Source organism: Quercus lobata, chromosome 5 (assembly GCF_001633185.2).
Source record: "Quercus lobata isolate SW786 chromosome 5, ValleyOak3.0 Primary Assembly, whole genome shotgun sequence".
NCBI classification, from domain to species: domain Eukaryota; kingdom Viridiplantae; phylum Streptophyta; class Magnoliopsida; order Fagales; family Fagaceae; genus Quercus; species Quercus lobata.
In genome coordinates, this window is record NC_044908.1 from 13,617,451 (window position 1) to 13,689,539 (window position 72,089).

Sequence of the window (72,089 nt, forward strand, 5' to 3'; positions counted from 1 at the left end):
GATATCAGTTGATACAAAATACTTTTTTGTCAAGCTGAAGCACGACCAACTTCAATCAGTCAATTTATTTATGAATGAAAAAAATTGTATTCAAACGGAATCCAATGAATTCAAAAGGTGTCGTATTGCAGTCTATCACCGTGTTACTACCATGCCACAAATGTGCACATGTCATCATTAAACCAAACATCGAGGTTTCGGTTAAGCCTATTAAACTAAAGAGAAATGATACGTCCACAATATTTTCATAACATTTTTATAACAAATCTTAAGTGGCAGGTTGTTACTGGTTTCTATTGTCGGGGCAAAAAATGTAATCATAGTGTAAGATTCAAATTTGAACCAATAACAACTAATTACCTATGATTTGTTGTGAAAATGTTGTAAAAATGTTGTGGACGTAATAACTCTCCTAAACTAAAACATCCAGGTGACACCGTTCCCTAGTTAGCCATTGGATTCCAAAAGTCAGTTACTAGTCAGTTTGTTAAATCTAATCTCAATTAGTTGGATTACATAATTATATTCTACTAATTAAGTTAGAGGATTAATCTGGTTTCTGTAGTATGTAACTCATTTTCGGTATTTGATTTCATTTTATGCAAGAAATATAGAATCTTATTAATTTCTTTCTCAAACTCTCTCACTATCCTTCTCTGTTCTTTGCCTTCTTCTTCTGTCAAAATTAACCATGAGGTTGATTATTGTCTATTTTTACCCCTTTTTTTTGGATGATAAATTTTTTCTTTCATTTTTTTTTTTTTGATGGTTTGTGGTATTTAATTTTATATAGTTGCGTGATCTGTTGGAAATTAGGATTTTTTTTTTTTTTTTTGATTTAAGAGCAATAATGATGAATTCTAATAACATATTTTGAAAAACTGCTTTTAGTCACTGGAGAAGAATATTTGATATTCAACATATTTGATCTTGTCTATGTTGGTCATGTTCATTCCTTTGAACACTTAAGTGCATGCTGAGGTGTGTTCTATCAAATCTTTTTAAATTACACAAACCACAATCTCTCTTTTCTACTTAGTATTGCTTTATCACTTTCCATGTCTTTTCCTTGGTGACCAATAACATCAACTGATGATTCTTCTAATAAAGGTCGGTCCACCATGCAATATTTTATTCAATCATGTTAGAAATCATCTATAATTTATTTCTATGAGTGACCAGATCCATAAGATTTGAGTGCTATCAATTATTTTGCTTGACTATTAAACTTGTTTCATATTCGGGTGGGAACAAAGGAAGTATTAACTGATGGTCAAGGATACAAGTTAAAATCAAAAGGCGTTGGCTAACAAAAACTTTTGATGTTCATGACTCGTGAAACAACACATGCATATGATGAGTTATCAAGTAATCAGGATGTAAATGGAAACATAATTCAAACAGCAAATGTTGCTTAATTCGCTTCAAATTTACACGCCTGCATATGAACATTAAGAACGGTGTTGCATGGCTTAAGTGACTCACGAGAAGATCACATGAGACTTAGAAGTTTGTTAGTAGAGTCTTTAATTAGTCAAATGTAAAATTCGTAGTCTTTTACAAAGCAGTTAACTCTGGTTTAGTGAGTTTTAGTGATATTTTTCCTTCTCTTAGTCTCTAATCATAAATAGAAGAGCTTAATCATAATCTAAATTTTTTTTCTCCTTTTTGTTGAGAATATACACGAATTCTTCGATCTGTGAGAGGTGAAAAACAAATAGGAAAATAACACACACACAATGCAATCACACAACACAAAAAATTACATGATTCGGTAATTTGCTTATATTCAAAGAGTTGCAATGACTTCACTATTTTTAGGAAAAAATACATGATACGGCAAATCAGTTTTTATCTGAAACTACAATATTTATATCCCTAACAGAAGATTTACAATGGGCAAAAAGGGGCAAAACAAATACAAACAGTTTTGACTAGCACATTGCTACATCGACGACGGAGGATGCCTCTAATCCTTCCTTACTTCATAGAGATGATAGTCATGGCACATTGCTAGTAACACAACCACTTGCTAGAGGAGAAAATTATCCAACTTGGACAAAAATAAAATCGAATTTGTAAATAGATCCATTCCTATTCCAAATTTGTTTTCTCCATAGTTCAAAACTTGGACCACAGTTCAGTTCATGTAATATACATTCTCCACATTTAAAAATATATATTTAACCAAAAAAAAAATTCCATTGTCATCAAAATTAATGGATTTGTATCGTATCGATTGGTAAGGTCAAACGATTTCTTATCAGTTACCAAACAAGTATGATAATGTCCCTTGCACCATTTTTTCAAATATTTGCCCTAATTTGTCTTGTATCATTCATTTCCACGCGTTTTAACAATTCTAGATGGTAAACACAATTTGGATTCGTAGAAATTTCACCTCTTGTACTTTTTTTCTTCTTTCTCTCTTTCTTATCAATCACGTCTCCTTTATAAATTCTTTGTCCCACCATCAACCCATATGAACTTTACTTTTTATTTTTTATTTATTCATTTTTTTTTGTCAAATTAATGATTCGTTGGTGTGCTATATCATGGTATGATTTTTTCAATTTCCTCCATTCTCCCATAATTTAAGATATGTAAATTGATTCCAAGAAGTTTATATCTCAACTAGCTCCTTTTATTATTTCTAGTGGAGATATCTAAGTTCCAAATCCCCTTTCTCCCAATTATCAAATTATTTTTTTTAAACAACAGAAAGAAATATATGTATGATTGATTTTTATTTATTTATTTTAGAAACAATGCATGATTAAGGCAGCATGTAATAGTTGAATACATTATCGGCTAACATATTAGGCTATAAATTAGTTTACATTTATTATGGCTCTTATAGAAATAATTCTGAAATAATATATATGTATTGAACGTTATTAAAATATTTAATTTTCTTAAATTTAAACAATTTTTGCTATGGTATTCACAATTTTGCTCATTAATAAAGCGTCTACAAAATTATATTATGATAACATTAAAAATTTATCCGGGTTACACAAGCTGCAACAAACCCACCGGGTTTGACTAGGTTTGACTAAATCTTGTGCCTAAAAAATGGTCCATTTAAACACCCAGCCCTGTCTAAGTGTCAAGTCACTATTTCCAATTTGACCGGCCGGTCCGGTCCAGATTTAATAATCCTTTGCTATGCTGTTCATAATTGGAAAATATCCTTTATCATTTATCCTTCTGCAAATTATTTCACTTTGTGCAGAAGTGTGTAATGTGTTCTATTGAATCTTTTAAATTACCCAAATCACAATCTCTCGTTTCTAGCTAGGTGTTACTCATAACTTTCCATGTCTTGTCGTGTCTTTTCTTTAGTAATCAATAACATCCACTGATGATTCTTCTATAATGCCTACTAAAAGTCCTCCATGCAATATTTTATTGAATCAAGTTAGAAATATTCTTTAAGATTATTCCGCTGCACTTGATTACCCATATAATTTATTTAACTGATGCAAATGCTTTTCCGTTGCATATGTTTAATTTTTTGGGGAGGTTGATTATGTCAAGCCCCTCTGACCAAGGATATAAAGTTAAAAACATAAGGAGAAGGCTAACTAAAACTTTTGATCGTCATGAATCGACAGATGATGAATTATCAGATAATTAGGATGTAAATGAAAACATAATTCAAACAGAAAATATTGCTTAATTTGGAAAGTTTGAGACAGCCCATATTTAGGATTTTTTTTTTAATTTTTTTTTTTTAAAGTCATAGTGGGTCTCAACTCCCAATCGTCTGATTATGAATGCTCAGGATGTTTAGAGGTAGTATTAGGTATGATAAAGGAAAGCAGAGATTTGAGTATCAAACGGCATCGTTTGATGATGAAAATATGTTGTTAAAGCAAACGGTGTCATCAAATGCTTCAAATTTACACGTGTGCACATAGGCGGAGATAGGGGTGCCAAGTGGGGCCATGGCCCCCCTAGCTTTTTAAATTTTTCATTATTCTTCTTTAAAATTTGGTAATAAATCTAAAAATTATAAAAAAATGTATTCACTGGACCCTGAAAAAATTTTCTGACTCTGCCATCGGTGTGCACACGTACATTAAGAACAGTGTTGCATGACTTAAGTGACTCATGAGAAGATCACATGAGGCTTACAGAAGTTTTGTTAGTATACTTGGTCAAATGTAAAATTAGTGGAGTCTGTAACAAAGCTGTTAGCTCTGGTTATGGAGTTAGTGATATTTTTCCTTTTCTGTTAGTCTTGGATTAGTGTTTAAATAGAAGAGCTTAATCATAATGTAATTTTTTTTTTCCCTTTTTCAATAATATATAGATATCAAATTCCATTTAGAGAGTGACTTTTCACATGATATAGCTCTAATTTTGCTCATCAATGGCGGAGGATGCTTCTAATCCTTCCTTCATAGTGATGATAGTCCTAGCACATTGCTAGTAACACACAACCACTTGTTGGAAGAGAAAATTATCCAACTTGAATAATGATCTATATATGATCATGGTATTGATAGCCAAAAATATAATCAGATTTGTAAATAGATCTATTCCTATTCCAAATTTGTCTTCTCCATAGTTCAATTCATATAATATACATTCTTCACATACTAAAATCAATATTTATCCCCCCCCCCCCCCACACCCACACACACACACCAAAAAAAAAAAAAAGCCTAAATGAAACATGTCATAATCATCAATATTAATGGATTTGTACCATACAGATTTGTAAGGTCAAATGATTTCATATAAATCACTAAACTAGCATGGTTATGTCCCTTGCAACATTTCAATCCCTTGCAAAATTTCAGATATTCTTCCTAATTTATCATGTGGCGGTCATTTCCACATGTTTAGACAATTCTAGATGGTCAACATAATTTGAATTCGCCGAAATTTCGCCTCTTTTACTTCTTTTCTCTTCCTTATCAATCACCAGAGTGGCCTTGGAATGTCTCAAAATATTGTCTTATTTCTAAAAATAAAAGTCATTAATTTACTAATGTTCCTGTTACACTTTTTTTTTCAGGGACAGAACCTTGTACAAGCAAAGGGGGGCTGTGCCCCCCCACCCCCCCAAAGCTTTTTAAAAATGTTGAATAATAGGTATATATTTAAGATTTTAGAAAATAAGTCCATGAAAAATTATATGTGCCTCTCTCAAGAAAATTATATTTGCCCCCTTTGACTTCAAATCCTAGTTTCGTCCCTGTTTTTTTTTCAAATCTATTTGAAAAGAAAACTAACAAATATTTTAAAAAAATCAATCTAATGGGAGCACCTTTTTAGTTGCCTCATTAAGAATAACTATTTTAAAAAAAATTAATAAATTTATTTAAGGGTAGTTTTGTAAACTTATACATTTTTATAAGGCAAATAAGATAATAAATAATGTTCCCTTAAAAAATTTGACTTTTTAAACAAAACAAACAAATCGGAACGGAGATAATGTATCATTTTCCAAAGTAAAAAAGCTAATAAAACAAAAAGTGTAACAGTGATTTGGCCGAAACCATTAAAGCATAAATAATAAAATAGAAAGTGGCATTAGTGCCTTATGACTAAACAAAAAGTAGAGCCCATGCCCAAAGACTTAACCAAAGTTATCTTATAAATTATGGATTTAAATATGAAAACCTACTAGCTTTCTCTATATAAAGGCTCATCAACCTATAACTTTTTTTGTCTTGGATGAAAAAATATAACACCACCTAAAAAGACCTAATTGCCCATCTTGTCAATATTTTGAAAACAAAAAATAAATTATACTTTATCATACTAAATTATATTATTGATTACATTTTTCATCTTAAACTTTGAATTTTTATCAAAGTTAACAACAAACTTAATGTCAAGATGTAAAATGTAACAAAGGTTATAAATTAGGATACAAAACATGCATTCGAAAAGTTTAAGGTGCAAAATGTAATATAAGATATAGTTTAGGATGGTAAAATATATTTTTCCCAAGAAAAAAGGATAAAAAATTGTATTTTCATTTTACTTTTCTGCCCTAAAGTAGTGGAAGTATGCACGCAATGCTCTTGTTCCTATTTAACTTAACCAAAAAAGAAATTGTTGTTGGTGTTTTTGTTGCCGGAGGTAGAGGTAGTCTTCCATCGAGGATGTAGCGAGCATTAATTCTTGTGGGTAGGCACGGCGTGCTTTTTTAAGATCCTAATGTTCTATAATGTGGAACACTTGTCTTTCAAGCTTCAACAAGATGCTAGCTAGGGCTCTTACATATCGGCCCTTTTACCTATTGGATTGTTGAGCTTTTTAAATTTTATCTTACAACTCAATAACATATATTTTTACCTGTCTTTAAATTTTGGTGGAAAATGGGCTCTCTCTCTCTCTCTCTCTCTCATATTTCAGCTTAGTCACCAAACTCACTTCTAGTGCTGGGTCCTCGTAATATCACGCTCTACAACTACCACAAACTCAACAATCTAGGAATGGCCACATTTGCTCAAGATTGCAAGGACTTGAAGCTCGTACGACTCATGTATGCTGGCACAAGAGACATGAATGCAACTCTTTATCAAATATAAACTAATCTTGAGTTGTTCACTAAACTAGATTATATGTTCAAAATTGATTCAATTCCTTGTTGAAAAATATTTGAGCTAGTTCAAAAGCTATTTGATTAAATCATTATTTCCTTGTACATCAAACATAAGACTATAATTTTTTTTGGAAAAAATTTAACTCCAAATCAATTTTTAAGTATCTTTATCAAACCCACTATGTAGTGATGTAAGAGATCATTCATATATAATTTTAGTTATATGACTTTTCTAGTGAGTCTTGTGGCTTGTAAAATTAAAACACATTAATAGCCTTATAAAATAAAATTACAAATTACAAATAAAATTAAACACTTGATATATTATAATTAATTGAGTATAAAGTAGAATATAAAAAAATAGGATAGATGATTCTTATTCGGCGTTGATGTCGCAGAAGCTACAAGAAAACAAACATGTTACCTTTTGAATGGAAAAAGAAACTACACACATTAGCTTCTCAATGAAAACCTTGAATCCACGAGGGGACCCTTAAATCCACAAGGTGATAGGGTTCTGGAATCCACCAGAAAGCAATAGAGAAATTTGTATTTTATAAATCTAAAAAACTGAATTGCCATGAAGGCCACAATATATTTAAATAGTAAAAGAAACCCTAAGGTGGCTATGAAAACGCCGAGAAACCCTAATCCACGTTAATCAGGTAATTAGGTGGCAAAATGGTGATTTTTGCCAGAAATAGCAAAATTTAGATAATTGCGAAAATTGAAAATACAGTCTCTAAGACGTCCCAAAATAGACGAGACCTTATTTTGACTTTTAAAGTAAAAGTTATTAAGGAAAAACAAATATTATTATAAATAGCAAAAATAATTTTAAGGCCTAAGCATTAGCATTGGAGAATGCTAATGCCAAATCTAAGGGAAATTTGGAATTTTAAGCTCCAAAACCATCTGCATTGGGGAATGCTAAACAGCAATATTGCAAATTTTTTTGCAATATTGATACAGTGCAATTCTAAACCTAAAATTGCACTGTAGGAAGTATTGTAAAAAAATAATAATATTTTATCTGACTCTCTCTCCTTTGTTTCTCATCTCTCATCTTTGTCTCTCCATCGTTGAAACCCAGCACCACAGAGCACAAACAACCCAACCCAAAAACCGAAACAGCCACCTGCAACCCAGCACCATAGAGCACAGCCAACCCAGCACCATATAACGCTATCGAGCACGGTGATGCCATATCACGAATTCGCGATCCACGGATCACAACCATCAAGCACGGCGAAACCCATATCACAAATTCGCAATCCACGACCCACGATCCACAACGGAGCAGTGCGAGTACGAGCTCGTCATGGAGTGAATGAAGTTTTGGGTTTTATTGAAGCCGAGATGTGAAATTTAGGATTTTTTGTTTGTGGCTTTTGTTGATCGATGCGTTTTTGGTTGATCTATGAAGTTTTGGATGTTTGAGTTGATGGGTTATTGTTGGACTATTTCACCACCTCGCAGGAAATGAAGGCTCCGGCGAAAGTTACAGATGGAAGAGAGCTGAAAATGAGAGAGAGGAAAGAGATGGGAGAGAAAAGATATAATTTTGAAATATATTATTTTATTATGTAGATATATTATTTTAATGAGTAAAAGAGGAAAACAGAAGTTTGGGATGTGGAGATATTATAAAATGGTATGGTATAATGATAAAGTGACTTTTTAGAATTGTAAAATAGAGTAGCTTTGGAATTTTCCAATACTAATGCTTAACAAAGGAATTTGCCTAAATTTAGTCTTACTATAAAGTATAAACAGTTTTTCTTTTGTTAAGCACAAGTTTCCCAAAAAGTCAAGTCAAGTTACCATGTTAAGCATATCGATCTAAAAGAAGTTCTTAAGTCTTAATTATTAAACTGAGTGATTAATCCTTAATTCACATATGTCACTAAAATAATCTAATATAATGAGACACTAAATTAGTGATAAAAAGAAAAATCAAATATTGTTCGACATCATCTAAAAATTTTCTAAGCTTAAAATCATATAAGGGTATTAAATTAAGAATTATCATGGTTGTAGGGTCACAATTTGCAGTCCAAGCCCAGAATGTACGGGTTCTTGGCCCAATGAGCCCAACACAATGAATTTGTAGAGAGTGGGTCAAAGAACTAGGTTGGGGTGAGTTTGGACAATAGTTAAGATGATATTGCATGGCAATCAAACACAAGTAAAGGGTACAGAAAAGCAGTTGCAGTGCATTTAATGTGGTGGTGACAACCTTCTCGTAGTTATTTTCAGGTTTTCTTCCTTCTCATGTGTCTGCGAAGCACATCTGCGTCATTGGAGCTTCTTGGGAGGTTATACTAATTGCTGGATCATATATTTTGAACCCTATTCGTCAGGTTCGAGAAGGGTATACTCCTCGGACGACTCTTCATTTGCTCTGTGCTAATGGGACTTTGCCTGGGATGTCTCATAATCACTTGCTTCTCCTCAGATCCATTTTTTTCTTCGGAAAAGGCCCAAAGCCCAATATACTATCCCGGGCCTTTGCCCCTACCATGGTATTGATATTTATTTCTAATAAAGTGAAAAATTATAGATAATTATCAATAAATGCACAAATTCTTTGAATTTTTAAATTTAGTACTTTTGAAACTTTTGATAATTGAGTTTTAACTAGAGTGATATTTTAATTTGTTTCTTAAAATATTAGTAATAAAGTTTCACTTATAGTAATAGATATAAATAATTTTATAATTTTAATGCAATGATAATGAATCTCATAATAAAATAAGTCGTGCAACTTGTAATGCTTACATTGAGTCAAATAGTGCAAGCCCAATGCGTATCACTACTTTTATTATTACAAAAAATAATGGTAGCAGATTAAATAGGAATATAAATAAATAATGAAAGTTCTTTTAAATTCATAGAAATCCATGGTAGTGTAATTTTAAACAAAATTATATTTTATTTTAAAATTAAAGTTTGACGATGAAGTTTCACTTGGAGTAAATATGTTAATTTGTTTTAATATACTTATAATGTGTCACACGGCAAATAGAAAATATAAATGATAAAAAATGAGAGGGTATCCACTAACTACAAAATGGCAAACACAAGTGAAAAAAAAAAAGTTTAAAAAGTTGAGAGAGAGAGAGAGAGAGAGAGAGAGAGAACAATGAGAGTAACTGCATGCACATGCACCGGATCCTAATCCCATTTTAAACTAAGCAAGAATATATAATTTATTGCTAAAATAAATGTTAAATGGAATAATGGATGCAATAAGTATAATTAAATCTTTTAAGTCAAATTTTTAAATGCACTAAAAATATATAAATGTGTTAATAGAACACTAATGTATTTTGGTATGTATGATGATCAAAAGATATTATTAGAAGCGAATGCTATAAGTTGAAACTTTTTCTTAAAAAAGAGAAAATGTAAAAATTTCAAGGAGAAAGTTTTCCCATTTTTAGTTAGGAGAGCATGTAACATGGCAAAAACAATCCATAATCAATGCCCCACCTTGAATGTGCCCATCAAACAGCAATCTATTCACATAAAAAAATAAAAATAAAAAACAACCCAGCTTCAATGGAATGGGGCCTTCCAAAAGCATCCTAATGATGGGACTGACGAACCCAACTTCCCTGAACAATCTCATCAAGACCGATGAGGCCATTCTCCAGGACGAGCTAACCAAATGTCCACTTCACTGACGAAAGTAACGAAGCCATTCAATGCAGCCAGTGATGTCTCGGGCGGTTACAAAACCAGCTATATAGACCATTGGAAGCCCTATTAAAACCCACATTACTGAGCATGAGGCGTTACCAAGAGAGAAATTAAAGCCACATTAACCACCACAACGGCTAGTGGCTGTGGAAACATATATAAAGCAAGCCTTCACAAAACCAACACAAGGTACATAGACACACCTAAGAACACTACTAGTTATTCTAATCCTCTGTTATTTCTTAAAAACTCTTTTATACTAACTTTGGCATCGGAGGCGTTGTGACAGACACCACACCAGTGACCACCTTAAGGGAGCTACCTTACCATTTTCAGGGTGACATAGACGGAAGGACGGCTCCATCTGGACGCACACACAACGACTGATGAATCTACACTTCATCACCTAAGAATTGTCCCTTCAGACCAACCATATGAAAAAAGAACAGGAGATGTATTTCGAGAACGCTTTGCTAGGGTCTAAAAATTGTCTTTTAAAACCAGTGCTATAGATTTTGGTTTTCTTGAGACGTAGTTCAGGCCGTCAAACAAGATTCATAAGCAATTCTAAAGCGGTGATTGGGAAAGAGAGTTGACACAAACATAAAAAAGAAAATTAATAATAATAAATTAATAAATAAATAAATTTAGAAACATAAGTGAGCGAAGGTTCAAAGCTCTACTCCAATATTAGTATATACCCGAATTTTTACCCCTTTGTGAGTGATCAATTATTTATTTACTTTTTTCGGGTGGTTTGTGGTATTAAATTTCTTTCGGCTGCGTGATCTGAAGGAAATTAAGAACTTTTTTTTTTTTTTTTTCAATATTGTTTTTTATAGCACTGGTGAATTTTCTTAACATATTTAGACAACTGCATTTTGTTACTGAGAAAAAAAAAAAAAAAAAAAAAAAAAAAAGGAGTAAGAAGACTAGGACATATTCATACAGCAACGGTGAATTTTGTACATATATGATATTTCTTTGTTGGTCGTGTTCATTCCTATGAATACCGTAAGTGAAAATTTTCCTTTATCCTACGGTAGCTTAATTCTTTTACAAATTCTTCTACTTTGTGAAGAAGTGTGTTCTATTGAATCTTTTAAATTACGCAAGCCACAATCTCTCTTTTCTAGTAGGTGCTGCTTTGTAACTTTAAATGTCTTGTCGTGTGTTTTTCCTTAGTAATCAATTATTTTGCTTTACTTTTTAACTTGTCCCAAATTCTGGTGGAAACTAGGGAAGTATTAACTGGTGCAAATGCTTTTCCGTTGCATATGTCTTAGGAATTTTCTCTATGATGTTGCTTAATTTCGTATGCTTATCTAATTTTTTGGTGGTTTGATGATGGCAAGCCCCACTGATCAAGGATATAAGTAAAAAACAGAAGGCCCTTGGCTAATTAAAACTTCTGATGGTCATGAAACAACAGATGATGAGCTATATATCAGATAATCAGGACCGACATTAATGAAAAATAATTCAAACAGCAAATGTTGCTTAATTTAGGGAATTTGGAGACAGCTGCCTAATACACACTACCGTACACAGTCACTGTAAATTGTGGACATTGCGTAAAATAGTGTATATCAACTAGTATAAAACAACAACTAGTGTTTTTTTTTTTTTTTTTAAGTCATAATTAGGATCTCATATAGGCCTGTAACCAAAAAAATTATTAATAAATACATTTACAATAATAAAGAAAATTGGTAAAGAATTAATATAAAAAATCATAGTATAATTAACTTTAGTTCGAATGAATGAAATGAGTTAAAAAAATCACCTGCATGAATTACGTCTAGACAAATAGAGGCAGAGCGGTGAGTATCGACACGAAATGTATGCTGTGGGGAAAAATTGGGTACAAAAGTGTTTATAGTATGTTAAAGGAAAGCATAAGACTATTGAATAGTGATGAAGCCAAAAATTGACCTTATCAGTATGTTCCTCGTTAATGCCAATGGACGATCTCCGGTACCTGTTGTTAAGAAAAGAAAGCAATGGAGGTCTTCTCGGCGTGAGGCCAATTGAAAATACTCTGATGCTTAAGTTAGCAAATTTCACTTCTCAAGGAAATCAGTTGCAAGTCAAAATCTGGAATTTTTAACATGCCATTTACCTGAGTTCTTCTTTCCCTTTTATAGCTTGCTATGGATGGGCATAATTATGTCTATTAATGTTGCTTCCGGACGTTTTTCTCCTGAGAGTAATGTAGCATTGATTGACACTGATGATTTTCTTAATGGTGTAACAGATAGCCGTTGGACAATCATTACGCTGGTAACTGTTCCAGCCCAATTATTAGCTCATAGCTGTCCTATGGGCATTTATTCGTACTTTAATGAGTGGTGGTCTGCTTCGTCCATGAAGGTGACGCCCGTTAATAGCATCTTGTTCCCAGCTTTTGTCACGAATATGGCTAAGGTCGTCTTTCATCTAGACGACCTTCATGTCGGTATTCGTCAAATAGCAAACAGAATCGTTTGGCGATGAAAGCACGTTATTAAAACAAACAGTGTAGTCAATCGGATGCTTTAAATTACATGGATGTACGTAAAGAAACGGTGTCGCATGGCTGAAGTGACTCACGAGAGGGGCTTATAGAAGTTTGTTGGTACGGTTGGACGTGTGTATGTCTCTAATAGACCAAATGTAAGCATAGTGGAGTCTATTTCAAAGCAGTATTTTTTTTTACGCTCTATTTCAAAGCAGTTAGCTCTGGTTTAGTGAGTTAGTGATATTTTTCCTTTTCTTAAAGTCTCAAATTACTGTATAAATAGAAGAGTTTAATACTACTATTCCTAAAAATATAAGCACTTTTGACCAGCACGCAGCTACATCCATGCCTATTCCAAATTTGACTTCTCCACAGTTCCATTCTTGGACCATAGTTCAATTCATATACTCCCTCCATCTCACTTTTTTTGTCCTCTATTCCATTTTGAGATATCCCAAAATGTTGTCCTGTTTATAAAAAATAAAAATCATTAATTTACTAATATTCCTATTATACCCTTATTAATTTACTAATTCAATTTTTTAATAAATTTTTTTAAGGGTAGTTTTGGAAACTTATATATTTTTAAAAGGTAGACAACACAATAGATGATATTCCCTTAAAAAGTTTGACTTTTCAAACAGGGCAAAAAAAGTGGGACAAATGGAGTAATATTAATATACACTCCACATACTAAAATCAATATTTAATAAGAAGAAGAAGAAGAAGAAGAGAAAAAAAAAAGAAACACGCATCATCAAAATTAATGGATTTGTACATTGAATGATTTCATATCAGCCACCAAACTAGCATGATTATCTCCCTTTGCAACATTTCAAATATGTCTTTGTACTAGCAATTTCCACACGTTTTGACAATTCTAGATGATAAACACGGTTTGGATTTGTAGAAATTTCATCTTCTTTACTCTCTTTTTTCTTCCTTATCAATCACGTCTCTCTTTATATTTTCTTCGCCGCACCGTCCACCCACATAAATTTTACTTTTTTTATTTTTTATTTATTTATGTTCTTTGTTAGATGATTCATTGGTGTGTGCATGAATCCCTGTATAATCTTTTCAATGTCTTCCATTCTCCTATCAGTTAAGATGTGTAAATTGACGTCAAAAGAGTTTTATATCTCAACAAGACCATTTTATTATTTCTAATGGAGATTTCTTCTAAATTCCAAATCATCTTTCTCCTAATTATCGAATTATTAAAAAAAAAAAGGAAAGAAAAATATGTATGATGGATTAGTACTATATCATGTAATTGGTGAATATATTATCGACTAACATATTAGGCGAGACATTAGTTTATATTTATAATGGCTCTTGTGGCAATAATTTTAAAATAATATACTATTATTGATGTGGGGCCGGGAACTCATGATCCAACCCACGCCCTATCCGTGCTTAGGGCCTGTGCCGAGCAGGTAATGTGCCGAGGACGAATGATCAAAGGCCGGGGTGTTAAGGGGAACCGCAGAGGCTGACCCTGTCCTCGGCACTCTAGGACTTCAACGGAAATAGCAATGTCATGATGGGGGCTATCCCTGACTAGCCCACTGAGGGGGATGTGAGTGGAATGGGACCCACGTGGAGGTACGGTATAAGATTGGATCAAGGGAAATACGTCCCCTCCGCACTAAAGGCACCTGCCAGCATCCTGAACATGATAATGAGAAAAGACAGTTGGATGGCGTAACTTCGATCATCGCAACTAACAGGCCGTAAGAAGGGACAGTTGATGGGACAGGTGTAGAAGTAAGCACCTGCCTGACCAACAAGTGTAGGGCTAAGATCGACCAAGAAGGACTATATAATAAAAACGTTAGTGCGCCATAGAGGGGGCTGGGAAAAATGGCCAAAAACCAGAGCCTCACAGCCCGCCTCCAGGAGAAAGACTCCTAGGTCGAAAGCGACTTAATCATGCATGAACACCATGAAAAAACCACCGTCTAGTGACTGAGGCCTAGCCTTTCAAACCCACGCTCTACAAATGATGTTATTTGGGCCTTTTTACGTACGAACCCAACACCGTTACGGTTCGTTACGAATCGTGTCCTTACAATTGGCGCCGTCTGTGGGGAAGGCTTGTGTGTTGGCATAGGCGGTAGGTAGAGGCAGTTCCCTTGACATTTCTAGCAGCCGATTGTTGTGTTCTAGCGTAAAGTTCCACTAGGGGCTACGTTTCTCCACTAGGGGCTACGCTTTGTAGCGTCAGCCGCACTGACAGTTCCAGGGGCTGGGCCAAGAAGCTCATTCCCCTAAAACCAAGGCCTCATGCCATAGCTGAGGGGTTATTTCCCTCAACTGCTTATCAAAACTGAGTTTTGGACAGAACCAAGGTATTGCATGGTCCTCGGACTCAAACCTATGGGGAAACCAACTACTTGGATGAGAAAACTGAGTTTTGGACAGAACCAAGGTACTGTATGGTCCTCGGACTCAAACCTATGGGGAAACCAACTACTTTAAAGGAACGTGGATACTAAGCAAGACTTAGCAACTACACGTGACATCTAAAAAAAAAATGCCTATATCTTCGCTAAATCAGGGTTAGAAATGAGTTCAAGGCTCTGCAGGTACAGGTAGGTTAAGGTTTTCAGACGTGACGTTAAACGTATCGCATGCACAAATATTCATACGTGTTACGACAGATTAGTTCAAAATTCATAAACAATAAGTAAGTATCGACAAAGGCGACCAACAAGTAACCAAAAGGAAAAAGAAAGAAGAAGGTTTCATATATACATGTTCAGTAGGTTCAAACTACTAGTAGATTACAAAGTTTTAAATAGAGAAGAAATAAGTTAATCGGTAAGCTAAAAGCAAATATGAAGCCTAGCCAGGATTTCTACTTCTTTAGTTTTGCGCCGGCCACATTCTGGGAAGGCGAAGCGGAATCAGCTTTGACGCCCTGGGGGATAGTCCCTTATAGGGAAGGCTGAACAGGGTCGGTATCGGTACTCTTGGTGACCACAGTAACGGGGATTGCCTGTGGGGGCTCGGCAGGTATGGTTGGCTCTTCGGCACCAGGCATCTGAATGCCACCCACGGGCTTGGTAACCTCTTTAGGTGCCTCAGGATCCGTATGCTGAGATATTTCTATCACACCCTGGAGTTCTCCCTCTTTGAGTGTCTTGCCAGGAGAGCTGCCGACCTGTAAGCCTTCTGACTAGATGACCCCTTCCCCGGGTTGGTCACCCATAGCCGTGGAGCTGGAGCAAGTGACCTCACGGATGGCTGCAGGGTAGAATATGTTTTCCGCCTTCCACAAATCGGATGAAGCATTCACCCCAGCTCGCTTCAATGCCTCTTCCCAAATCTGGGAGCAGTAAAGCCTGCATACTCCAGGAATCTAGGCTTTAAGGATGGCTTGGGTTTCAGCTACCCCCACATTATAACCGTCATCCTCAGCCGCTTCCTTGGCAGACTCAGCCTCATTTCTGGCAAACTCGGCCTCCCACTCGGCCCTCATGGCTTCCTCGCGGGCGTACTCCGCCACCCCTTTGTCATGCTCGGCCGTAGCCAGCTTTTTACTTAAATCCTCGATCAGCTCTTTAGCTATCCGCAACTGATCCTCGGCTGCTAGTAGATGTTTTGTCTGATCCTCGGCCTATTTTTGGGCGCTAGCTAAGCCCGCCGAGGCGCTATCCCTTTCACGGATAGCCATTGTCAAGTCAGCCTTGACCTTGGTGAGTTCATCCTCAGAGGCTTGGAGAGTCTTCGAGGCCGTTATGCGCTTGTTGCGTTCATTCTCGGCCACCTTACTCTTATTATTCACCTCTTCCTCCATCCTATAGGTGGCTTGGAGAGCCTGACAAGGGAGATAAATGCATAGTTAATAATAAGTTAGGGGCGAGAGTTAATAAAGTTTTAGGTTTCAAGAAACCTTACCATGCCCAAGTACCTCTTAGCACTGAGGAAGACCTCCTGCATCCTCATTTTCCTCAGTTCATCCATGTCAGTAGGGAGTAGCATGGTTCTCCCTAATGCGTCTGCCACGTAGCCACCCTCGCCATCTCCAAGGTCCCTCATGGATGCAGTTTCCAGTAGTGGACCCCCGTGAAGCATGGGGGCAGGAAGCCAGGCGCTTGGCGAGGACTGGGCCTCGACCCCTTTTCCCTTGCCTTGAGAGGATTGGACTTCAGTCTCTTTGCCCTTCTTTTGGTGTCCAATCTTCAGTTGCTTTGTGCGCGGAGCCTCCTCCTTTTCCTTAGAAGGTTGGGATTTTCCCCCGTCCACAGTTTCCTTGCCCTTGGGGCTCCTCTTTCTCTTTGAATCAGTGCCTTCCGGCCGAGGAGGCAGAGTTGGTTGGGAAGAAGCAGGGAGTTTGGGTCGGGGGGATTGTGGTTGTGGCCTGGTGGAAGATGACCTAGTCTGGACAGTTTGGGGCTGAGGCGGAGGGGAAGGAGCATTGGGTTGTGACGTTCCCTGCGTGTCCTTCCCAGGTTGACCCTCGAGGAGTTGGAGTAGGGGGGTCGGGGGCTTTCTCTTGAGTCCCATCTCGGCCTGAGTAGAGGTGCCTATTAACGACAATTCCGCCTCGGACAAGGCTGGGTCTCCTATATCACCAGAAGGATCCTCGGATTGGTCGGATAGGTCAAATACCCCAAAACCTTCCTCGTGCTGGTTTAGCTCGCCTTCGTTTTCTGCTACTTGATGGGACGAGGAGAGGCCCACCAGTGGGATGTTCTCAGGGATAGATGGTTCCTGGGAGATTAAAAATCCTGTCTCGACCCCGGTTATTTTTGGAAGCCAAGGACGGCTGGCGCTGATCACGTGTCTTGCGTCCGCAAATGACTTCTGGACAGGAGGGTACCCTAGTATTTTGTGAGCGGCTCGGACTTGACCGTCTCCGTCATTTACGAAAACTGCCGCTTGAAGAACAGTTTCCAAGTCCGCCCGGTTGACTAAGTGAAAATGCCGTTGATAGGCGTGTGGATCTACAAAAATAAAAACACGTATATATGGTTAGTCACTGAACAAACACCAGATTAGAATGGCGTAAAGGGTCATCACCCTTCCATTCCCAGTACCCCACCTGGTTCTCCTTCTACTATGGGGCACGGATCACCATCGTGCCATTCACCAGAAACGATAAGGAAATCCTTATTTAATCCCTTGTTGGAATCGGGGAGGCACTGGATTAGTCGAACCCTCTCGTCTCTCGTCTTCATGTAGTAGGTTTTCTCCTTCAAATTTTGGAGATTATAGCACCAATTCACGTCGTGATGGGTCAGTCTTCGCCCCATCTTTTCGTTTAGAGCATCCACGCAACCCAGAATTCTAAACACGTTACCGGCGCACTAGATGGGGGCTAATCGGAAGTGTCTGAGGTAACCCCTCGTTACCGACTCCATAGGGATTCTCATACCTCCCTCTACAAAGGCGAGGACGAGAATTACTACCCCGCCCGTGGCCCTTTTATAGTGCCATTCCCCCGTCTGACAATGCCTCAGACTTACGTTGGAAGGAATTTTGTAATCAGCGATGAACTTGTTCATCGCCTCCTCAGTATCAACTAACTTCCTTAGTCTCGATTTAACCATTTCTATGATGTACTCGACAAATTCTACCAGCAACGGGAGAAGGAAAGGAACCAGAGAAATATAAACCCAGAAAAGAAAAAGCACGAGTTAATGAAGGCAGGGAACTTACATAAAAGAGGAAAGGCGCTTCGGATAGGCTTTTTGTGCTGGAGATAGACTTGAGTTTGAACGAAAGTTCAGATGAATCCAGAATATACGCGTTAGAGCTCTTAAGTGCAAAACTGAAGAGACAGATCCATTCCGAAAAAAATCCCTTATACTTTCTAGGGTAAACTGCACAAATTTTCCCGCTCATAAAGACTAAGGGATCACCACCATTTGATCTTCATCATGCCGTTGAACGTGGGAAACACAAAGCTGCCCGTATTTAATGAGGCCACGTTTCGCCTTCCAAGGGCGCTAGGAACGCATCTCGGGCAAATAAAAAATCTCGGGAACCGATAAGTGACAAGTATTGACAGACATTGGCAGATGTCTGATGTCATCAAAACCTTTCTATCCGTCAGAGGAGTCGGATAGCAGGATTTTGAGGGGCTATTGTGGGGTTGGGGAACTCATGATCCAACCCACGCCCTATTCGTGACCAGGGCCCGTGCCGAGGAGGTAATGTGCCGAGGATGAATGATCAAAGGTCGGGGTGTTAAGGGGAATCGCAGAGGCCGACCCTGTCCTCGGCACTCTAGGACTTCAACGGGAATAGCAACGTCATGATGGGGGCTATCCCCGACTAGCCCACTGAGGGGGATGTGAGTGGAATGGGACCCACGTGGAGGTACAGTGTAAGATTGGATCAAGGGAAATACGTCCCTTTCGCATTAAAGGCACCTACCAGCATCCTGAACATAATAATGAGAAAAGACAGTAGGATGGCGTAACTTCGATCATCGCAACTAACAGGCCGTAAGAGGGGACAGTTGATGGGACGGGTGCAGAAGTAAGCACCTGCCTGACCAACAAGTGTATGGCTAAGATCGACCAAGAAGGACTATATAATATAAATGTTAGTGCGCCATAGAGGGGGCTGGGAAAAATGGCCAAAAACCAGAGCCTCCCAGCCCGCCTCCAGGAGAAAGGCTCCTAGGTCGAAAGCGACTTAATCATGCATGAACACCCTGAGAAACCCACCGTCTAGTGACTGAGGCCTAGCCTTTCAAACCCACGCTCTACAAATGATGTTGTTTGGGCCTTTTTACGTACGAACCCAACACAGTTACGATTCGTTACGAATCGTGTCCTTACAATTGGCGCCGTCTGTGGGGAAGGCTTGTGTGTTGGCATAGGCAGTAGGTCGAGGCAGTTCCCTTGACATTTCTAGCGGCCGGTTGTTGTGTTCAAGCGTAAAGTTCCACTAGGGGCTACGTTTCTCCACTAGGGGCTACGCTTTGTAGCGTCAGCCGCACTGACAGTTCCAGGGGCTGGGCCAAGAAGCTCATTCCCCTAAAACCAAGGCCTCATGCCATAGCTGAGAGGTTATTTCCCTCAACTGCTTATCAAAACTGAGTTTTGGACAGAACCAAGGTATTGCATGGTCCTCGGACTCAAACCTATGGGGAAACCAACTACTTGGATGAGAAAACTGAGTTTTGGATAGAACCAAGGTATTGTATGGTCCTCGGACTCAAACCTATGGGGAAACCAACTACTTGGATGAGAAAACTGAGTTTTGGACAGAACCAAGGTATTGTATGTTCCTTGGACTCAAACCTATGGGGAAACCAACTACTTTAAAGGAACCTGGATACTAAGCAAGACTTAGCAACTACACGTGACATCTAAAAAAAAAATGCCTATATCTTCGCTGAATCAGGGTTAGAAATGAGTTCAAGGCTCTGCAGGTACAGGTAGGTTAAGGTTTTCAGACGTGATGTTAAACGTATCGCATGCACAAATATTCATACGTGTAAGGACAGATTAGTTCAAAATTCATAAACAATAAGTAAGTATCGACAAAGGCGACCAATAAGTGACCAAAAGGAAAAAGAAAGAAGAAGGTTTCATATATACATGTTCAGTAGGTTCAAACTACTAGTAGATTACAAAGTTTTAAATAGAGAAGAAACAAGTTAATCGGTAAGCTAAAAGCAAATATGGAGCCTAGCCAGGATTTCTACTTCTTTAGTTTTGCGTCGGCCACATTCTGGGAAGGCGAAGCGGAATTAGCTTTGACGCCCTGGGGGATAGTCCCTTCTAGGGAAGGCTGAACAGGGTCGGTATCGGTACTCTTGGTGACCACAGTAACGGGGATTGCCTATGGGGGCTCGGCAGGTATGGTTGGCTCTTCGGCACCAGGCATCTGAATGCCACCCACGGGCTTGGTAACCTTTTTAGGTGCCTCAGGATCCGTATGCTGAGATATTTCTATCACACCCTGGAGTTCTCCCTCTTTGAGCGTCTTGCCAGGAGAGCCGCCGACCTGTAAGCCTTCCGACTGGATGACCCCTTCCTCGGGTTGGTCACCCATAGCCGTGGAGCTGGAGGAAGTGACCTCACGGATGGCTGCAGGGTAGAATATGTTTTCCGCCTTCCACAAATCGGATGAAGCATTCACCCCAGCTTGCTTCAATGCCTCTTCCCAAACCTGGGAACAGTAAAGCCTGCATACTCCAGGAATTTGGGCTTTAAGGATGGCTTGGGTTTCAGCTACCCCCGCATTATAAACGTCATCCTCGGCCGCTTCCTTGGCAGACTCAGCCTCATTTCTGGCAAACTCGGCCTCCCACTCGGCCCTCATGGCTTCCTCGCGGGCGTACTCCGCCACCCCTTTGTCATGCTCGGCCGTAGCCAACTTTTTACTTAAATCCTCGATCAGCTCTTTAGCTATCCGCAACTGATCCTCGGCTGCTAGTAGACGTTTTGTCTGATCCTCGGCCTGTTTTTGGGTGCTAGCTAAGCCCGCCGAAGCGCTATCCCTTTCACGGATAGCGATTGTCAAGTCAGCCTTGGCCTTGGTGAGTTCATCCTCAGAGGCTTGGAGAGTCTTCGAGGCCGTTATGCGCTTGTTGCGTTCATTCTCGGCCACCTTACTCTTATTATTCACCTCTTCCTCCATCCTATAGGTGGCCTGGAGAGCCTGACAAGGGAGATAAATGCGTAGTTAATAATAAGTTAGGGGCGAGAGTTAATAAAGTTTTAGGTTTCAAGAAACCTTACCATGCCCATGTACCTCTTAGCACTGAGTAAGACCTCCTGCATCCTCATTTTCCTCAGTTCATCCATGTCAGTAGGGAGTAGCATGGTTCTCCCTAATGCGTCTGCCACGTAGCCACCCTCGCTATCTCCAAGGTCCCTCATGGATGCAGTTTCCAATAGTGGATCCCCGTGAAGCATGGGGGCAGGAAGCCAGGCGCTTGGCGAGGACTGGGCCTCGACCCCTTTTCCCTTGCCTTGAGAGGATTGGACTTCAGTCTCTTTGCCCTTCTTTTGGTGTCCAATCTTCAGTTGCTTTGTGCGTGGAGCCTCCTCCTTTTCCTTAGAAGGTTGGGATTTTCCCCCGTCCACGGTTTCCTTGCCCTTGGGGCTCCTCTTTCTCTTTGAATCAGTGCCTTCCGGCCGAGGAGGTAGAGTTGGTTGGGAAGAAGCAGGGAGTTTGGGTCGGGGGGATTGTCGCTGTGGCCTGGTGGAAGCCAAGGACGGCTGGCGTTGATCACGTGTCTTGCGTCTGCAAATGACTTCTGGACAGGAGGGTACCCTAGTATTTTGTGAGCGGCTCGGACTTGACCGTCTCCGTCATTTACAAAAACTGCCACTTGAAGAACAGTTTCCAAGTCCGCCCGGTTGACTAAGTGAAAATGCTATTGATAGGCGTGTGGATCTACAAAAATAAAAACACGTATATATGGTTAGTCACTGAACAAACACCAGATTAGAATGGCGTAAAGGGTCATCACCCTTCCATTCCCAGTACCCCACCTGGTTCTCCTTCTACTATGGGGCACGGATCACCATCGTGCCATTCACCAGAAACGATAAGGAAATCCTTATTTAATCCCTTGTTGGAATCGGGGAGGCACTGGATTAGTCGAACCCTCTCGTCTCTCGTCTTCATGTAGTAGGTTTTCCCCTTCAAATTTTGGAGATTATAGCACCAATTCACGTCGTGGTGGGTCAGTCTTAGCCCCATCTTTTCGTTTAGAGCATCCACGCAACCCAGAATTCTAAACACGTTACCGGCGCACTGGGTGGGGGCTAATTGGAAGTGCCTGAGGTAACCCCTCGTTACCGACCCCATAGGGATTCTCATACCTCCCTCTACAAAGGCGAGGACGGGAATTACTACCCCGCTCGTGGCCCTTTTATAGTGCCATTCCCCCGTCTTACAATGCCTCAAACTTACGTTGGAAGGAATTTTGTAATCAGCGATGAACTTGTTCATCGCCTCCTCAGTATCAACTAACTTCCTTAGTCTCAATTTAACCATTTCTATGATGTACTCGACAAATTCTACCAGCAACGGGAGAAGGAAGGGAACCAGAGAAAAATAAACCCAGAAAAGAAAAAGCACAAGTTAATGGAGGCAGGGAACTTACATAAAAGAGGAAAGGCACTTCGGATAGGCTTTTTGTGCTGGAGATAGACTTGAGTTTGAACGAAAGTTCAGATGAACCTAGAATATACGCGCTAGAGCTCTTAAGTGCAAAACTGAAGAGACAGATCCGTTCCAAAAAAATCCCTTATACTTTCTAGGGTAAACTGCACAAATTTTCCCGCTCATAAAGACCAAGGGATCACCACCATTTGATCTTCATCATGTCGTTGAACGTGGGAAACACAAAGCTGCTCGTATTTAATGAGGCCACGTTTCGCCTTCCAAGGGCACTAGGAACGCATCTCGAGCAAATAAAAAATCTCGAGAACCGATAAGTGACAAGTATTGACAGACATTGGCAAATGTCTGATGTCATCAAAACCCTTCTATCCGTCAGAGGAGTCGGATAGCTGGATTTTGAGGGGCTATTGTGGGGTCGGGGAACTCATGATCTAACCCACGCCCTATCCATGCTCAGGGCCCGTGCCGAGGAGGTAATGTGCTGAGGACGAATGATCAAAGGCCGGGGTGTTAAGGGGAACTGCGGAGGCCGACCCTGTCCTCGGCACTCTAGGACTTCAACGGGAATACCAACGTCATGATGGGGGCTATCCCCGACTAGCCCACTGAGGGGGATGTGAGTGGAATGGGACCCACGTGGAGGTACGGTGTAAGATTGGATCAAGGGAAATACGTCCCCATCGCACTAAAGGCACCTGCCAACATCCTGAACATGATAATGAGAAAAGACAGTTGGATGGCGTAACTTCGATCATCGCAACTAATAGGCCGTAAGAAGGGACAGTTGATGGGACGGGTGCAGAAGTAAGCACCTGCCTGACCAACAAGTGTAGGGCTAAGATCGACCAAGAAGGACTATATAATATAAATGTTAGTGCGCCATAGAGGGGGCTGGAAAAAATGGCCAAAAACCAGAGCCTCTCAGCCCGCCTCTAGGAGAAAGACTCCTAGGTCGAAAGCAACTTAATCATGCATGAACACCATGAGAAACCCACCGTCTAGTGACTGAGGCCTAGCCTTTCAAACTCACGCTCTACAAATGATGTTGTTTGGGCCTTTTTACGTACGAACCCAACACTGTTACGGTTCGTTACGAATCGTGTCCTTACAATTGATATTAGCAAATTTCCTCAAAAAAAAAAAAATATTAGCAAAATATTTTATTTCCTTAAATATTCACAATTTTGCTATGGTATTCACAATTTTGCTTATCATTAACAAGAAGCATAACGAATTCCACTACGTTAACATTAAAAAATAATCACTTATTCCTATAAATAAAAAAATCACTTATTATCGATAACAATAAGGAACTAAAAATTAAATCACGAGAAAACTCAAATGACGTGCCAATCACCCACAATGTCAAGCTGCTTTTATCATTATGTTCAAGAATAATACCTTCATTATCATTTTCCAAAACAAAAAGTGTAACAGATATTTGTCCGAATGTGCTCCCATTAAAACATACAGAAAATAATAAATTAGAAAGCATGATTAATGCTTTATGAATAAACAAAAAATAGAGCCCACCTTCGCCAAAACAAAAGTAGAGCCCACATAAAAGTTAAAAGGCGACAATAGGATCGGATAGAACCCAATTACACCTACGTAGTCATTGCCCATGAAATTCTCATGTCCAAAAAGACTTGACTAGAAGTCTATCATATAATTAAATTATGGATTAAAATATGAAAACCTTATAAATTTCTCTATATAAAGGCCTATGGACTTGTAACATTCTTGCCTTGGGTACTTACAAAGAAGCTGTTTTAACTAGGAATGAAACTAGGTGTTTCACAATCATATTTGTCAATGGAGTGGCCTTTAGTGAAATTTTTGCTATGGGCTTTACTGCTTTTTGTTCAATTTCATGAGCACAATGCTTGTATTGAGGATGAGAGAATGGGTCTGTTAGAATTGAAGACCTTTCTAAAATCCAAAACTAATCATACCAAATCCCTTCTTCCAACATAGGTTAATGATACAAAAATTGAGTGCTGTAGTTGGGAGCGGGTCAAGTGTAGTACCTCCTCTGGTCATGTGATCAAGCTCATGCTCGCCAATATAAACCAAGAGCAAAATCATGAGGATATTTGGTATATAAACATGTCTCTATTTCAACATTTCAAGGAGCTAAGAAATCTTGACTTATCTAACAACATAATTGCTGGTTGGTTAGGAAATGAAGGTATGTGAGCTTTTGCTTCTACTCTCTCTCTCTCTCTCTCTCACACACACACACACACACACATGAACTTCGAGCTATTTATGTCTTGCTTAGGATTAAATATCCCAAATAAAATTAAAAATATTGTAGTTTTTCATCTTCTCACAATTCGGTTAATTAAATTTATTTTAGAGGAAAAATCTTTTTAATTATTAGATTTAAATTAGGTTAGATATAATTAGATTCAAAATATGTTTTTTTAGGATTAATTTGAGGAATCCATCTATTCTAAACTTTACATATGTCAAATATGTATAACCGTAATTAATTTACAAGTATTTTAGGAGACTCATTATGATGTGTCAAATATTTATGATGTGTACAAATCGTTGTTTGCCATATGACATAATAGGTTTTAAATTTTACATAAATTTAAAAGATAGAACTTGTCATTGTCATATGCATTGAGTAAAGGACACGTATCATCATTTTGTACATCCACCAAGCTGGGATTCAACTTTGTGCATTCTAGTTAGCTCAACTGATAAAGTCTCTGATGGTTCAATAAGAGATCCATGATTCAATTTCCACCTACACCAAAAGTTGATTAGTACCTTGATCTTATGACAAAAAGTGCAATTATTATAAACGAACGGTATAAGTTGAAACTTTATAATATAAGCCAAGTTAGACCTCTACACACGCATCTAGTGAAGACAAATATAGTTCATCAAGCCTATCCAAAAAAACAAAAAAAAAGTTCATCAAAGCAGAAGACAAAAACACGTGTTGAAATTGAGAATGAGCTTGAGAAAAATTACTCAAATTAATAGTATACTAGTATGTAGCCCCGTGCTACCACACGATAATGGATATTTTATTAATAATGAGTTTATTCATGTTTAAAATGTTAAGTTAAGTCTAAATTTATATTATTAACCAGAAAATTTCATTAACAAAACTTAGTAGTATATATATTTTACACAAAAAGATGAACCTTGGTGACAATGTTTATCCAAAAGATCCATTCACGCTTTTGAATCTTCAATCTCTATTGGTGATTGAAATTTTCGCAGCTTAAAAAATTTAAAATTAAAAAAAAAAAAAAAAAAAAACCCTCAAAGTTGTACTCATTTTATAGTTTTACGATGGATCATTTTGTAACATGATGGGCATTTGTGTAAGAAAAAACCTCTGAAGTTCCATGGCTAATAAAATAAATTCTCTCCAATCTTTTTTTATAGAGAGAGGGGTTTGTGCATGTTTTTATACATTCTTCATAGTTGTATTATCACAAAGCAGGTCCAATGGATTTAGATTGGTACTATCGATTCTCAAAGCATGAGTGTTTAATGTGTTATTAATTTCATCTCATTGGCTTTTGCACATGACAGCAAAATTAAAAATAATTAGATTGTACACGTGAATAGTAAAATTGGACTCCAATTTCATATTCTAATTGAACAATTGGAATGATAATATATGATAGTAACAACAATAGGAAAATTTAAATAAAATTTCGAATTAAATTGTAGCAATCTGAATAAAAAATTCTAGTAGAAAGACAAGGTGGAGTGATCCACTCCAAGAAGGCGACCAAACTTGCATAAATATAGAATAATAAATCTCTCTCCGGAAAATTTACATTGTTCATAACCTTTACCTTCACTGAACATTTTAAAAACATAGTGACTCACATCTGCCATCTAGACATCCATAGCCGGGTCCTCTTCAATTCGTGTGAGATTCCATTGATTACTAAGTTCCTTTGCAGCCTGCAAAAAGTATCATCCATCAATCCACAACAGTGCTTTCTTCATTGTTATAGGTGTCAAACCTGAACAAAAAGCCAAATATAAGGATAGTGAATTTTAGGCATAATGTGCATCTAATTACATATTAGCAATTTATAACAAATGTAAATATGCAAACTTTGTAAGTGAATAGTAAACAAATCTCAATGTCAGAACCAAGAAGAAAACACTTTAATCCGAAACTCAATGCAAATGTAAAGATGCAAACTTTGTGAGCAATTTATAACAAAGATGCAAACTTTAGCTTTGCTATCTTTTTGGAAATTATACAATGTACCCAAACTAAGTTCTTATCACCGATATTAATCTCTTTGGTTTTCACGTTTGACTACAAAATTAAGAAAAAACTTAATTAGCACAGTAACTCACTTGACCCGATACATAGAAGTGGTTTTAATGAGAATGAGCCTACATATATTTAGCCACATAATGCAAAATTCAACTTCAATTTCAGATTCTAGACACATGGCACAAAATTAGAATTCTAATTTTGAATTCAATTTCACATTCTCTCTGCTTCACCTATTATTTTATATATAGATTATTATACAAATAAATTTTATTATTATTATTAATTATAAAAATCAGTTACACCTTTCTGAAAATAAAAATCAATTACACGGTGAGGACTGAGGAGGACTCAGCCATAAATTCAGGTACCTATCATGCCACCTTCCTTTCTCTGTTTTAGCTCCTTTCATTCTTCTTATTTCTTGCAAACTTTATTTTCATTTCACCATCTTAAACGTTTGTTAACCATCTTAATCATTTCGCAAACCATATAAAGATCCTTGCATGATTCAGGATTCTGTCCAAAATAAAAAATGTCATTCCCTCTTTCTTCTTAATTACCCTCTCTCAACGTTTGTTATAGCCAAATAAAATAGTGTAACAGTCCTTGCGAATTCTCTCATTATTTATATCTAATTTCATCTCTTCCTCTCTCGACCCAATTCTATCTAGCTATATCAAACCCAATTTGAGTCAACCATTGTTTAGAAATGAAGCATCTTAATAAACGGTGTTGTAGACTTGTAGTGCCAAAACTGTGGGACCATCAAAACCTGTATGCACCACATTCGAACCAGCAGAAAATATACATCCTACCTACTATCATAACTTCGTGTGGAGATGTTTGGTCGATTTGAAAACTTTTAGTGCATTATTTTTGTTCTTTTGGTATTGCATGCCAATGGTGTCATACGTTCGATGAAATTTCTACTAAATTTTATGTAAGTTCTTTTCATTCAATTCCCTTCCCCCGCTCATTTGTGATAAATCTGAATGATTGGTTAATTTTGTATAGTCGTTTAATTTATATGGCCTATGATTGGGAACCAAATTCATCAGGATATTAACGTGGTTTTCACTTAACAACATGATAAAAATATCAACTATATTCATAGAGCGACGTATCTATATGACGAGATCAGCATTTGATATCATTTTTTTTTCCTCTAAATATATATATATATATATATATATATATATATATATATATATAAATTTTTATAAAGGTCTTTCTATATTGACGAAGTGACCATAGATGTAATGATTATGAACCAAAATTTTAAACTAAGGAAATTAATTTTGGGTCCGGCCCCCCTTCCGATACAAAACCTCATATTTTCTCCATTTTTTAAAGGATGAAAGACACTTGTTAAGTGAAAGATTTAAGGATAGAAACAAAGCCACCTCCAAACCCAATCTCTCTCTCTCAACCAAACCTTTCTCAGCAACCCATCTCCTTTGGTAAGCCCATCAAACCACCAGCAACTTCGCCTGGCAGACCCACTGCTGCCCATACACCAATACTGCTACCCATACACCAATACTGCAAACAGATCCCCCTAACATAGAAAGGTCCCCATAAATATGGGGACGGTAAGATTTTTTTTTTTTTTTTCCCTAAATTAAAGAAAAAATAAGAGTTAGGTGTACCTTTTTTTTTCTCACTCTTAAAAAAGCCTGAAATATTAAAGTTATGCTATTATATTATGAGTTTTATTACATAAGTCCTAAAAATTGATGTGCGAGTAATTCAATATTCATTGATTCTTTAATTTGTTGAAGTGTCATCTTATTACCACATCGGTTTATAAGTTTTTTAGCAATAAAATTTGTAGTAAATTTAGCATTTTCCCAAAAAAAAATATTTAATAGAAATACAACTCAATCACTATTAAGTGAATAAAATATGCTAAAACTAATACAAATTTTACGAAAGAAAACTTACAAACTAATGAGACAGGAATAATCTGCTAGTTTGTAAAACTTATATAACAAATATCATTAGTTCACTTTGGGTGAATTAGTCATATTAATAAGTAATAAATAATAATAAATTTTAAATATATATATATAACAAAAAAAAATAAACTAAATATTATTTTAGTGATATTTGAAGATAAAAAAGCTCATTTAAGATTGAGAGGTGCTACGTCCATAATATTTTTACAATAATTTCACAATAAATTATAAGTGGTTAGTTGTTGTTGGTTCAAATTTGAATTTAACACTAAGATTACTTTTTTGCCTTAACAATAATAACCAGTAATAATTTGCTACTTAAGTTTTCGCCTGGCCCTATTTAAAAGTTTGGAAATCTATAATTTTGGAGCTGACAAACCCTTCCAAGACACCAAATATATACAAACCCATGATTTGTATTTCTTTCTTCATTCATTTTGATTTCGTTTTCTTTGAACTTTTTCGTACGTTAGTTTTTTCTTCTTGTCAACTTTCTATGACTTTCATAATTGCCACTCAACCTTTGCTTTCATCCTATTCTGTTTATTGTCTGTTTGTATTAATTTAGTACAAGCCCACAAATAAGGCAACTGAAGCTAAAGAGAATGTGAGTTACGAAAACAAACTAAGCGAACCCAACAAACAATTTTAAAGTCAAAGGAAAGAAATTGAAAAATGGGAAAAGAAAAGCAGGAAATTATGTAGAGGGCAGGAAGCAAATCTTGGAGAAATTTTGGTACTGGGTAACTAGGGAGTGTCCTTGAAAGCGACGAAGCAATGTGAGAGAATTTTGGTGAGGTCTAACTTGAAGCCTTCCTTCAAAGTGGTGAAACATTCTTGGCAGCGGACAGCAACGGCATTGGTGTATGGGCGATAGTGGGTCTGCCATGGGAAGTTGCCGGTGGTCCAATGGGCTTACCAAGGGAGATGGGTTGTGTTCATTCTGTTTAGATCCCTATAAATTAGATTTGTTTAACCTAATTAATTAGTCAAATATTTACTTAGGTTAATTACCAAGGGAGATGGATTGCTGAAAGGTTTGGTCGATAGAGAGATAAACTGGATTTTGAGAGGGCTTTGTTTTCTGCCCTTGGATCTTTTACTTAACATGTCAGTTTAAAAAATGCAGAGAACAGGAGGTTTTGTATCGGGAAGGGAACTGGACCCAATTATTTTTACTGATTTTTTTAGAGCATGGGGATGGCAACTGTTATATTTGTTAGCTAGGAGATGAAGTTATAAATTTTAGAAGGTAATAACTGATTATTCTTAATTGATAAATGCTATTCTTAATTTTCGGTTTTTTTTTTTTTTTTTTAAATTGTGTTTCTATTCAAATTTCAAATCTTTTTTTTTAGTTATTTATTGTCTCCGATTCTCCGCCCCACATCACAACCTTTCCACGAGCCAACCTATTTACTATTTAGTCAGTGCTAGACCGACCCTTTTGTTTTTCAGGTGTATATGTGCTTTCATTACATTAAAAGGGACTTACTTGAAATATTTAAAAAAAAAAAAAAAAACATGAAAAAAATGATGACAAAGAATGAATTCGGTGGTTGTACTGGGACTAAAAGGCCTAGACCACATTTTTGGCTGGAGATTGTAATTTGTAAGGTATTATGGATATAATAATAATAATAATAATAATAATAATACACGTACAACTACAAAGTAAACAAGAAAAAAAAATGATGGCAGTTGATTATGTTACTAAGTGTATGTTTAAATATCACTTATTTTGTTGAAAACTAAAAAAAAAAAAAAAAACTCTAATTGCTGTTTAATACTGTTTGTTACTGTTCATTTATCTTTTATACTGTTCATCAAGCCTACCAGCAGGCTCTAACAGTTGCACATTATATTTAATATTGATGAAAAGAAAATTTTCTAATAAAAAAAATTGAAAATTAGAGTCGGATATCGTTTTTGTTGGACCTTGGTCCAAGTACTGAATCATCGATCATTGTGTCAGCTATATTCGCGGCATTGACAGTGGCTACAGTGCAACTGGGATAGGGCTCTACCCTATTTGCTTGTTATTGTTCTCCAGGTTGTTATACTATGAAACAAGAAAAGCCAAGTAATGTATCTGGTGTTAATGCTAAATCTATTGCATTAACACCAGATACCTTTTTATCCTAAACCTATTGCATTCCTTTTGTTTTTGACCATGTAAATTGAGTACACTTGTCATCTTTTCTTATAGATAATTTAGAACATGATTGTATGTAACATTCATATGAGGTGTTTTTATGAAGTTCTGGAGATCATACTTTCACCAAAATTATCATTTAATATTTATTGTGATTGCTTTCTTCCATCTGTATTGCTTTGGTTCCATATTGGGTGCGCACAAGAGGATAATTAATTGCTAAGGCTATTTGTCAGCAATTTAATAATCAACTAAATAATAAATCAAAATTCATTAATTGAAAATTTTATCTACATGCCAAAACAAAATCCATTAACTAACTACTAAGACCATTATCAAATGTATTGCTTTGTTTGAATATTTTAATTAAAGATTTTGACAAATTAGCCTTGAAATTCAAAAATAGATCCAAAGCTTTTAAATGAAGATTTGTTGCATATGAATTAGTCAGAGCATTAGCATTGAAAAATGCTAATGCTATATTTAAGCCCTTTTTAGCATTTTATGTCTCAAAATATGCTGCATCAAAGGATGCTAAACACAAAAATTGTAAAATATATATATTTTAATCGGCATTTCTCTCTCCTCCCATAATTTCTGTTATCTTCTCTCTCTTCATTCTCTCTTTCTCATCTGCTCTCTCCACTCTCTTCATTCTCTCTTTCTCACTTTCCTCTTACAAACCCAAACATCATCCATCTCTTTCTCATCTGTTTTTTTTTTTTTTTTTGGCTGTGACCGGTTCTTAAAGGAAGTGGTGGGTTTCAAACCCAAACATCCATCCTCTCTTTCTTTTTTTTTTTTTTTTTTTGGCTATGACCGGTGCTTAAAGGAAGTGGTGGGTATGGCTAAGGTGAGTTGTGGGTCACGGAGATCGGAGTGGGTCATGGCGTGGGTCACAGAGATCGGAGATCAGAGTGGGCTGAGGTGGGTTTTTGGCTGTGACCGGTGTTTTTGGTTGTGGTTGTGGTTTTTGGTTGTTTTTGGTGTGGGTCCAGTGTTTTTGGTTGTGGTTTTTCGTTGTGGTTGTGGTTTTTGTGCTTAAAGGGGTTGTGGGTCGTGGTTAGGTCTGGGGTTTGGGTCATGGTTGGGTCGTGGTTGGGTTGTGGGTCCGGTGTTTGGGTCGTGGGTGACGGCGTGGGTTTGGTGGTTGTGGTTTTTGGCTGTGACCGGTGTTTTTGGTTGTGGTTGTGGTTTTTGGTTGTTTTTGGCTTGGGTCCGGTGTTTTTGGTTGTGGTTTTTTGAATGGGTTTGCTCCGGTGGGTTTCAAATCGGCGGTGTGGTTTCTGATCGGTGGCTTGGGTGGTGGGTGTGGTGGCCGTTGTTGGCTCTGGTTTGATGGTTTGTGTGTGTGGCTGTGTGTGGCTCTGTTGATAGGTCTGTGTGTGTGGTTCTGTGAGATGAACCGGTGCTAGAGGTTGAGGGAGGCTGAGGAAAAAAAAAAACGGTTGGAAAGCCTAGGAAAGTGGAACTGAAAAAAAGTATTTGTTAAAAAGAAATAATAAAGAAAGATTAAAGAATAATATTTTAATAAGAATAGAGTTTTAGGATGTGAGAGGTATTGTAAAATGGAATGGTATAAGTAATAAAATGATTTTTTGGGATGGTATAATAGTATAGCATTGCATTTTTCAATGCTAGTGCACATGATTGCAAATGCAGTGGTTTTGGGGTTAAATATAATATCAAAACTCTACTTTTCTTTTACCTTTATAATCAATTAATCATCATCCACAAACACAATAACTACAACAATCCTAAATCTAAAACCCATCTTTTTTCCATACAAAAAAAAAATTTGGATGATAATAGTCATCTGTGAGAGAGAAATGGAGGGAGACAGAGAGAGGAGAGGAGAGACAGAGAGCCATGGCTTCGTCGCACGATCTGAGTTGGCCCGGTGGTGGTGGTGCGAAGTAGACGATGCTATCGTCGTTTGTCAAGTCAGCCATCACCCAAACAATCCCAAATCACCTAAACCACCACCCCATCAAGCCTCGCAACCCACCGTCACCCTCATCTAACCCAATTTTTTTTTAATCTTTGGTTTTATTAGTTTTTGCTCTCTCTTTTGTTGCGTGAGACGCAGGCAACAGTACTCTCTTCTTGTGTGAGCGCAGCTTACCAATGAAAGAAGAGGGCATTTGCCATTGATTTTCTGAATCTTCTTGTGAGTTTTTTACGCGGTATTTACTTTTTATATATCTCTGTGATTGTTGAAGGAAATGGATTGTGGATTCTAGTTTTGGCAGATTTGAGACTGATTTTGTGGAAAATTTTTCCCTACAGTTCATTTTTGTTGATACGATTTCGAAATGGAATTGTCCTGTTTATGCGTTTTTGAAGTGCAAAGAACTGAGTTTATTTATTTTTCTATAATTAAAACATCTTGATTGAATTTTTGCTATTGATTTTGTTTTTTGGGATGAGTTTATTAGTATGAAAAAAAATTCTTCACATTTGAAAATAATTAATTTAGAAAATTTTAGTTTAAAAAAAATATTTTTATGAGTTTTTTTGGAGTTTTAAATTAAAGTAATGAAAAAAAAAAAAAAAAAAAAAAAAACCCAAAGTTAAAGGACTGGTTTGGATGGGGATAGATGGAAATCCTAAGTTGAACAATTTTAATATTTAGAGGGCTGAATTGAATGGGAAAAAAATAGTTAAATTATTTAAATTAATTTTAGTAAAACATAGAAGATAAATTTTGCGTTTTAACCTATTTTTTTATATGGTTGCATTGGTTTATTATTTTAGTATTGATTATTTGAATAGTTACTAGATGTATATGTAGTGTTTTATTGCTTTTACTTGTTTGTTAAGATCAAATGACCAGTTCAAGAATACGAAAACAATATGATTGAATAATTCTCAATTGTTAAAAAAATTAATATTTTTTTATTTGATTAAGTGTATTTTATATAGGATAATTTTTTATTATTAATAATTGTTTTTAAAATTACAGTTTAATTTTTAATTAATTAATATTGTCCCGCTTAACCTATTAGGTCCATCACTACAATTGCTACTTTATTCCACCTTTAGAGCATTTCCAGCAGGCTCTTTAATTATAAGTCAATGAATAATAAGAAAAAAAAAGGGGTGGACTTTTTTTAATGATAGGTATGGTAAGTTTTGCTTTAAGGAAATTAATTATAGGTTAATGAATAATAAGAATAAAAACCCTTAAGAAATATTACAATTGAAAAATATGACTATTGGAAAATTTGAAAATGTTATTATTGGCAATTTAAAAATATAGCTATTAGAAAATTTGAAAAATATAGTTGTTGGAAATGAATAGAGAAAAGATTAAAAACAGATAAAAGAAAGATTAAAGAAAAAATAAAGAAATAATGAAGAAATAATATTTTAATAAAATAGAAAAATGATAGTAAATTTGTTGGAAAGTGTATTTGAAAAAAAAGGTAGGTAAAACGTAATAATAACTGTAACGGTAATGGCTCACCCTCTAGACAATACAAAAATTTAGAGAAGTTGCTAGAGATGCTCTTAGCCGCTACTATCAATAATTTGTATATCATTAGGCTTTGATGTAGTCATGTACACTTGATCTTCACTTCATATATAAGAAAGCCAAAAACAAGAGCCCACACACCTTATTTTGCTTTCAAAGTTACATATGGGTTCCAATTGTAAAACTTCACATATCAACAATGTAGGATGTAGATTGTACTAGAAATCACATATGATTCTTGATAAATCATTTATTTATTTATTAATTTTCGTATTATGATTATTGTGATAATGAATACACTCCTTTCACATTGTATTCATGGATTTAACAATTGTTTGAATATGTTTTTTACAGAATCCAATTGTTTATCTAAAATGAGCAAGCTAGGGCACTTAAATTTACTTTTGAATCACTTTGACAAGGAAATATTAAGATTCTTAGGTGCCCTCCCAGTTCTTAAATTTCTTGATCGAAGTTACAATGACATGGAAGGGCCTATTTCTAGCCACAGTACGTGCAAATTTAAATTTTCTTCTTCAAGAATACTATGAAAAAGTCTAGAAACAAACTGAGATTTTATAACCAACTTTACCTTTATTGAGATTTACTTTCTTCATGTTAAAAATCACAAAATGCTTGATATATGTAACTGATTGTGGTAGTGTGGCTTCAATATGAAATGTGTTATTCTACTAGATCTTCCATATGTACTGTTAGTTTCAATTTGATAAATACATATCTCTTTATTGATGACGTAGAATTGGTTAATCTAAACAACTTGGAGGTCCTCATCCTGCATGGAAATGGTCTTAATGGAAGCCTACCAGTCAAGGGTAAACATTCCATCATCTATTTTAACAGCAAGAATAATTTTCTTATGGTATGTAAGTTCTTTTAGTATAAGCCAATGAGCCATTTTAAATATTTTCTCTTGACACTATCTATTGTCAATTCTCTTTGTAGATATGGCAAACTTTAGCAGTTTGAAAATTTTAGATTTGAGTGAAAATTTTTTCACTGGAAGTATCCCTCCATATATTGGAGCACTATCTTCACTCAAGGCTCTATCATTATATTATAATAATCCACTTAATGGAACTTTACCCATTCGAGGTAAGAATCTACTATGATGAAATCGAATTTGACAATTTGTTAATCTTCTAAAATTGAATAGGAGTGTAAAAACAAGGAAAAGTGAAAGGTTGATATATAATAGATCTAATTGGTTGCAACTTGAACTCACAAACAATTGATCATTTACTTTTTCAGGAGTCGAAATTAATTATTTTGATCGCGTATACTAATTCACTTGTTTTACTGATTCTTATTTTAGGAGATTTTCAGGATAGATAGAACTAATTAATGGTATTGCTTTTGACAGAAATGTGTGCACTGAAGAAACTGGAAAAGTTAGATCTTGGTCATAATAACTTTGAAGGAATCCTTCCTCCATGCTTAACCAATTTGACATCTCTTAGGTTGTTAGATATATCTTACAACCGATTTAGTGGAAACTTGTCTTTGTCTCCTGCAGCCAGCTGGACATCTCTTGAGTACATTGATCTGAGTTATAATCTTTTTGAAGGTTTATTCTCCTTTAGCTTGTTTGCTAATCACTCCAAACTTAAGGTGATTCTACCTTTTAGTGACAACAACAAGCTTGATATCGAAACTGAAAACCCCAGTTGGGACCCATCATTTCAATTAAAGGTGCTATTACTATCTAACTGTAGTCTAAATAAGCCCACCGGTAACATTCCTAAGTTTCTCTTTGACCAACATGAATTGGAAGCCATTGAAATATCTCACAGAAAGTTGAATTGAAGCTTCCCCATTTGGTTGCTTGAAAACAAGGCTAGACTACAACTGTTGAGTCTTCAAAGTAACTCTTTTGCGGGTCAATTTCATTTGCCATCATATCGCTCCATGGATCTTCGTTGGTTGGATGTCTCTGACAATAACCTTGTTGGGCAGCTTCAAGAAAATATTGGAAAGATTATTCCGAAATGAAAACATCTAAATCTATCCCGAAATTATTTTGAAGGTGATCTCCCATCCTCAATCGGTGACATAAGCAATTTAGATCATTTGGATAATTCCTGTATGGATAGTAAATAATAGTTATATTGTTGACCTTAGTAACAACTTTTTTGAGGGGGAGATTCCATGTGGACTAGCTTCATCTAATACAATAAACCTTTCTCATAATTTTCTTTTGGGATTGTTACCTTCTTGCTTGAATCTAGAAAATGCGGGGCACCTACTTTTGCAAGGGAACAATCTCACAGGATCACTACCAAAAGCTGTTCTCAATTCATCATATCTTGTGACATTAGACATTAGAGATAATAGCTTTTCCGAAAACACCCCGAAAGAAATTGACAGATTTTCTAACTTAAGAGTACTTTTGTTGAGTGGCAACCAGTTTAGTGGAATGATTCCAAAGGAGCTCTGTTGGTTAAAGAAGATAGGCATAATGGATCTTTCAAGAAACTTTTTTTCTGGGACAATACCATATTGCTTTTACAACGTAACATTTGGGAAGCTAGCTGCTAGTGAATTTATATACAAAAACTACGATTTTATTCGGTACGATGATTTTTCCTTCCCATATAAATCTCTTCTAAACGAGGACAACAAAATTGAAGGGACAAGTATTTATTTCAATATACTAGTTAAGATTGAGTTTTTGACGAAATATAGGTCTAACTTGTACCAAGGTCTCATTCTTGATATGATGTCTATATTGGATTTGTCATTCAACAAGCTAATAGGTGAAATCCCACCAGAGCTAGGACGGCTATCTTCAATTTTTGCATTGAACTTGTCTCACAATCAATTAAATAGTCCTATTCCAAAAACGTTCTCAAATTTGACTCAATTGGAGAGCTTAGACCTTTCTCACAACAATTTGAGTGGAGAAATTCCTTCAATATTGACTGATTTGACATTTCTAGCAGCTTTTATTGTGGCTTACAACAACCTGTCAGGCAAAGTTCCAGACATGAAAAAACAATTTTCAACATTTGGAGAGAGCAGCTATGAAGGAAATCCATTTCTTTGCAGTGCCCCACTAAGGAAAAGTTGCACTGTTATAGATGAATCACCTCCATCACCACAAAAATCTTCAGAGGCAAGTGACGGCAAATGGTATGAAGTTGATCTTCTAGCCTTCTTTACAAGTTTTTTGGTATCTTGCATTATGTTCTTTTCGGGTGTAGTCAGTGTTCTTTATATTAACCCTCATTGGCAGCAACGATGCTTCAACTTGGTTGAGGATCGTACGTACTGCTGTTATTTTTTTGCTTTAAATACCCTAAAAGAGCTGTCAAGCCGTATGTGTCGTTAGATGTACTCAATTTCTGTAGAAACCTTTTGTGGTAGTATTGATAAATACCTATGTGTATGGGTATGTTTGGTTTTGAATAATTGTTATCATGCTCTGTTATGAAACAGGGAGCACACTTCCAGTACTTTTTCATTCGTATTGTAATTCTTGTGAGTAGCCAATGTCATGTGCGGGTCTGTTATAATTTCATTTTAAAATAATTCGTAGAGAAGTTTTTATATGGGCCAAGTGAAATTTGTCGCATATAATATCATAAAAAATTAGAAAAAAAAATAGTTACAATTATATTATATGTCATGAGGGGAAAAAAAGAGACAATGGAAAATGATAAGAATTATATGATTATTTCATTGATATATGAAGAATGTGAAATATGACTTCAATGAATTAATAATTATTTGATTACCAATAGCCTATGGCCTAAGGATTGCCTCCTCCATTGTTGGTTAAATTTCTATGGTTTGAATCCATCCACCTTTAACCTTATCCAAAAATAATTATTATTTAATTATCATTTAACTTAAGCACAAATATATCACAATTGGATAGGAGTAAGATCAGATCATAAATTTTGCAGCAAATTTAAATTATTCTTGTTTAGAAAAATAAATGTTTGACTCGATTGTTTTTGAAAAAATTGAAACTTAAAAAAAGGTTAATTTTCCATACAAATTCTCTGGGGGTCAAGCTAGGTTTTTAGACCCCTTGATTTTACAGAAAAATTATCAACTTCAAATAATTAATCCGTTATGAATTAGTAAGGAAAACAATCTCTAAAAGTAAGCCTTTTTTTTTTTTTTTTAATTGACTAAAGATAGTTTTCTTTTGACTTTTTTTTTTTTTTTTTTTTTTTTTTTTCTGGTGCTACCAAACACTAGAAAACACAGAAAACTATTTTTACGCAAAGTTTTCCATTGAAACAAATAAAGTGCTAGATTCAAAGATTGATTTCTAGGTTAATTGCCACAAATTAAATATGTCACCAATAAAGCAATAAAGTAGTAAATTCAATAAAAATAACATAAGACAACAATAGGGTGACCCAACAAAACCCATGAAACATACCGTTTCACAATAATAATCTAAAGGGATTTAACCTATTAATTCCAAGGTAAATTGACCCATTAGAATGGAATTTAAATTTATACACTAGACTTAATCCCAAATCTTCCCTTTTAAAAAAAGACTTAACCCTAGAACTCCCCATTTGTAACTTTGAGGTTTGGACAAGCAACTTTAATCTATGCACTATGACAACGGTGTTGATTGTTAGTGGAGGCTCAAATCAACTCTCTGAAAAACTTAGGTTTCTATCTCTCCAACCTCTTTATAAGTCATGCTTAATGGGCCTTTATATAGACTCTTCATTAAGGTTACAAAAATTGAAAAACCCACATGTATAGTTGACTAAATAAATCACGTCAAACCTGAAAAAAAAAATTGAATTTGCGATTCTTGATTAGTTGAACTTTGAATCAAACAGGGGTTGAACTCATCTCTCAATTAGTCGAACTTGTAATCAAACTTACAAAAACTCAATTTTCTTCCACAAATAACTTTTGTCTTGGACTCATAATTTTACATTAAGAACTCAACAAAACTCAATCTTTTTGTCATTGGTTACCAGCACCTAATCCATTGGCCTAACATGTCATACTCGTATCTTAGATTTTCTTGTATAGCTTTAGAAAAGAAAGCACTACTTTTCATGTATTGAATAATTGAATAGCCAATGTTTTCAGTGCAACTAAACACCAAAAATTGGTGAAAATATTTTCTAAAAATATTTTTAATGAAAACAAACACAAACGTATGGTAAAAAGGGATGACAGGATAAAATAATTAAAAAATTCTTTGACAAAAAATTTTTTTAGACACTTGGCAAAATTTTAGAGTGTGTAGCCTTGTAGGGATTTAGATCCTCTCCATTTCAAAGAGAAACGGAGAGTATCTATTTCATGGACAAGATCTATTTAAAATAGATCTAAGGTGTAAATTGTGTCTTGGTAGGATCAGCAGAATCGGTAGGATCCCATACGATCCTACGATCCTATATGATTCTACACGATCCTACATACGATCCTACCATTTTTATGATCCTTGTGCAATTCTAAATGTTTTGGTGACTCACTCAAAGGTTTTAGATCATCATCAGTAGTGGATCTTGTATACAGCAACTTCTACAACATTGGATCTTGAGATTCTTCAAGGAATATTGCCGGTAGAAGAATTTAGAGAGTTTTGGGTACAAAAATCCTAGATCTACAATTGAAGGCATATGATGCACTCTTTTCTCTCTAAAAACCTCTAAAAACCCCTAAGGTGTAAATTGTGTTTTGGTAGGATCAGTAGAATCGGTAGGATCCCATACGATCCTACGATCCTATATGATTCTACACGATCCTACATACGATCCTACCATTTTTATAATCCTTGTGCAATTCTAAACGTCTTGGTGACTCACTCAAAGGTTTAGAATCATCATCAGTAGTGGATCTTGTATGCAGCAACTTTTACAACACTGGATCTAGAGATTCTTCAAGGAATATTGCCGGTAGAAGAATTTAGAAAGTTTTTGGGCACAAAAATCCTAGATCTAAAATTGGAGGCATATGATGCACTCTTTTCTCTCAAAAAACCTCTAAAAGCCCCATCTAGGGTTAGCTTATAATGTCCTTTAAATACTGCAAAAAACAGATCGCAATTTGAGCTTCAAACAGACAAGTTATGGGCTTTTTATGTTTGCTAATTTTTGCTGATCTACGACTTTTGATTGATCGAGCCTGATGGATCAAATCCTTCCGATCGATCGAGCTAGTTTGATTTTGACTTTTTGAACTTGCATCTTGTATGTTCTTTGAATTTTGACTTGCAGCACTTTGAGAATTATCTAATATGGCTTCATAGACTTTAAGATCTATATCTAGACAAGTTTATGTTCACAGTTTACCAATTGTTTTAAACTTTTAGAACCTAACAATATCAATATGGATTAGGATCCCATACAATACCTAGGGTATTGCATAGGCTCATTCGTCTCACACACAATTTTTAGTTCTTTAATTTGTAATTTTATAATTTGTAATTTTATAATTTGTAATTTTTTATTATTATTTAAAGATTGAGATTGATTTTTTTTTTTTTTTAATTCTCAATCTCAACAATAATTGAGAACAATTGCACATTGTAAAATACCCCTTAATTTGATCAGTGTGAATGCTATCATCAAGTGGTTGACAAGAAGATTGATCTAAGAAACAAGTGAAGAAAAACTGTTTTACTGAAACTTGACAGATAGCTTGACAGAATGCTACTATTGAAATTTAATGGGCAGCTCGACATAAGCTCAATTTATTGAGCTTTATGAATTCAGAATTTCTAGATTTGAATTTTAGCCCATGTTGAAATATTTGTTTAGAGTTTCTTTTCTCACAACCCTAAATATATATAAGGCTTATTTTTGTGTGAAGCTACTGCTTTTGTATACCACAGGATTTGGTAACCAAGTGCTTCATGATCTTTATTGTTGATGAAGTAAAGAACTTTGCAGCCAACAACAACCATTCAAATTGCTGGAGTTAGTCACATACTGGGATCCATGCAAAGGAGTTAATCATAAATTGGAGATTTGTACAACAAAGGAAAGAAGGCAACTACAAGATCAAGTCTAATTGGGTATTAATGCAAAGGTTCAATTGTAGGTTGGTATTTCGAGATAGGCCGGGATAGTGGTAAGATTCCTTATACTTGTAACCGCTTGATTGTTGATTAGTGGATTCTTGGGAGTGGTGACCTTAAAATTACTCGGTGGGGTTTTTTCCTTGCGAGATGTTTTTCCCATTTGTCAACAAATCATCGTGTCAAATTTATTTTCAACTGCATTTAGTATTTTTCGTGATTTGTTGATGCCTCCACGATTTGCATGCAATTTAACCTAATTAATCAACTTGGGTAATTGAATTAATTAACCGGGGTCAAGCTATCTTAACCCAACAAACAACAAAAAACTTTATAGATTAAAGCTAATTGAAACCCACTAAGAAACATTAAACATACAATCATTATCAAAATTGTTAATTTCTTACCTTCATAGATACGCAAATTTTCATACAAGTCATTAGACTGCTGCAATTAATTCCCCTGCAACACGTTAGATATAATTCGAGCCATTCAGCTAATTGTACCATTAATTTCCGCGTGTTAAGACTAGCACAAAAATCAACCCTTCTAATTATTGTTCTTTTCCTCTGTTTTTCATTTTCTTTACTCCGTCAATCACATTTCCCCTCCGTCTTCTTCTTTGTCCCACTTTCTTCGCACATGAACTTCAATTTTTCTCCTCTGTGTTCTATGTCAAATAGTTGATTGGTATGTAAATGTATCATTGTAAGATCTTTCAATTTCCTTCTCCCTTCACGTCCACGTTAAGTGAATTTTACTTTTTAAGTGTTGGATACGCTGATTGAGTAGGGCCACATTAGTTGGCCAACATATTATTGGCCAAGATTCTTAGAATATATATATTAGTGAGTAACTGTTATTGAAATATTTCACTCCGTTAATCAATTTGAAATTAGGTTGGATATGGTATTCACAAATCACAATGTGGTTAATAAAACCCTGTAAATTTTCATAGTATAAATATTTAACAATTAATATCACTTATATCAGTTAAAAATACCATTACCCTGTTCAATATTGCTCAAATTACTTTCATCATTATCCTCAAGAATAATGACCTCATCATCACACTTCTCCAAATTTCAATATTGGCTAATAAAACAAAAGGTGTAATACAAAGTTGTCGGAACCCGTGAAAATATAAAAGAATAAGATAGAAAGTGTGTTGAATGCTTTACTTGAAACTTACTGAAACTAAACAAAAATTAGAGAACTTAAAATGACCATGCCAACGAGAATCGCTGATTCCAATCACACATAACCAATAATATATATATTATACCAGGCAGTGCAAAAAAATAAATAAGACAACGATATGATTACTCAAGAAAACCAATGAAACCAACTGTTTTAAGGTAAAGAATTTGGGAAGGATTTAACCTATCCTATCATCAAAGCAAACAAATCCATTATGATAGAATGGAAGTTTACAATAAATTTTCTCCCTAAAATCTAAAGCTACGTCTTGTAGAACTTACTCACACGACCACGTGCAGTTTCGAATCCACAGACTTTTCTATCTTGAATCTGTTGCACGCAAATACCCACGTTTATGACTTTGAGATCCCACTCAAAGGTTTTAGATCACCATGAGTAGTTGATCTTGTATGCAGTAACTTCTACAACACTGGATCTTGAGATTCTTCAAGGAATATTGCCGGTAGAAGACTTTAGATAGCTTTGGGTACAAAAACCTTAAATCTGCAATTGGAGGCACAAGATGCACTCTTTTTTCTCTAAAAACCCCATCTACAATTGGAGGAATATTGCCGGTAGAAGACTTTAAAGAGTTTTGGGTACAAAAACCCTAGATCTACAATTGGAGGCAGAAGATGCACTCTTTTCTCTCTAAAAACCTCTAAAAACCCCATCTAGGGTTAGCTTATAATGTCCTTTAAATACTACAAAAAACAAATTGCAATTTGGGATTCAAACGGACAAATTATGGGCTTTTTACGTTTACTGATTTTTGCTGATCTGCGACTTTCGATCGATCGAGTCTGATCGATCGAACCAATTTGATTTTGACATTCTAAACTTGCGGCTTGTATGTTATTTGAATTTTGACTTACAAAACTTTGAGCATTATCTAATATGACTTTATAGACTCTAAGATCTATATCTAGACAAATTTATGTTCACGGTTTGCTAATTGTTTTAAACTTTTAGAACCTAACAATATCAATGCGGATTGGGATCCCATACAATACCTAGGGTATTGCATGGGCTCATTCGTCTCACACACGATTTTTATTTCCTTAATTTGTGATTTTATAATTTGTAATTTTTTATTATTATTTAAAGATTGAGATTGAATTTTTTTTTTTTTTAATTTAAAATTCTTAATCTCAACAATAATTGAGAGCAATTGCACATTGTAAAATACCTTGATCGGTGTGAATGCTGTCATCAACAAAGAAGCTGGTGTTCAGTGGAGGTTGACAAACTTCGTTTCCGACATTCAAGATTTAATTTAGAATCAAAGCAATGTGAACTTAAGAAATGTTTTATTGGGCTTGGCCGGCCGTCCCTATTTTTTCATTTACCAATAACGACTTGCCATATCAACGGTTTGTAAAATTATGTAAAAAAGTTTGTGTCTCTAGCATTACTTATTCCGGTAAGAATATAGGTAAAATAAACACTATGCTTTAATAAATGCTTTATTTATTAGATTCAACAATTATTATTTTTTGTTTTTTTGGGTTGTGGAACTCATTATTTTATTTTTTTCAGTTTTTGCCTTCATGTGACGTAGAGGAGAGTAAACATGAGATTGTGTTTCTGTAATTTTAGTTGACACCGTTTAGGTGACAATTTTAACTTTAACTTTTAGAAATAAAAGGATCAAAATGTAAGTTCAATAAACCTCAAGGAGCGTTATATAATTTTCTCTAAACTTTTCTATATAAGAAGACTTAGCTAGAAATGAAAGTTGGTGCTTCACAATATTTCTCAATGGAGTGGCCTTTAGTGAAGTCTTTACTGTGGGTTTTAGCACTTGTTGCTCACATTCATGAGCTAAGAGCTTGCATTGAGGAAGAGAGGATGGGTCTGCTAGAATTGAAGGCATATCTGACATCCAATACTAATTATACAAAGCCCCTTCTTCCATCATGGGTTGACGACCTAAAGAGTGAGTGTTGTAATTGGGAGCGGATCAAATGTAATGACACCATTGGCTACGTGATCAAGCTTTGGCTCTCCAATATAAACCATGAAACTCATGTCTATGCTGATAATGAAAATTGGTTCTTGAGCAAGTCCTTGTTGCAGCCTTTCAAGGAGTTAAGAATTCTTGATTTATCTCACAATGGAATTCGTGGTTGGCAAGAAAATAAAGGTATGTGAGCTTTGTTTCTAATTTCAAACACCAAAAAAAAAAAAAAAATGTTAAAAGAAGAAGAAACACAATCATTATAACTCTAGTCAGTAACATATGCAATGCACAAGAAATTTTATTCTTTGTCTAAATATGAAATTTGATAATTATGTTAGTTATTAATAATCTTTATTTTTGTCTAAATAAGAAATTCAATATGGTAGTTATTAAAAAATAATTGTTATAGTTATTAATAGTCTTTTATTTTAATTGCGGAAACAATTTACTGCAGATTTAAATATAGAATATGATTTAAACTTAATCAATATATATATTAGAATAATGACATGTAAAATTGTTAGGTCTCAAAAGCTTATATGACAAAATATATAAGGTCAACAAAAATCAAATGTCCTTGGTTTTAGAATAATGTTACGTCTACAATATTTTCATAATAAATTTTTAAAGAACTTTTCTTAAAAAATTTCAACGTTTTTTGAGTCAATTTGTTGTTCTTTATTCTTGATTTGCCTTTCTCTAAACTTGAAAACTATTTTGAGAGAGATTGAGAAACATTTGAAAGGAAACTCAATCTTGTGGGGGGACAAACCACAATGTCTACCAACCAAGGAAGTCAATACTATACTAGTATCGATCATACCGGGGAAATATACCGTACTGGCCATTAAACCGGTACTGGTACTCCTCTAGAGTGTACCAAAAAAAATACAAGGTTGTACCGGCTTGTATCGGCCTCTTGGCTAGTACAATAAAAAAATAAAAAAATTGAGAAATAAATATTAAAAAATATTTTACTTAATCTAATATATTTGTTAATATATTTAAGCTAATATGTAGGCTTATAAAATATGTGGATTTAAAATTTTTTGTTGATAAACATAAAAATTAATAAATTCATACTTACGTAAATAATACAAATATATATATATAAATAGTGGTAAACCTAAAACGGTACACTGGTATCAACCGGTATTGAAATATTTCGTTCCCCTAACCAAACCCAAATAGCTATATTCCCAAAGTACAAAAGGGAAAATTACGTTTTTCCACCCTAAAATTTACCACAATTTACAATTTTTTTTCCATGTACTATCAAAATGCATGATCAACCCCCAAATAAAATACTTTGTAACACTTAACCTTCTACCGTCTAGTTTGCTATTAAATATATAATGAAATTTAGTTTTAAAAATTCATTTTACTCCTCTACTATCTATTTTGGAGAGAGAGGTAAATTAGTCTTTCAATACTAAATTCTGTTAAAGTTTGCACCAAAACAGGTGGTAGGGAGAAATTGAAATAGAGTTATAACTTTGGAGGGTTAATCATGCATTTTAATGTTTCAAGAAATAAAGTATAAAATGAAGGGCAAAAAAATGTAAACATAAAGGCAATTAGAAGAACGAAGTCATTCCAATCCCTCCCACACCTAAATAACAAAAATGAAACCAACATCACCACTACCTTTTCAATATCACCGATTCATGAATCACCAGCAACCTTACAAAAAATACCACACCTCAAAGGCTACATTCCACAACAAGCCCTCAAAACCCAACCCAACCAATTAGACCAAAACCCATTGTACCACCCTTCTCATGGTTTCTACATCTCCCACTCCGATGTCGTTTTCCACCACTATCATCAGGGAGCACGTGGTGGTTCTCTGGGACCTCTATGATGTGCATCAGACATTTGGTGTTAAATTTGGTAACAAAGGGTTCTACTTAGACATGGCAAAACGGGCGTGTCGGGTCTGGTCAATCGGGTTGCGAGTCAAACGAGTTACAAGTCATTTTAAGCGAGTTAAAAACAGGTTCAGGTCAATAGGGTTGCGGGTTGGGTCGGGTCAGGTTGACCCGTATTTTTCACATGAATTTTTTTTTTTTTTTTTTTTTTTTTAAGAAAACAACATGTATTTGCCATTTAGAAAGTCATGCAACAAATTACTTGATGCAAAATTCATTACTTTGAATTCACCACTTATATCAAGAATAAATTACACTTATTAATACTTATTCAATAATTTTAAAATAATACAAATCCTAACATTGCTATCTAAAACAAAATAACACAAAGACAAGTAAAAAAAAAAAAAATACACAAGTTTTATTTCTACACAATATTAACATCCCAAAATATAAAACAAAATTATAAATGACTTATTGGATAATTCATTTGACAAAGAATAAAAACATATAAGAAATTTACAATCTTGAAAATTAATTTTATAATCTATTGTCAATTGTGGTTGGCACTCTATTTCAATTTGAGATATATATTAAAGTTTGATTGTTTACTTATTTATACATGGTCTATTTTATGAATATCATATTATTGTTAAACAACACACACTCTAGGAAATATCATAATTTATTTTGAAAAGCCGTTTATTTTGGATATAAATTGTTAAAAAATAAGTCTAAGTATTCATAATTTATGTTAATTTGATACTTTGGCTTCACTATTTTCACACTTGTCAATGTTCTTCATACATGTCTACAATTTTAAATCTATGTTTTAACTGTCCTGTAACCAGATTATCTTGGCATGTACTTTGCTATTTGATATCTAAAAATCTTTACTCATTACAAAATGCTCAATCATTCATCTTTCAATTAATTTGCATATAGTTATGTAAATGTCTCAATTGTTTCCTTAAACCTCACAACAAACAATTAAACCAATATTTTCTTTTTTTTTCTTTTTCTTTTTTTACCAAAAAAAAAAGTTTTAAAAATTGTTTGGGTTCGGGTCGAGTCGGGTTGACCCGCAAAAAATACAAGTCGGGTCACAGGTCAACCCATTTTTGCTTCGGGTCAAAAAAATCGGGTTTAGGTTAGGTATTTTTCGGGTCGGGTTGAGTTGGGTTAGAAAATTCTAACCCATTTTGCCATATCTAGACTTCTACTCCTCTAAACTTGTGGAGCTCAATCCTAAGCTAGTACATAGTTGTCACAATAAAGGTGGCACTATTTTTGAGAAGTCGTTCCTTTGGCTTTCTAGTTTTTTTTTTTTTTTTTTTTTTTTTAATTTTAATTAATGTCTTTTTCTAAAATTAAGAAATAAATTAAAAAAAAAAGAAAGTTAACAATAGAAACTAGCATAGTAACGGAAGACTTAATTAAGAAGGAATGAAACTAATTAAAGGAATGAAATAACAAAACCCAAACTTATAGGATAGAAATGAAAAATAGTGAAACCTAGAGCAACCGCACTAGTCCTTCTAAAAATTTCTATCTATTTTACAAAAAGAACCTACTTTTTTTATTTTGCGCCATCACTTTTACAAAATACTTATATTAGTTTATCTATTCTACACTCTCTTTTATTTGAATAATATTTTTCTCACATTTTTTTATTATTTCACACCTAACCATATGACCCCACCAACTTTTAACCCATACCACTCACTCTTTCTTTTTCTTTGAACACCATCTTTCTTTTTCTCATTCTCCTTTCTTTTCTTTCTTCTTTCGTCTTTTTCTTCTTCTCCTTCTTCTTCTTTTCAATTTGGGTTTTACTATGGATGTTGATTTGGGTTTGCAATTTGGGTTTGACTTTGGGTGGTGGTTTTAGGCGGATTTCACTACTACTATGAGTGGTGATTTTAGGTGAATTTCTGGTGGATTTCTCTGGTGCTACTGCTGCTTCTTCTTCCTCTTCGACATTTTCTTCTTCTTCACTTATGCATTTTGGGTTTGATTAGTTATATGGGTTTGATAGGATTTTATTTATTTATTTATTTATTTATTTTGAGGAGAGGGGTTTGATGAATTTGGGACCTAGATTTAGAATAAATTTGAAGAATTTGATGATTTGTATAAATTTTTTGTTGGATTCAAGACAATAAAGGAGAAAGAGAGCAGAGGGAGAGAGAGAATCAGATGAGAGAGGAGAGAGAATTGGATGAGAGAAAAAAAAAACAATTAAAAAATCAAATAGAAAGCTACAGTAACCATGCATATTTCCATAGTTATTGTAGCATTTTTGTATATATGCACAATTTTGCAAGCACTAATATGGATGTTTTTTTGCTTAAAATGTGTAAAATTAACCACTTTTTGTATTTTGTACAATTTTGCAACCTCTCATGTGGTTGCTTTCAGAGGGTGAATTTTACATTTTAGCCTATTATTTAATTAATTGAAATTCTTTTCAAAGTCATTATTGCCATCATCATGTTATTTTTATTATTACTTGTCTTGTCACATGATTTAGTTTTAGGCCACGATACCATAATATCACTACTCTTTTTTTGATAGGAAATTGAAAACTTTATTCAAATACTCAAGAAAGAACATCATGTGAAAAAGCTTGCTCAAGAAAGCAAGGAATCTCTTCCATCCATACAATAAAATCATCTATGCCTCCCGCATACTTAGCTAATAAATGGGCTGGTCTATTGCCCTTTCTTTTCACATGAGAAAATTCAAGCCGCCTAAACGCCTTACATAAATCCCACATCCCAACCACAATCGAAGCTACTGATGAAGCTGGTAAGGAAGCTTCACAAAGATCATTGTAAATGACCAATGAATCACTCTCCAAAATAACATCTTGGATACCAATGCCCCTTGAAGGAGCAACCCAGCTTCAAACACTTTGGGCTCTACCTCCAACGCACCCAACGGAGCCAAAACCTTCTTGCTCATCACTGCCTCTACTCGTCCTCTATCATACCTAATTATAACTCCCAAGCTCGCTGCCTTCTGAGATGCAAACACAGCCCCATCCACATTGATCTTAAACCAATTTGCCCGAGGAGGAAGCCTAGACACCACCCTCTCCACCACTACTGGTACAAATCTCTCACACTCATTCACTGCCCAATACTCCTCCAAATATTGCGTCGCCCACCTCACCACATCCTTGCCAGCCTTCCTTGCACCTCCAAGTTTGATCTCATTTCGATGAAACTGTAAGGCCCAAGCTATGGTAACCATCCTAGCCACCTTATTCTCTTCAACCTGATCAAGAATAACCATCTTCCACAGCAGGTCCATGAAAGAAAAACACTCATACCGATCAACCAAGCCCACTAGCTTTGAACATGACCACGCCTCCTGTGCCTTGACACAACCCCATAACATGTAGCCTGTAGACTCAACCATCAACCCACATGCTTCACAAGTGTCATCTAGCACCACTTTCCATCGAACAAGATTGAGCTTTGTAGGAAGAGCCTCACGGCAAGCCCTCCATACAAAATGACGTGTCTTATGTGGAATCAGTAAACTCCAGACTTTCTTCCAAAACCTCCTAACCAAACCTACATCCAAGCTAGCACCTCTCACTACTTGTTTGAGTTATTCTAATAAATTTGAATAATAGTACCATGTCCATTAAATAATTGATTAAACAAATAATAGTTGTTATTCACTTAGTAGTGACTAAGAGCCCGTCTGGGATGTGCTTATTTGAGTTTTTAGCTTCTTTTTGATACTATTAATGGTCTCATTGCACTTCTGATATTATTCATGGATTCCATTGTATTATTCAGCTAATTTTTAACTTTTTTTTCCACATTTTCAGTAAAAAGTTTTCAGTTTCAACCAAATAAGCTACTCCCTAATGGACACTAAGGTGCGGTTTGGATTGCACATCCACGTTTTCAGCTTTTTTTTTTTTTTTTAAGACTAGCGCCTGGTGCACTGTTCATGGGACATGAATAGTGCACCAAGGCATATGAACAGTAAAAAAAGAGTGAACAATAATTTTTCACTTATTTAAAAATTATTTTATTACAGTATTTTTAATTTTCAGCAAAATAAATTATATTCAAACGGACCCTAAATGTATTTAATGCATGTGGATTTCTTCCACCTTCCCATGGGATAATTTGATCATTGGACTTGTCCTCAGAGAGTGTAGACTATTTTTATCCATGAAATTATTTCAAAATAAAATGCTTATTTATTTATTTATTTATTTTGTTTTTCCCTTTAGAAAATATTAAAGGGCGCCCTTTTCTATTGCGTTCTAGGATTTAACAATTGGTTGTATACTTTCTCCAGAATGGAATTCTTTGCCTAAATTGAACAAGCTAATGCACATAGATTTAAGTTGGAATCTCTTGCAAAAGGACATTTTAAGATTTTTGGGTGCACTCCCAGATCTTAAATATCTGGACCTAAGTTACAATGAAATGCAAGGGCCTCTTTCTAGCAAAGGTACGTACATGTAAATTTGAATTTTTCTCAAAATTTCCCCCTAAATTTTCTTTATAAAAAATACCATGAAAAAACACAAACAAAATTGAAATCTTTTATGCCTTATTGACCTCATCTACATTTACGCTAATTGTACATGCTTTCTAGTGAATACTTTAGTGCAACACTTCAATGCATGCAATAAGATTAAGATTCTCTAGAGTTTTTAGGGTACTTTACTACAAAGAATTCTTTAAATCCTAATTTTTCCTTCAATATGGTTAATGTAATTCTCTTCACCTATGATTTAGAACTGAGTAATCTAAGAAATTTGGAGGTACTCATCGTGCGAGAGAATCGACTCAATGGAAGCCTACCATTCAAGGGTAAAATTCAATAATACATTTTTTAATGGCTAAAATAATTTACCTGTGAGAAGCAATGTCTTTTAGTATCCACAAGTATGCCATTTTAAAGATTTACTCTTTACGCTATCTCTTTTTAATTCTCTTGGTAGATATGACAAATTTCAGAAGTTTGGAGATTTTAGATATGAGTGGTAATATGTTCATTGGAATTTTTTCTCCATATATTGGGACACTATCTTCTCTCAAGACTATATCATTATCTCAAAATAAACTCCATGGGAACTTATATGCTAGAGGTAAGAATCTACTATGAAATCTGGCATTTATACTTTGTTAATGTTACCTGTACTTATCTGACATAGATTAGGAGTGTAAAAGCTAAAAACATGTGAAGAACAATGACTGAAATATAATCATTCATGTTAGGTTTTATCGGCATATTCCGTGACAATGTAATCTTGTTTGAATATGTAATGTGTCACTAAGTGTTCAAAATTACAAGTCCAAAATGTAGTTCAAAAAAGACACTTGTTTGATTGATGATTGATCAATCAAACAAGTGTCTTTGATAGCCATTTGATCCTAGCTTGACCGATCAAAAGCAGATTCTTGAAACTTCCTTGATAGCAACTTGATCGATTGAAAATCTTGAAACACAGATTTTGACATGTTTTAGTTGAGTTAGTGCTACCTTGTTTTTCATGCCTTACACCCAAAAATATATAAGATTAATATATAAGATACTTAGTGACATGTGCTACAAAAGAGAAAAGCTAAACCAAGAAATCATCAACCCGTGAGTTGAAAGACCTAAGATAATTATCATCTGCTGTGTTGCTACTAACATGGTGCAGATCAAGAGTTGAAGCCACAGAGCCATCTCAGTGTGTTGTTACAAATATAAAATCTTAAAGGTTTTATGCAACCCCTGTAGCATTTTTATCTTTCAAGGTTGTCCATTGGTTTTTCACTTCGTCACCATACTGCTGAATTTATCATGAATTACTTTTTACATATGGTGACATGCTTGCTTGGGGTGATTAACCTATGATAATCTTGTTTACATAATTTTGTTAATTGGCTTAAGTAGTTTAATCTACTGGTTGATAATCCAAGTAGTCAAAACATATTCTTTCCAATTACTATTCTGGCCAGTAAACTAATGGATTGTCTTGTTGATTTTTACATTGGCACATAATTAGGATGGACACTATTAATGTTATTGCTTTTGACAGATTTGGGTATGCTGAAAAACTTGAAGAGTTAGATCTCTCTGACAATAACTTTGAATAGATCCTCCCTCCATGCCTAAGTCGTTTGACATCTCTTAGATTATTAGATCTATCTAAGAACCAATTCAGTGGAAATTTTTCTTTATCTGTGATAGCCAACTTGACATCCCTTGAGTACATTGATCTTAGTTATAATCGTTTTGGGGGTTTATTCTCATTCAGCTCATTTGCCAATCACTCTAAGCTCAAAGTGATTCGATTTAAAGGTGAAAACTACCAGATTGAAGATGGTAACAAAATTGTGAGTGAAAGCAACACATTTTAGATCGAAACTGAAAATCCCAGTTAGGAACCTTTGTTTTAGTTAAAGGTGCTAGTGCTGCCTAACTGTGATCTGAATAAGTTATCCTCCAACATTCCAAAGTTTCTCTTTTACCAGCAAGAATTGGAATTGGTTGATATCTCTCACAATAGGTTGAAGGGAAGCTTCCCCGTTTGGTTGATTGAAAATAATACTAGATTGCAATTGCTAAATCTTCGGGATAATTATTTTTGGGGTCAATTTCATTTGCCAATAGATCACTGCAGTAATCCTTCTTGGTTGGATTTCTCTTACAATAACTTTAATGGGCAACTGCAAGAAAATATTGGAAAGATGATTCCAAACTTACAATATCTGAATATATCTCAAAATCATTTTGAAGGTTTTCTCCCATCCTCAATTGGTGACATGAGTAATTTGGAGAAATTGGAATTGTCCAATAATAATTTTTCAGGAGTGGTGCTAATGAAATTGGTTGCCAATTGCACCTCCTTGGTAGTTTTGAAGTTATCTTATAATAAATTTCATGGTGAAATTTTCTTAGAGGGATTCCAATCTTTTAACAATAGCTTACGTATTTTGGAATTAAAAAACAATCAGTTTACAGGTACTTTGACAACTATGGTACCAACAGCTGGTAGTCACTTAGGGCTCTTAGATATTAGCAACAAACGGCTTCTCAGGTTTAATTCCCAAATTGCTGGTAGGAAATCTGCGGTACTTATGGTCTCTAGACATGAGTAATAATTTTTTCGAAGGTTCATTTCCATGTGAAATGGAAATGCGTGCATATATTTTACTAGACCTTTCTCATAACTTGCTTTCTGAATGGTCACCTTCTTTCGTTGATTTATATACTATTCAACATCTATTTTTACAAGGCAACGAACTTGCTGGACCATTACCGATACTTTCATTCAATTTTTCACTTCATCTAGTGACATTGGACATTAGAGATAATAAATTTTCTGGTAGAATCCCTAATGAAGTGGGTGTGCTTATTGAGTGGCAACAATTTTAGTGGTGTGATTCCAGACAAGCTGTGTTGGTTGAAGAATATTGCCATAATGGATCTTTCTAAGAACAATTTTTCTGGAACAATACCGCATTGCTTTCATGACCTAAAATTTGAGGAGATAGATGCTTTTAATGGCCTTACTGAACCAAATTCCACTTTTTTGGAGTTCAGAGATATAATTGTCCCATATCAAAGTATCCTTAAAAGGAATTTTGAAAATTTTGAGGTAGAACGAGAGGTTGCTGCAGAGATTGGGATTGAGTTTGTAATGAAATATAAATCTTACTTCTACAAGGGTGGAATTCTTGATCTCATGTCTGGATTGGATTTGTCAGTCAACAAACTAACAGGTGGCATCCCTCTAGAGTTAGGACAACTATCTCCAATTCTTGCACTAAACTTGTCTTACAATCAATTGACAGGTTCCATTCCAAATACATTCTCAAAATTGACTCAATTGGAGAGTTTGGACCTTTCTCACAACAATTTGAGTGGAGAAATTCCTTCATCATTGATTGATCTGCACTTTCTAGCAGTTTTCAATGTGGCTTACAACAACTTATCAAGTAAAGTTCCAAACATGAAAGGACAAGTTGGAACATTTCAAAATAGCAGTTATGAAGGAAATCCATTTCTTTGTGGACCACCACTAGAGAAAGGTTGCACTAGGGTTGATAAAACACCTCCATCACCAAAAAAATCTTCAAATGCAAGTCACCGAAAATGGTATGATGTGGATTCTTTAGTCTTCTCCACAACTTTTATCGTATCATACATTATTTTCTTTATTGGTGCAGCTTGTATTCTTTATATTAATCCTTCTTGGCGACAACGATGCTTCAATTTGATTGAGAATCGTATGTACTGGTGCTATAATTTTGCATTATATAAGCTAGAAAGGTTGTCAAACTGTATGGAAAAAATTGCCAAATGCCCTTTTCGGGCAAAAATAGCAGCTCTTTGCCTCCTTTCCCAAACTAATTAAGGAAATCCCCTCTTTTGAAACTCTATTTGCGATAAATCAAGTTAGGCCTTATAGCGGTTTTAAGGAGCCTATAGTGAAGTTTTTGGAACTTATAGTGGCGTTTTGTAACTCGATCTCTATGAAATCGAGTTATAGGTAAAAAAAAATAAAAAAATAAAATAAAAAAAAAATAAAAAAATTACCTATAACTCGATTTCATGGAGGTCAAGTTACAAAACGTTACTATAGGTCCTTAAAAACGCCGCTATAGGGCTCTAGAAATTTTTTTTTTTAAACTCAATTTATCTCAAATCGAGTTACAAAAGAGGGGTATTTCTCTAATTAGTTTAGAAAAGGGGGCAAAACGCTGCTTAGTTTGGGAGAAAAGGGCATTTGCCCATTTTCTCCCAAACTATATTTGTAATGCCCTTTTCTCCCAAACTATATTTGTCATTAGTTATACTTAATAGGTGATGATGGACACCTATGTGTCTATTTGGTTATGAATAGTGGTTATTATGAATATGAAACAAAGTGTTTTGTTTTCAATTTTCCAACCTCTATTGTAGTTTTGTTTCGAAACAATTAGAAGGAAGTTTTTAATGGCCATATGTAATGCTCATCTGCTTATAAAATAACATGTAAGTCATTTTGTGGCATATGATATCTTTAAATGGGAAACTAGTTTCAATTGTACAACATATCATTAAGAAAAAAGGAAAATTAAATAACGTGATTTATTAAGAATAACATAGATAATGTGAATAAATTGTGAAAATTCTATTTTGACCCCTAACTGTTCTAATTAACATACTTGAATTTCACTTAGACGCAACATCAATTCAAATAGTTGTAAAAAAATTGACATTGGTAAATTAAATACTCATGCATCACCACAATCAATAAAGAAGTAAAAATAAATCATAAAGAACACAAGGATTTGGTGATGTTGTGGGAAGCTTCTGAAGGACTTCAAAAAAAAATAAAAATCAAAAAACACTCTAAGAGTAAACCTATACCATAAGGAATCCTCTTTAAAAGGAATTTTTATGAGACCAACTTACAAACCTTTTAGCTAATAAGTGTATTGTAGTGATGACACTAAGGCTCCATTTGGATACAACTTATTTTGTTGAAAACTGAAAATTGAAAACACTGTAGCAAAATAATTTTTAAATATGTGAATAGTGCCATGGGACCTATTTTTAATATTTTTTTTCTAAATAAAGTGGTTGTGGGTCCTACGAACAGTGCATGAACAGTAACTTTGTCTCCCGCACAGTGTAATCACGTGTATGAACAGTACCGGTTACTACTCATAAGCGCTGAAAAAAAAAAAAAAAAAAAAAAAAAAAAAAAAAAAAAAAAAAAGAGGAAATGCAAAATGTGCAAACGCACAAACGCAAAGGCGGATCCAAACCGCACCTAAGGGAATCTTATTTACCTTTGGAAAATGGAGAGAAACTTTTAGCAACGACAATAAATTTTGTTGCGACGACATTTATGTCGCTAAAATAAGGTTTGTTTTAATGACAACATCTATCATCGCTAATAATCATCTTTAGTGATGACCTTATGTTTCGTCACAGATATGTGGCCAAAAATATATAATAAATATATTATATATGTGCTTTATTTATTAGTGATGACACTGATGGTCGCTATTAGAATGCTATTATCGATGACACATGTTGTCGCAAATATATCTACCTAAATATAATGGAGGGTAAACTTTTCATACTCAAAAAGTGGTGGGAATGAAGCTAGACCATCCCCCTCTACACAGCACAATATGTACGGCTCTACCCAAGTTGGGCCATCAACATCTGCCTGTAATGAGCCTACCACCTTCAATAAGTATAATCCAATTAATGTTAACGAGTACTGCATGTCTTTATATCAACAGATTGGATCATCCACTTCCCTAGGACAAGGATTTGAGGGTTTGTATAGCTATGACCATTATCCCCAACCTAGTTCAAGACCTCCCTCCTATCACCCATTGCCACCTCCATCCTATTCTGGGCAATACAATTATGACCAGGATAGCCAATCCCCTTCCCCACAACATCTGTATCCAACTTTATATCATGGCCAACCCATGTCTAATCCATTTCACAATAATCCATATCCACATGGGCAATACAGCCATGACCAACATGACTTGTTCATCACACCACAACCTTCCCAACCATTCCCTCATGTTGGTGATTTCTACAAGCCACCAAATACATGGGCATGTTCTCCGAACTCTAAGGAAGAGGCCTCCATAACAGACTATGAGGAAGATGCCTCCATTCAGGACAATGGGGAAGATGCAAAAGATGTAGAAGATATGAAGGTGTCATCAAAGGATGAAAGTGACGAAGGTGGTAATTATCAAACATTTTGATATTAGAATGCAGCCAAGGCACATGGGAAAAAGTTCCTCTTCTAAGATGGTTGTACCTATGCAAGCACAAAGGTACCCTCAACGAGTAAATAGGCATCCTCCACGTTATGGAACACAATAAAACTTCATGTACCCCATTGTGGCAATCACAAATCAATATAAAATGATTGTCTATTAAGAATATATTAAAGTATTATCATTTTTTGTGCATCATTGTAGCAAAAAATATTAGGCCTAAATAGTATACCAATCACATTATACTACTAACCACAAGACCTTTATGAAAATAAGAAATGTGTACACATATTTTGGCATTTGAAATTAGAGCCCAATTAATCTAATCATACATCTATTTAATATAATTGTCCAATCCTACAAATCCAACATAGAATCTATATGTGTACAGAATAGGCAAAAAAAAAAAAAGTTTCAAACTTCTACTTTTGTAATCGATCTTTTTTCCTTTGCATGATGGCTACTGTGGTGTACATTTCTATTTTCGTTCTCCACAACCTTTGTTCCAAACCCTCGTAAAAGTGTCAAAGAAAAATAAAACTTTCACCATATAATTTTCGTCCAAATTTATAGCGGCAATTTTTGAGTTAATTTCGACCTTCAAAAGTTGTGATTTTCAAAAAACTCAAAACTGGAAAGTTGTAGATATTTAAGTCACGGTTCTAGGCCATCCAACCTTGAGTCAATTAGATTTTTGAAGAAAGAGAGATACGCAGAAAATACTGATTAGTGCTCAAATCTTATTGTTCCTCTTCAGATTGTAGCCCTTTGATTTCTTTCCTTATTTGAAGCTTTCAAACATGGTAAATGGCCCAAGCACTCCATAAAAAGTATACATTTTAAGTATGCTTGTCAATGGAATTAGTACCAACTTGTTATTTCAAATAATACAAACTAACAATACAATCCAACTACTAAAAAACAAATACGGTCCAACCAATCCACTGAAGTAGATTGAATATTTATGTTGGGTCATTTAGTTTGACCACTAGCGGAGCCAACCATAGTTTGAGTGGGGCATGTTCATCTATTATGGCTTTCTTGCCTATAGAGACTACACAATGGCCTTGATTGATGCTCTATCCCTAAATCCATTTCATTTCGAAGCCATCTTGATCTTGGTTGACCTTTTGCATGGCACAGATTGACATTAGGATACAAGACCGGGAAATCAATCTCATTCCAATGTACATTGTTTGGAACCAAGCGAAATCTAGGTGCATAACAAGCAACTTGTTCTTCCAAATGGTAGTAGTGGTCAATATATCGCATTGTAGATATGCTTTGATATTTACACATGGAAATAACACGTGAGCATGGAATCTTATAAACTTGCCATTTTTGACAACTACAAGTTCTCTGCCTCATATTTACCTCACGACAATGATTACCCTTGTATGCAGTGTTAGGGTTTATTGGTGTTCTGACTTCAAACAGACCATCTTCATGACTAAGCACTAAAACAGACTACTTTGGTGCCTTTTTTTTTTTTTTTTTATCCATTTATTGAATTTATTCTTTGCATTGGTTGTAATGCGTTCACTAGTTGTAACCTCTGTGCATGCCTCAGTATACCGATCGGCAAAGTAGGCTACACAACGGTAGTATGTAAGTTCGACTAACGCAGTTATGGGCAAATTTCTAACACTTTTTAGAATACCATTGAAGTTTTCAAACAAGTTTGTGGTCATTGCCCCATAACGATGTCCATCGTCAAGTGCTAACATCCACTTCTGCACTAGTATATACCTTAAATACTTATCACCATCTGCATTTAATTGAGTAATTCTATCCCTGGTTATTTGATACATTCGTACTTGATTCTCCATGCTTGCCCACATTACCGTAGCTTTCAAGTTTTTATTCCCAATTTATTGATTGAAATTGCTAGCCACATGGCGAAGGCAAAAACGATGATACCAATGTGTCGATTGACATATAGTCCGTATCGCTGAAATTATACTAGGGTGATGATCAGACATGACACATAACCCATCCCAATTAATGACATTATTCTTAATACAACGCAAAAACCAACTCCAGCTGTCATCAATTTCCTCATCCATAATGGCAAAGGCAAGTGGAAAAAGTCTATTGTCACCATCCTACATTGATGCAATTAGTAACTGTGAGAGTGCCTTTTTCGGGATACTCAGGCCTAAGGATCCCGGGCCTGAATGAAAAAGGAAGGATTTGGTGGACTGGGCCTTGACTCACCGCAACTAACGAGCTGTTTAAGAATCAAGCGAGTGCAGAGAATTCTCCTGACAATATACAGAAAAATGACAAACAAGGATATCGAAGAGTGCCAAAAAATTAACAACGTAAGTTCAGAAGGAAAGAAAAAAAAAAGGATTAGCAAGACGATAAAAAATAGTGCTGTGGGGATCCTGGGAATTGTGAAACAGTATTTCATTAATACATTATCTGTTTGATTACAAAAAGCTCACTAAGACATGATACAAGGTCCAATCAAGCTCAAAAATTGCAGTCTTGAATGGCTATTTCAGCCTTCAAAACTTGCAAAGTTTGATTCTCGTTGAATCCGAGTATGTGCAATAGTGGCCTTTACAGGATATCAGGAAGCAGCATTTGTTTTTCCCTTAGTATTTTCTTTCTGCACAGATCTTTCTGATAGTTTTTCCTAGAGAATTTCTTCTTTCTTGTGTTTCTTTCCCTTTTTTTCTCGCTACCCTCTTCACAACCCATCCCCTCCTTTTATAATGGAGTTTTCTGGGCGTCCCGGGGAACCGTTGGTTCCCCTGTTTTGTTCTTTTGCAAACAGAGCATGTTCTGTCCCCATCGTCTCGGTAAGTCCCTTTTCCGTTTTCTCTCATCCTTTCCTTCTCTTGGTTCTGATTCCTTCGAAAGCTTCTGGTTGGCCATCCTCTTTGGGACGTGCTGAGGTATGCCCTTCTTGGCATCCCCATTTCTGGCGTCTTCCTTTCTTTCCTATTTGGGCGGAATCCTGTTCTGTCATTTTTGAAAGTCTTTTGTTATCATTCTTCTTCCTTGTCCTGGTTCCCCGAGACCCTTTCTGTCTGTGCCATGAGAGGTCGCTCGCGTTTTTTTGTTTTTTTATTTCTTGTTTTCTTCTTCTATCTTCTTTCTATCGATCTGTCCCAGTCTTCCTTTTTCTTTGTGCCTGAAGGGATCCATGCCTATTGATTGTTCCTGAGGATCCTTGCTTCTTTATACTTTGCCGTGGTCTCTTTTTTGGATGCTTCTCTCTTTTCTGGGCTTCAGGATCCTCTGGGCCTTTCTTTTATTCTCCCATGAGTCTTCCGTATCTATTGCTCTAGGCTTAGCCTGAATTTTTTCCTTTTGGGCTTGACTTGTTCTTCTGTTTTGGGCTTATTTCATTATGACCCTTTTTAGACCTCAACATTTAGCCCCCCGAGCTCGTGGGTTGCCTGAAGCCCATGCGTGAGTGATTTAGGTTTCCTAAGATTTTCGTGGGATCCCCTTTTTCTCAACTTCTACTGGGTTCCCTTCCCTTTTACTTGGGATCTCGCCCCTTTTCTGCTACTTTTGGTCACCTCCTTTTTGCGTGTTGTGTTCTCTTACAATTATTATTTCTCGTAGTTTCCTCTTTGCACGGTACGTGGCAGTTGTATATTTGAAGTAAAACTCCTCTACCCACTTTTCTCGTTTCCCATTATTTCTCATTATTAACCGCTGCTTAATCCCTTCTTCAAATTAAATTTTTTGCAACTGGCGCTTCTTTTCATAAACTGTCTTCCCCAACTGCTGTTTGCGCCTTTATTATAGCCGTTTCATCTTATCACTTTGTTTTTCTGAGTTTTTCATTCTTTGAATTTCTCTTTCTTTTTTCTCTTCTTCTCTGTTACTCCGGTCTTCCCCTTTTCGCACTTTCAATCTCCTTTCTTCTCACAGTACGTGTTGTTCCGATGGCTTCTTCTTCTTCTCGAAAGAGGAGAGAGCGCACTCCCAGTCCTTCTGAGGGTGAAGGTTCTTCTGGTTCTGCTCCGAGTGATTCTCACGAGGTCACCGAACGTCCGGCCTTCCCTTTACGGGATCCTTGGTATTCTCTCAGTTCATCTTTCCCTCATATATCTCATGGTGAGGCTCCTCCATCCCCTCACGCCTGGATGTTTTCTGGCCAAGCGAGTTTCGCTGGTTCCGCCCAGGTTCCTGACCCTAGAGAGATTTTTGATCTTCAGATCAGACAAGGAATTCGAGAGGCGGTCCCTATTTTCTTTGATTTTGTTCCGGGAAAGATTCAGGGTTGGCCTATATGGGTAGACAAGGAACTGACTGATGCTGAGTTTGTGGGTCGCTTGGAGCGCGCCGGTATCCTAAAAGTAGTGGCCATTTCCAGAAACCTTGAGGGCTTCAGAGACGCCAAAGGGCTTAGGCATCTGGTACGTCGTTGGTGCCCTTCCCTTCATACTTTTTTCTTTTCTGCTGGTGAATTAATGATTACCTTGGAAGATGCGGTTAATAATTTCCTTCTCCCGGTGTTTGGTGAAGAGAGCCCCTTTGATATTAATCTTTCTGGTGAGGATCTCGTGGTAGAAGACAAATTGTTTGGTCATTTTGGTGGCCGCGCTGCCTCTTCTGGTGGTACGCCGGCTAGGATGGGGAGATTGGTGATGACCCTTTCTCGTGAGAAGGATAAGGAAGTGAGGTGGGCCGGTTTTCTGGCCTTTTGGCTTAGTAAGTTTTTGTTCAGTGAGTTCCCTGGGTATGGAGTTAAGTCTTCCTTTTTTCCGTTAGCAATCAAGTTGGCTCGTGGTATCCAGTATCCTTTGGCCCCTCTGTTTTTGGGTCATGTTTACTCTCAATTGGACCAACTTCATGGAGATGAGACTGAGGGTGATTCTTGTTATGTGATCACTTCATCTCTTCACTGCGCTATTCTTCAGATTTTCATGTGGGACCGTTCTGCAGCTACTTTGGCCAAGTGCAGGAATTTGAAATTTGTGAAGGACAAATTCCAAGGATCCCCTGACGTAGTGAAAGGTCTTTGTGGCTATTCTACTGATGCCTTTCCCATCATTTTTCGTTGGATTAGCTTGAAAGGTGGTGGCCTCAATCTTGTGGAGTTATTTGACCAAGCAGGGAGCTTACATTGGAGATTCCCTCGTGAGTTTGGCCCTGGCTTTGCATGTGATTCTGTATTGTCTTCTTTTTTATCTTCTACAGGTAATACTTTTGACTTGCGCCGTGGTGATGAGGGCAGCCTGGCTTATCTTGCGTGCATTAGCCCCTCCTGGCTTCCTGTGCCTTCTTCAGGTGGCCCAAAATATACCCATTATTCAGCACACCGGGTGCTTCGACAATTTGGTTTTGACCAGGACATTCCTCCAGTCTTTAAGGACGTGGTACCATCCCTTCCTTCCTTGGATCCTTTCCTGAGGCTGTAGGCCTTTTCTTATTGGTCACGGAGGAGCCCCCAATTCGCAGTGCCTAACTCCCAGAGAGGAGTCTTTGCTTCTAGTGGCTATACCAGTTATTGGAGAAGAGTACAAAAGTCTTTTGTTGACTATGTTGGCTCTGGTACAGTTAAGGAAGCCTCGAATCTTAGCATTGTTTCTGCTCCAACATCCAATAGGCGTTTATCCCTTCCTACTGCTGGGATTGTTTCTGCTGCTGCAAGCAGCAAGACTGGGTTCGCAGAGTGGCATGCCTCCAGGGGAGGTTGGGTGACTTATGGACAAGATTTTCCTGAGACTTGGCTAGGTGATAGTCTCATCATTGGCGCTTCCTCTGGAGTGCCCATCAAGAAAGGTGCAGTGGAGATAATAAGTGCTGTCACTGCCCCGAGTAAGGGTAAGGATGTTAGGCCGAAGAAAATGAAATCTGTTGATGTTGAAGAAAGTGTGGAGATAGGTTCTGAGATAAAAAGAAGAAAAACTGGGAAATCTTAGATACACTTGGCATCTCAGGAAGGCGAGGATGCCAGGGAACCTTTGGCTTCAAGGACCCGGAAGAAGACTAAGGTAGAGTCTTCTTTTTCCCAGGTTCCTGTGACTGCTTCAGTCCATGGTTCTTTAGGATCCTCTGGTTTAGTATCCCAGCCTCCTTTAGGACCCTCTGGGCGTACTCGTAGTAAGCAAAAGACTCCTAGAGAATCTGTAGAGAGAGAGAGAAGGGCAAGACTTCTTTCCTTCTTCTCTCTTTTTCACTTGTTCACCTTGTTGCACTTATTTCTATTTTGCTGATGAGTGGTGATTTCCTTTGCAGTCCAAGCGCAAGTCTGATCACAAGAAGGGTAAGAGTCAATCTTCTGGAGACGACGTGGTATGTGTATTCCCCCCCTTCTTTTGTTCTTTCCCTTTTGTTCTGGCATTGTGTTGTTAGCATTTTCCTGCTGTTGTGTTTTTCTCTTTTTTTTCACTTGGCACTGCCTTCTCCACTTCTTCTTCCTTTAGGTGGAGGTATCCCCTCCTATGACTGACAAGGCTCTGGGGGAGGAAACTATCACAACTCTTTCTGTTGTTTTTCCTGTTATGGGGGAGGAGCCCCCTACTGATGATCCAGCTGAGGAAACCGGGCAACCGATGCAAGGTTCCCAGGATTCTCAGGATCCCAAAGCTTCTAGGATCCCGTCATCTCAAAGTCCCCATCTTGAACGCACTCCTAGTCCTATCAGGACTGTGTTTCCTCAATCCTTGTCAGATAAAGGTGCTTTGGGAGACACTCCTTTATCCAAACAAACAGGTAAACCTTGTCTCCTTGAAATAGCGTTATATTTTTACTTTCTTTTCCAGTTTTTCTTAAGTTCCTCCTTTTCCTTTTTCTTTTAGGTCAAACCAGTGAGAAATCCGCTCCCAGCGTTGCCTCTTCTTTAGAATCAGAAAGTTCAGAAGGTGAGTGCAAGCTGCTCCCATCGTGTTTCCTTTTCTTCCCCCCTCTTTTTTTTTCTTTATATATGGCGAAGCCCCCTGCATCTATCCCTTCCTTTAGCCACTTTGCCATTGGTCCTTCACCTTTTCTTCAACTTGCCTTATGTTCCTTCCCAGAATCTTCGGGGAAGTCAGGAGATCAGGAAGAAGAGGCTCTGCCCCAAGAAACTGGAACCGGTTTGTTCTTCTTCTTCTCCCTTTTTTTTTTAAAAAAAAAAGACTAAATCTATTCTTCCTTTTCTTTTCTTCTTTTTTTTTGAATATTGATACAGGCTTTGCAGGTTCTGAGCCTGTTATCCCTGAAGGAATTGTGAAACCTGTTCAAGTTGTTGACCTTCATCCAGAGCAAAAGGCTGCAAGTCCTCCTGTCTCTGCAAGTGATGACACGGCGATGGGGGATGCCTCGAAGATTGCTGCCTCAGATCTTGATTCAAGGCTTTCCTCTTTCCTGGCTCGCTTTGATCTCTTGGAATTCAACAGTCTTCCTGCCAGCCACTTCCATGTTTTTAGGTCTTCTTATGGCAGCTTCCTGCGCTTCTCTGTTTCTGTGGAAGGCCTGCCGCTGCTAGAGAGTCTGCTCAAGAGTCACGGGGATTTTACCAGCGGCTTCAGGGGAGGCATTTTTCTAGGAAATATCTTGATGGAGTTACTGTGTGCTGTGCTGATCTCCCTAAGGAATTCCTCTGTAGATTCCTTGTCTGAAGAAAAGCTTCTGGAGTGGAGAGGGGTGGTGCAAGACCTTCTAGAGGCCAAGTTCAATTTGTCTTTTCTGCTGGATCACTTGCGTCTGTTGGCTCATATGCTGTTTCAGAGGCAATCATTCAAGAGTATAGACACCGAGATAGCTGCTGCTGAGGAAGCTTTGGCTCATGCTCATAAGGTTTTACAAGACTTGAAGGCCAAGCGGCAGAGGATCCTTTCTACTTTGGCTGTGCCTGTTATTTCTCCGGATGCCTCCCTATTGGCCGGCCTCATTCCTTAGCTTTTTTTTTTAGATTTACATGAACAATTTGGGATTGTATAAGTTTTTTTTTTTTGAACATTGCTCTGCTATTTGTTTTCTCTTTTGTGTTTCAAGACTGCTTCTTATTTCTTAGTATGTGAATCTGCCTTTTTCTTTGGTATATTGCCTTTTCTTTCCTATGGCTTTTTTTTTCTTTCCTGAGTCCTGGACCATGGTTTCCACAGGCTTCACTGTAAATTCTGGTCCAGGTACCCGGTAATCTATTATGCAAGTACTGAACTGGGTACACTGGTATCCTTCCCTATTTTTTTTGAGATACGGTCCCAGCTCATGAACTTTGACAGGTTCCCCTTTTGCCAAGTGCTAGGCTAGGTATCCTAGATATTTTACTTTTATTCTGTGATCCTAGACCCATGCACTTGGGACTGTTTGTGGGACATCTGAAATTATTTGTGAGGTGGATCCTGGGCCATATGTAAAGGGGTATTACATACTCTCCCCCTTTTTTTTTTTGACTCAGGTATCCTTCCTTAAATTTATCTAAACTTGGTCTTTGCAGTACTTAAAGAAAAACTTAAATGTTGAAGAAACAGGAATTTCATTAAAACATGGTCATTTTTTAAGGAACAAAGAAAAAGTCTTTGGGTGCAGTATTGACCACAAAGTGTCAATCTATCACATGTTCCTGAACAAAATTATCTTAGACCAGAATTCATGATAAAGGCTGAAAAATAAAAGACAAAAATAATAAGAACTTAGCAGATAGTGAAGCTGGTGAAAAGACCCTGAGGTACCGGGATCCCCTTGTCCTTATGCATAGTATTGCTTCAGCCATTTCCCGTTTATGGGCTCTGTAAGGACCGTTCCATCTTCTTTGGCAAGGTAATAATATCCACTTTCATGAGCTGCATTGATGATATAGGGCCCTTCCCATTTTAGAGTGAACTTGGAAGGCCCTGGCAAGTTCCTCCTCACGTGCTCCGCCATCCTTAGCACTAATTGCCCTTTAGTGAACACTCTTGGGCGTACTGCTTGTGCATATGCTCTGGTCATTCTTTGCGGGTATCTCTGGCTCCTTTTCTTGGCCAGCTCTCTTTCTTCTTCTACTCCTTCCAGATCTACTAGCCTCTTTTCATTGCTTGCATCCTCACTTTCTCCTTGATTTTCCTCCAGAACTACCCTTGGTGTAGGAATGACTAACTCCACAGGGCTGATGGCTTCTGTTCCATAAACCAGGGAGAACGGAGAGAATCCTGTGGCTGTCTTTACAGAGCTTCTACATGCCCAAAGCACATCTGCCAGATGGTCACTCCATTTTCCTCCATACTCATGCTTCATTTTCTTAAGAATTTTTAATATTACCCTATTAGTAGCTTCAGCTTGGCCGTTTCCTTGTGGGTAGTACGGGGTAGATCTTCCATGCTTGATGTGGTATGCTCCAGTTAATCCCTTCATATCTTTGTTTATGAATGGGGTTCCATTGTCGCTGATCAATCTTCTGGGGATCCCGAACCTTGTAATGATGTGGTCTCGAATGAAATTTGATACAGCTGCTCCAGTAGCTTTTTTCAAAGGGATGGCCTCTACCCATTTTGTAAAGTACTCCGTGGCTGCCAGGATCCATATATAACCATTGGATGGAGGATTTATGGGCCCTATGAGATCGAGCCCCCAAGTATGAAAAGGCCATGGCGACGTCATATCCTGTAGGACATTTGGGTGAGTGTGAATTGCATCTCCTAGGACTTGGCAAGCATGACATGTTTTGACCAGCTCCTCAGAGTCTCTTTTCATCGTTGGCCAGTAATATCCCAACAACAGTAACTGCTTGTACAGCCTTCTTTTTCCTGGGTGACTTCCGCAATCTCCAGAGTGTACCTCTCTGACTACTTCTCTAGCTTCCTTTGGTCCCAGGCACCTGAGAGGATCCCCATGGTATCCCTTTTTGAATAAAATGTCGTTCTGCAAGAAATACCTGCACGCCAGTTTTTTGAGCTTGTGGGCCAGTTCCCTGTCGGTTGGCAGGATCCCCCGAGCCAGGTATTCCATGAAAGGAACCCGTCAATCTTCTGCAATAAACACCGCGTAGCTTTCTTCTCTATCGATTGCCAAACGACACTCCTGGCATTTCCCTTGTATGATTGCCGCTTCTTTGTCCATATCTGGCCAGTAATACCCCATGCGTTGCATCCTTCTGTATAGGCTGACTTTTTCTACAACTCCACATGCTTGGGCGTGTAATTCTTCTAGTTTCGACTTTCCTTCTTTCTCGGTGATACATTTGGACAGTATTCCTCCTGGTAGTCTTCTATACAATTCTCCTTCTATCTGAGTGTAATCCACTAGCTCTTTGATGTTTCCTCTAGGGCTTGCCTCTTTCATCCTTTCTTTGACTTCGTCCCTCCAGTCCCACTGTTTGGATTCCCCGGGGTACATCCCTTGGAGGATCCTTACAATAGAATGTTCCTGCCTTCCTATTTTTATCAGCGTATCCCTCCCATTAAATGGTATTTGGGATCCCAGGGTGGCGAGAGCATTTGCAAACCTGTTTTCACTTCTTTGAGTGTATTCTATGTTGAAGGTTTGAAATTCCATCTCCAGCCTTTGTGCCCAAGTCCTCTAGGCTGCTAAACTTTGTTCCCGTAATGCAAAGTCACCTTTCACTTGGGAGACTACAAGATTAGAATCTCCCAGCACTCTCATATGTTTCACTCCTATGCTGAGTGCTATAGTTAACCTAGTTAAGTATGCCTCATACTCAGCTACATTATTAGAGCATGAGAAACCAAGCTTGAAAGACAGGGGCATGATATCCCCATTTTCACAGCTTAGTACAATTCCTACCCCATTTGAAGTTGCTGTAGCTGACCCGTCAAACCTCATGGTCCATTTCTTCCCTGGGATCTCTATCACTGCTACCTCACTAGGGATTTCTTCGCTCAGCGGGCCTTCTTCCTTTCCTGGGAATTGAGCTAGCAAATCTGCTATGGCCTGGCTCTTGACAGCCTTGGGAGTTCTTATACCTATGTCATATTGTGAGAGCAACACTAGCCATTGTGCTATCCTTCCTGTGAGAAGGGGCTGATGCAGGAGCGCTTTTATGGGGTGGGACTTGGTTACCAAGAGGATTTGGTGAGCTGAGAAGTACCTCTTCAACCTTTGGGATGCATAAATGATCACTACGCAGGCTTTCTCTATTCTGGGGTACCTGGTCTCGGTATCCTTGAGTGTTCTGCTTACATAATATATGGGCTGCTCATTTCCTTGGTCATCTTCTTGTGCCAGCAAAGCTCCTATTGCCTGAGAGTTTGATGCTAAGTATAGCAACAGAGGTCGCCCATGTACTGGTGCCTGGAGGGTGGGCAGATGATTCATAATGCCCTGAATTCTTTGAAAAGCTTCCTGCTGCTCCGTTCCCCAGGTAAATTCATTTCCCTTTTTCAATAGTTTGGATAGGCCTGTTGTAGCTGAGGCTAAACTAGGCACAAACCTCCTAATATAGGAGACCCTTCCCAGGAAGCTTTTGAGTTCCCTAACAGTAGTTGGTCTTTTCATCGTGGCAATAGCTGTGGCCTTGGCTGGATCCACGCTTATGCCTCTATGATGTACCAGGAACCCAAGGAACTTTCCAGCAGACACTCCAAAGGTGCACTTCATGGGGTTCATACGTAACTTGTATTTTCTGCATCTTTCGAAGACTTGCTCAAGTACTTGGAAATGTCCTGTTCTGGTTTTTGACTTGACCACAATATCATCTACATAATCTTCCATCTCCTCATGTATCATGTCATGGAAAATGGCTGTCATGGTCCGCTGATATGTAGCCCCTGCATTTTTGAGGCCAAAGGGCATTACAGTGTAGTAAAAGTTCCCAATCGGAGTTCTGAATGCCGTCTTCTCTGCATCTTTGGCCGCCATGCGAATTTGGTTGTATCCACTGTACCCATCCATAAACGAGAACATTGAGTTTCCTGCAGCTGAATCTACAAGGAGGTCGATATTGGGCAAGGGGAACTCATCTTTAGGACATGCCTTGTTCAAGTTGCGAAAGTCTACACAGCAACGGATTTGACCGTTTTTCTTCTTCACAGGTACAATGTTGGAAAGCCATTTTGGGTGTTGGATGGGCTTGATAAAACCAGCTGTTAGTAATTTCTTGACCTCTACTTCAGTGTGGAAGACCCTAGCTGGTTGGACTACTGGCCTTATCCCTGGGTCCACATTAAGAGAATGGACTACCAACTCTGGGTCTAGACCAGGCATCTCATCATAGGTCTATGCAAACACATCTCTGTATTTTTGAAGCAAGGTTACCAGTTGTTCTCTTTCTTGAGCCACCAATCGACTGCTAATGAAAACAGGTTTTCGGGATCCTAGTTCTGTCCCCAAGTCTATTTCCTTTAATTCTTCTTCAGGCTGAATCTGGGCCTCCTTGACTGGTTCTTCTGGGATTTCTTCTTGGGCCATCATGCAGCTTGGTGGTCCGGGACCTTCCTGCACAATGCATTCGGGTCCCGCGCACCTTCACAAACGATAGATTAGCCTTCCCCCAGGTTCCTGCACCACCACACATTCTCGAGATCCTGAAGAGCTGGGCTCCCTCTTTTGTCTTTTCCTTTCTAGAAGGTTCCTCAGGTCACGGGTGCCCCTTCCTCCTTCTTCTTCTTCTAGGATAGGTGCCCCTGGGGTCCCCGGGGCGGGGTTCTCATCATCTGGCTCCAACTCATCATAAAACATTGTTTCTACAAAGTTCACTTCTCCCTGGCTGAAAGGATTATGATTGGCAGGGATCCTTATGGGCCTCCCATTCAGTCTCCCTTTAATGCATTGATGGAATGTGGATGGAATAAGGCGATGTTTATGAAGCCACGGGCGTCCCAGCAACACGTGATAAGAAACTTCTGCATTAATCACATGAAACCTTGTCAGAGCTACTATTGGCCCCACCCTTAAGGCTAGCTGCACATATCCTTCTGTTGATTCTACCGATCCTCCAAATCCTGTTATCTCCATGGGAGCCCCCAGGATCCTTCTGTCAACTAAGCCAACAGCTTCCAGGGTACTTAAGGCTATGAGGTTGAGTGATGCCCCCGTATCCATCAGTGCTCTTCTGACTTGAACGCCATTTATGGTGGCCATTAGATAAAGGGGTCTACGGTGATCCGGGTGCTCAATCTCCATGTCTTCATCAGTGAAGGTTATTGCATTGGTTGTTTCCAGGAAAGCTCGACTAGCATGTGACTCAGTTGTAAAGTATTACATCCCTGAATCTGCTGCTATGCTCATGAGAGACTCTGTGGCCACCCTTCTTGCTTTTGGTCCGAATCCTAACTGATTGAATAGTGACCTGAACTTAGGATTCTTCTAGAGGGTCCTGACTGTGCTCGGGTGGAAGGATCCTTCAGATTCTCTTGCTTCTGCCGGGTTCCTGTGTATTACTACTGCTACCACCCCTTTTCCTTTGTGGTTAGGCAAGGGGTTCCTCTGCACTTCCGGCTCCTTCTGAGTGAGCTCCAGGATTCCTTCTCTCAACTTTTTGTGGAAGAGTCTGCGAAGGGTCCAGCAATCCTTGGTGGAGTGCTTGACATAATTATGGATTCTGCAAAATAAAGGGTTCTTCCTTTCTTCTTCTGTTGGTGGCCTGGATACAGTGAATGGCCTAACAACCCCATCTCCAATCCATTTGTCTAGGACATGGCTTAGCGCCTTAGCTGTACATGGGATCACTGGTAGTTCCTCAAACACCTTGCCATCTGGTCTCTTCCTTTTCTCTCCTACTGATGCTGTCATAGCTTGCGACACGGGCAGCCTTTTTGTTCTCATGGTTTGCGCCGTCCTTCTGGTTCTCTGTAGCAGGTCAGCAAATTGTGTGATGCATAGATTTTCAAGGTTGAGTCTGTAATCAAAAAACATGTTGGCTATACAGGTTTCCATGAGCTCCTTTTCTTCATGGTCTCCATAGCAGTCTAGGGACACATCTTCGAATCTTTTAATGAATTGAACAGGATCTTCTCCAGGTCTCTGCCTCACCATTTGCAGGTTTTGGAAAGTGATTTTGTCTTCACCAGGGTAATATTTGGCGCAGAATTTTTCCATCATCTCATCCCAGGTCTTGATGGACCCGGGTCTCAGCGTGGTGTACCAAGTGTATGCCCTATCCACTAAGGATTTGGCGAATTCCCTTAGACATAATTCTTTGTCTCCTGCATAGGGGCCCATAGTGTGGACGAACCTACTCACATGTTCCACGGCACTTCCATTCCTCCCATCGAAAGGATGGAACTTTGGGGGTTCGTACCCCTTAGGGTATGGTTTGCCAAGAAGTTCTGGAGGGAACGGGGGATCCCGAGAGAATTGCTTGGGGATCCCTGAGAGTTTTTCCCTTTCTTGCTCCAGGAGGGCATTGACGTCTGCCAATGTCAAGTACTGAGGGTTGGCTCTTCCTCCCACTGCTGACCCTCCTTCTGGCTGCGTCCCATCTTGGTGGCCAGTAGGGGGAATATTGTCTCTGATTTCCTGTGTCCTGCCTTCTTTGAGAAGACGAACTTCTTGCTCCAGATCCTTCAACATTGTTGTCATCCTGGCCATTATGTCTGGTTCCTGTCTTGCGTGTCTTTGTTCTGACACAACCTCCTGTTCTACCAAGGGTATCCCACCTCCTTGCCTGGAG

At 37.0% G+C, this 72,089-nt stretch overlaps 2 protein-coding genes and 1 pseudogene across 2 annotated transcripts; all 3 read left to right on the top strand.

Moving 5' to 3' along the window:
- Positions 1-24,989: 24,989 nt before the first annotated feature.
- On the top strand, positions 24,990-38,096 carry LOC115989992 (annotated as a pseudogene).
- A 6,609-nt stretch (positions 38,097-44,705) lies between these two features.
- On the top strand, positions 44,706-45,128 carry LOC115989993 (putative receptor-like protein 8). The gene has a single exon (XM_031113857.1). It carries the CDS (start codon positions 44,706-44,708, stop codon positions 45,126-45,128), a length of 423 nt encoding a protein of 140 aa, XP_030969717.1.
- Positions 45,129-51,156: 6,028 nt separating this feature from the next.
- On the top strand, positions 51,157-57,568 carry LOC115989994 (putative receptor-like protein 8). Its single transcript, XM_031113858.1, has 6 exons — positions 51,157-51,293; positions 51,584-51,658; positions 51,790-51,936; positions 53,028-53,173; positions 54,184-54,938; positions 56,926-57,568. The coding sequence occupies exons 1-6, from the start codon at positions 51,170-51,172 to the stop codon at positions 57,566-57,568; spliced, it is 1,890 nt and encodes a 629-aa protein (XP_030969718.1). The 5' UTR covers positions 51,157-51,169.
- Positions 57,569-72,089: the final 14,521 nt, after the last annotated feature.

What these genes read in the sequence shown, in the direction of transcription:
- LOC115989993 (XM_031113857.1), top strand. Translation starts at nt 44,706, where the DNA reads ATGAAAGTTGGTGCTTCACAATATTTCTCAATGGAGTGGCCTTTAGTG.
- LOC115989994 (XM_031113858.1), top strand. Translation starts at nt 51,170, where the DNA reads ATGCACATAGATTTAAGTTGGAATCTCTTGCAAAAGGACATTTTAAGA. An exon ending in TGGGAACTTATATGCTAGAG is followed by an intron (nt 51,937 to 53,027) that starts GTAAGAATCTAC and finishes TATCTGTGATAG; the next exon opens with CCAACTTGACATCCCTTGAG. An exon ending in AATGCAAGTCACCGAAAATG is followed by an intron (nt 54,939 to 56,925) that starts GTATGATGTGGA and finishes ATACTCAAAAAG; the next exon opens with TGGTGGGAATGAAGCTAGAC.